We start from the raw sequence: 72,089 nt of genomic DNA, 5'->3' as shown, positions 1-72,089 counted from the left end.
ACAAGAGAAAATAGAAGCTCTCAGCAATTAACTTGTTTCTATTTTGCTATAAATGGTCATTGATGTACAGAACTGGACGATAGATTACAACTCATTCTCATGCCTGTAATAAAATATCTCTGATTAGATAAAATCACGATCAGTAACGAAATGATTTGAAGTAGAATGTGTGAACAAATATGGCCCATTCTTAGTTTTAGGATAAATCAAATCACTATCCCCAAAAATATCAATAGTTGAATGCGTAATTGGAATTGAAAGATTTATTGGGGCCACTGTCCAAACACAATGGATATGATCGAAGGACTCACACTTTAGGGAGGGCACGGTGTCCCCAATGATGACATTGTACCGTGTCTGATACAACGGGGCGGGGAGGGCACTTTGTCACCACAGGATGGCATTGTACCTTGTCTCGAACAAGGGGGCGGGGAGGGCACTTTGTCACCACAGGATGGCAGTGTACCGTGTATGGCACAATGGGGCGGGGAGGGCACCGTGTCACCACAGGATGGCAGTTTACCGTTCCTTACACAATGGGCGGGGCAGGCTCTCTCGGGTACCGACCCCAAAAGATGGCAATGTACCATTTGAGATATAGAGGAGGCGTGGGTATATCAGTCAGTGATTCTTTGTGTGTTTGATAGAGAGAGATAGGGGAAGTGAACTCGTGTCTGTTTCAGTGAGTGAATCTTAATGTTTGTGTGGACATGAGAGAGAGGGAGAGTGAAACAGATTTTATCAGTGAGCAACTGAGGATTGTATGAGTATGAGAGAGAGACAATGGATGCCTCTGTCTAACTGTGAGACTCTGAATGTGTGTTTATGTGATGGAGCCAGATACATTGTGCATCAGTGAACAACTGAGTGGGTGTGTGTGTGTGTGAGAGAGAGACAGAGAGAGAGAGAGAGAGAGAGAGGATGTGTCTGTATATCTGAGTGACTCTGAGCAGGTGTGTGTATACGTGACGGAGGGAGACACACTGTGTATCAATGTGGGACTGACTGAGTGTTTGTGTATGTGAGAGGCAGAGAGAGAGAGAGAGAGAAAATGGCTCTGTATATCTGAGTGAGTTTGTGTGTGTGAGAGGGAGACAGAGGATGCCTCTGTATATTAGCGAGTGACTGAGTATCTGTGTGTATTTTCTGTTGGGGGAGAAGCGGCAGGATGATGAAATCTAACCTTTAACCATCAACCACTTCTAAAATCGTACACGGACTGGTATTTAACAAGTTAAATTGCCAGAAGACACATGTCCATATCAAACGTTCAATCAGACACAGCAAGGGCAGACCACATGCAAAGTGCAAAAGCGTCTTGTTCTTATAGATTAAAAGGTTGAGGAAGTGAGTTCACACAAACGGAAACCGTTCGCCTCTGTCCCTGCAAGTTTCAGCATGTTGCTGTTACTTTCTGTCACTCAGAGGCAGACATTTTGAGACCGACTCAGTTCCCCCTTCAGTTTAATGTTTACCAAAAGGTTTATTCAATTCCACTGTGTTTTGATTAAAGTCGCTCTGGGTTTCAATTCGACCCTATCATCCACCTGAGAATAATGGGGTCACCCGTATTTGGTGTTGATTGATTCTCTGCATTAGGTTTTATCTTTAATTCTGATCACCACCTGGTTTCCACCCAGAACCGTGTGTGTGACGAGAGAAAGAGGAGAGATCTGCACTAAATGCAGACATGTGTTTCCTTCGATATAATCCCCCACTCTCATCATTCTCAGTCACTCACCCAATTCGTCCATTGAAAAGACTGAAGCGACATGTGATCTGGTCCGCACGGGCCCTGTCGCCAGTCAGGACTTGGTACTCGGGGATCAGGCTAAACTCCCCGCCTTGCTCTCCCTGTCCCCAGTGAAGATTCTGGTACTTGTAGATTCGGCTAATCTCTCCGCCTTGCTCTCACTGTCCCCAGTCAGGACTCTGGTACTCGGGGATTCGGCTGATCTCTCCGCCTTGCTCTCCCTGTCCCCAGTCAGGACTCTGGTACTCGGGGATTCGGCTGATCTCCCCGCCTTGCTCTCCCCTTGACACAATCTGAGTGGAGCCCTCCAGGAAGTGTCAGCGCACATCAACCTCGCTGTCACCTCTTCCGCTAAATGTTACTGACATATAAAGATCATATGGGACAGAACCCGAAACCTCGCGTTCCCTTTACTCTTCCTACCAGCTGTTTCACGTGGGTTTGATGCGAGTTAAGTTTCGTATTTAGAGCTCAAATGACGTAAATGCTTCGATTTACAATCCCCCCATTGATTTGAAGCAGACAGCACAGAAGGAGGCCATTTGGCCCCTGCTGTCCGTGCTGGCTCTTTGAAAGTGGTATCCATTTAATCCCACTCCCCTGCACTTTCCCAATAGTCCTGCAACCTTTCTCCTTTACAAGTGATTAACCAATTCCATTTTGAAAGTTACTAAACAAATTTGTTCACCGCGAGCGACTGGACAGTCGGAGCATCAGTTATAGACAGAGTCATTGGGGTAGATTTTAAACACGAATCTGCTTCCGCAGCCCTATCAGGCATTCGGTTCCAGATCAGAACAACTCGCTGCGTAAAGAAAATTCCACTCATCTTCAACCTGGCTTTTTTCCCAATTCTCATCAATCTGCGTCCTCTGGTAACCGACCCTCCTGCCAGTGGAAAGAGTTTCTCCCGATCTACCCGATCAAAACTCCACTATTAAATCTCCCCTTTACCTGCTCTAAGACGAACAAACCGAGCTTTGAAGTCCCTCGGGCCAGACGCAGAAAATTGCAGGATATTCGCTGGAAGTTAAAGTCATTTAAGTCAATGCAAGCAGCTCAGGAATGTGGGAAATCTGAACAGTCAGCATTTTATATTAAAACAGGAAACAAGTTGGACTGTTCAAAGTAAGGGGCTCTCTGTCATTCTCCCTCTCCCACCCATCACTGATTAAAGTAAGGGGCTCTCTCATTCCACCTCACCCCCTCCCCCACACATCACTGAGTAAAGTAAGGGGCCATCTCTCATTCTCCCTCTCCCACCCATCACTGATTAAAGAAAGGGGCTCTCTCTCATTCTCCCTCTCCCCCTCCCCCGCCCATCACTGATTAAAGGAAGGGGCCATCTCTCATTCTCCCTCCCCCCTCCCCCCACCCATCACTGATTAAAGTAAGGGGCCATCTCTCATTCTCCCTCTCCCACCCATCACTGATTAAAGTAAGGGGCTCTCTCTCATTCTCCCTCTCCCCCTCCCCCGCCCATCATTGATTAAAGGAAGGGGCTCTCTCTCATACTCCCTTTCCCCCTCCTCCGCCCATCGCTGATTAAAGTAAGGGGCGCTCTCTCTCATTCTCCCTCTCCCCCATCCCCCCGCCCATCACTGATTAAAGTAAGGGGCTCTCTCTCATTCTCCCTCTCCCCCTCCTCCGCCCATCGCTGATTAAAGTAAGGGGCGCTCTCTCTCATTCTCCCTCTCCCCCATCCCCCCGCCCATCACTGATTAAAGTAAGGGGCTCTCACTCATTCTCCCTCTCCCCCTCCCTCGCCCATCACTGATTAAAGTATGGGCTCTCTCTCATTCTCCCTCCCCCCGCCCATCACTGATTAAAGGAAGGGGCTCTCTCTCATTCTCCCTCTCCCCCGCCCAGAACTCATTATAGTAAGGGGCTCTCTCTAATTCTCCCTCTCCCCCTCCCCCGCCCATCGCTGATTAAAGTCAGGGGCTCTCTCTCATTCTCCCTCCCACCCTCCCCCGCCCATCGCTGATGAAAGTAAGGGGCTCTCTCTCATTCTCCCTCTCCCTCTCCCCCTCCCCCTCCCATAACTGATTATAGTAAGGGGCTCTCTCTCATTCTCCCTCTCCCCCTCCCCCGCCCATCGCTGATTAAAGTAAAGGGCTCTCTCTCATTCGCCCTCCCCCATCCCATCATTGATTAAAGTAACGGGCTCCCTCTCATTCACCCTCCCCCAACCCATCGCTGATTAAAGTAAGGGGCTCTCTCTCATTCTCCCTCTCCCCCGCCCCCGCCCCCGCCCATCACTGATTAAAGTAAGGGGCTCTCTCTCATTCTCCCTCTCCCCCTCCCCCGCCCATCACTGATTAAAGTAAGGGGCTCTCCCTCATTCTCCCTCCCCCGCCCATCACCGATTAAAGTAAGGGGCTCTCTCTCATTCTCCCCCCTCCCCCGCCCATCACTGATTACAGTAAGGAGCTCTCTCTCATTCTCCCCCCTCCCCCGCCCATCACTGATTACAGTAAGGGGCTCTCTCTCATTCTCCCTCTCCCCCGCCCATCACTGATTACAGTAAGGGACTCTCTCTCATTCTCCCTCTCGCCCATCCCCCCGCCCATCACTGATTAAAGTAAGGGGCCATCTCTCATTCTCCCTCCCCCCCCCCCACATTACTGATTAAAGTAAGGGGCTCTCTCTCATTCTCCCTCTCCCCCTCCCATCACTGATTAAAGTAAGGGGCTCTCACTCATTCTCCCTCCCCCGCCCATCACTGATTAAAGTAAGGTGCTCTCTCTCATTCTCCCCCCTCCCCCCGGCCATCACAGATTAAAGTAAGGGGCTCTCTCTCATTCTCCCTCCCCCCCCTCCCCCCCACCCATCACTGATTAAAGTAAGAGGCTCTCTCTCATTCTCCCTCTCCCCCCTCCCCCCACCCATCACTGATTAAAGTAAGGGGCTCTCTCTCATTCTCCGTCTCCCCCCTCCCCCCACCCATCACTGATTAAAGTAAGGGGCCATCTCTCCTTCTCCCTCCCCCCCCCCCCACATTACTGATTAAAGTAAGGGGCTCTCTCTCATTCTCCCTCTCCCCCTCCCATCACTGATTAAAGTAAGGGGCTCTCACTCATTCTCCCTCCCCCGCCCATCACTGATTAAAGTAAGGTGCTCTCTCTCATTCTCCCCCCTCCCCCCGGCCATCACAGATTAAAGTAAGGGGCTCTCTCTCATTCTCCCTCTCACCCCTCCCCCCCGCCCATCACTGATTAAAGTAAGGGGCTCTCTCTCTCATTCTCCCTCTCCCCCTCCCATCACTGATAAAAGTAAGGGGCTCTCTCTCATTCTCCCTCCCCCCCCATCCCCCCGCCCATCACTAATTAAAATAAGGGGCTCTCTCTCATTCTCCCTCTCCGCCTCCCCCGCCCATCACTGATTAAATTAAGGGGCTCTCTCTCATTCTCCCTCTCCGCCTCCCCCGCCCATCACTGATTAAATTAAGGGGCTCTCTCTCATTCTCCCTCTACCCCATCCCCACTCTCCCCCATCCACCCGCCCATCACTGATTAAAGTAAGGGGCCAACTCTCATTCTCCCACCCCCCCCCCCGCCACGACATCACTGATTAAAGTAAGGGGCTCTCACTCATTCTCCCTCCCCCGCCCATCACTGATGAAAGTAAGGTGCTCTCTCTCATTCTCCCTCCCCCCGGCCATCACAGATTAAAGTAAGGGGCTCTCTCTCATTCTCCCTCCCCCCATCACTGATTAAAGTAAGGGGCTCTCTCTCATTCTCCCCCCTCCCCCGCCCATCACTGATTACAGTAAGGAGCTCTCTCTCATTCTCCCCCCTCCCCCGCCCATCACAGATTACAGTAAGGAGCTCTCTCTCATTCTCCCTCTCCCCCATCCCCCCGCCCATCACTGATTAAAGTAAGGGGCCATCTCTCATTCTCCCCCCTCCCCCACATTACAGATTAAAGTAAGGGGCCATCTCTCATTCTTCCTCCCCCCCCCCACATTGCTGATTAAAGTAAGGGGCTCTCTATCATTCTCCCTCCCCCCCTCCCCCATCACTGATTACAGTGAGGAGCTCTCTCTCATTCTCCCCCCTCCCCCGCCCATCACAGATTACAGTAAGGAGCTCTCTCTCATTCTCCCTCTCCCCCATCCCCCCGCCCATCACTGATTAAAGTAAGGGGCCATCTCTCATTCTCCCCCCTCCCCCACATTACAGATTAAAGTAAGGGGCCATCTCTCATTCTTCCTCCCCCCCCCCCCATTGCTGATTAAAGTAAGGGGCTCTCTCTCATTCTCCCTCCCCCCCTCCCCCGCCCATCACTGATTACAGTAAGGAGCTCTCTCATTCTCCCTCTCCCCCATCCCCCCGCCCATCACTGATTAAAGTAAAGGGCCATCTCTCATTCTGCCCCCTCCCCCGCCCATCACTGATTACAGTAAGGGACTCTCTCTCATTCTCCCTCTCCCCCATCCCCCCGCCCATCACTGATTAAAGTAAGGGGCCATCTCTCATTCTCCCTCCCCCCCACATTACTGATTAAAGTAAGGGTCTCTCTCTCATTCTCCCTCTCTCCCTCCCATCACTGATTAAAGTAAGGGGCTCTCACTCATTCTCCCTCCCCCGCCCATCACTGATTAAAGTAAGGGCCTCTCTCTCATTCTCCCTCTCCGCCTCCCCCGCCCATCACTGATTAAATTAAGGGGCTCTCTCTCATTCTCCCTCCCCCCCCCCGACATCACTGATTAAAGTAAGGGGCTCTCTCTCATTCTCCCTCCCCGCCTCCCCCCACCCATCACTGATTAAAGTAAAGGGGCTCTCTCTCATTCTCCCTCCCCGCCTCCCCCCACCCATCACTGATTAAAGGAAGGGGCTCTCTCTCATTCTCCCTCTCCCTCTCCCCCTCCCCTGCCCATCACTGATTAAAGTAAGGGGCTCTCTCTCATTCTCCCTCTCCGCCTCCCCCGCCCATCGCTGATTAAAGTAAGGGGCTCTCTCTCATTCTCCCCCCTCCCCCGCCCATCACTGATTAAAGTAAGGGGCTCTCTCTCATTCTTCCTCTCCCCCTCCCCCTCCCCCGTCCATCACTGATTAAAGTCAGGGGCTCTCTCTCATTCTCCCTCTCCCCCATCCCCCCGCCCATCACTGATTAAAGTATGGGGCTCTCTCTCATCCTCCAACTCCCCCCATAGATTTTGTACCCATTGGATCAAACCCGATTGACAAGTCCGTTCCCCTGTCCTCTCCAACCGTCTCCTCCCCCGGGGCCCACCCGGAGCGGGATATGCGCACTGCGTACTCGGGACAAATGAACGCCTCCCCCACAGACACCGCCCTCTCTCACTTGATTGACCGACCGCAGAAAGGGTCACGTGTCCCCAGATTTTTAACCCCTTTTGGCTGTTTCACCGACTCAGCACGGGCCCTGATGCAGCGCGCTTGCGTGATGTCAGCAATCCGGCGGGGTCGCGACCTGATGGATGGAAGAGTCCAGGGGACTGGAGACGATCAACCGGTCCCCATCCACCGCCATCCTCTCCATCCACCGCCATCCTCCCCCCGGAGAAGATCAACCGGTCCCCATCCACCGCCATCATCTCAATCCACCACCATCCTCCCCCTGGAGAGGATCAACCGGTCCCCATCCACCGCCATCATCTCAATCCACCGCCATCCTCACCCTGGAGAGGATCAACCGGTCCCCATCCACCGCCATCATCTCAATCCACCGCCATCCTACCCCTGGAGAAGATCAACCGGTCCCCATCCACCGCCATCATCTCAATCCACCGCCATCCTCCCCCTGGAGAGGATCAACCGGTCCCCATCCACCGCCATCATCTCAATCCACCGCCATCCTCCCCCTGGAGAAGATCAACCTGTCCCCATCCACCGCCATCATCTCAATCCACCGCCATCCTACCCCTGGAGAAGATCAACCGGTCCCCATCCACCGCCATCATCTCAATCCATCGCCATCCTCCCCCTGGAGAGGATCAACCGGTCCCCATCCCCCGCCATCATCTCAATCCACCGCCATCCTCCCCCTGGAGAGGGTCAACCGGTCCCCATCCCCCGCCATCATCTCAATCCACCGCCATCTTCCCTCTGGAGAGGATCAACCGGTCCCTTTCCACCGCCATCCTCCCGCTGGAGAGGATCAACCGGTCCCCATCCACCTCCATCCTCCCCCTGGAGAGGATCAACCGGTCCCCATCCATCGCCATCATCTCAATCCACCGCCATCCTCCCCCGGATATGAGTGTGAATCAGACGGTTAATCAGACTCATCCATTCCTTTCTCACCTCCAGTCTCCACTATTCCAATACTCTCCTGGCCGGCCTCCCATCTTCCACCCTCCATAAACATCTGAAACTCTACTGCCCGTATCTGAACTCACACCAACTCCCATTCACACTTCACCCCCTGTGCTCACTGATCTACATTGGCTCAAGTCCGGGAACGCCTCCATTTAAAAATTCTTATCCTGGTTTTCAAATCCCGACATGACCCTCGCCCCTCTCCCTCTCTCTGCAACCTCTTCCAGCCCTCCAACCTTCCGAGATCTCTGCACTCCTCCAATTCTGGCCTCTTGCCGATCCCCCGATTTCCATCACTCTACCATTGGCGGCCGTGCCTTCACCTGCCTGGACTCCAAGCTCTGGAATTGCCTCCCTAAACCTCTCCACCTCTCTCTCTCTCCTCCTTTAAGACGCTCCTTAAAACCTACCTCATTGACCGAGCACTGGATGGGCTCTGACCGGAGCTCTGTACAGCTGTAACATAACTTCCTCCACTTTATATTCCATCCCTTGAGATAAAGGCCAACACTCCATTAGCCTTTTCGATAACTTCTTGTACCTGCCCACTGGGATTTAGAGATGTGTGTACTTGGAGCCGTAAATTTCTGTGCTCATCCACAGTTCCCACACTCTTCCCATTCAGGAAATATTCCGATTTGTCTTTTTCTGATCAAAGTGGATGACGTCACACTTGCCCACATTAAACACCATCTCCCACAGTTTTCCTCACTCACTCACTCTGTCTGTGTCCCTGGTTTCCAGTTTCCCCAATAGGGTCAGATTCTGTTTTCAGTACAAAGTAACAGGTAATCAAATCTACCCTTTTATTCGGTATATCGAGGTGATATGGAGTTGAGGTACAGATCAGCTACGATATAATAGAGTGGCGGAACAGGCTCGAGGGGCTGGATGGACCCTCCTGTTCCCATGTAACGGGCTCGAGGGGCTGGACGGCCTCGAGGGGATGGACGGCCTCCTCCTGTTCCCGTGCAACGGGCTCGAGGGGCTGGACGGCCTCCTCCTGTTCCCGTGTAACGGGCTCGAGGGGCTGGACGGCCTCCTCCTGTTCCCGTGTAACGGGCTCGAGGGGCTGGACGGCCTCCTCCTGTTCCCGTGCAACGGGCTCGAGGGGCTGGACGGCCTCCTCCTGTTCCCGTGTAACGGGCTCGAGGGGCTGAACGGCCTCCTCCTGTTCCTGTGTAACAGGCTCGAGGGGCTGGACGGCCTCCTCCTGTTCCTGTGTAACAGGCTCGAGGGGCTGGACGGCCTCCTCCTGTTCCTGTGTAACAGGCTCGAGGGGATGGACGGCCTCCTCCTGTTCCCGTGTAACGGGCTCGAGGGGCTGGACGGCCTCCTCCTGTTCCCGTGCAACGGGCTCGAGGGGCTAGATGGCCTCCTCCTGTTCCTGTGCACTGTTTATTGGGTGGGGTGTGAAATAAACGGGTAATGACACAGTGTCACACACTTTGCGGAAGGCAATGAACCGTGTGAGAGAGACAGTGAGAGAGGATGCCTCTGTATATCAGTGAGTGTGTGAGAGAGAGGATGCCTCTGTATATCAGTGAGTGTGTGAGAGAGAGGATGCCTCTGTATATCAGTGAGTGTGTGAGAGAGAGGATGCCCCTGTATGTCAGTGAGTGTGTGAGAGAGATGGGATGCCCCTGTATATCAGTGAGTGTGTGTGAGAGAGAGGATGCCCCTGTGTTTCAGTGAGTGTGAGAGAGAGAGGATGCCCCTGTCTATCAGTGAGTGTGTGTGAGAGAGAGAGGATGCCCCTGTCTATCAGTGAGTGTGTGTGAGAGAGAGAGGATGCCCCTGTATATCAGTGAGTTACTCTGAATGAGTGTGAGAGAGAGACGCTGTCTCTGTGTTTCAGTGAGTGACACTGAGTGAGTGTGTGTGAGAGAGAGGATGTCCCTGTATATCAGTGAGTGATTCTGAGTGAGTGAGAGAGAGAGAGGATGCCCCTGTATATCAGTGAGTGATTCTGAGTGAGTGAATGTGAGAGAGGATTCCTCTGTTTTTCAGTGAATGACTCTGAATGAGTGTGAGAGAGAGAGGATGCCTCTGTATATCAGTGAGTGAGTGTGAGTGTGAGAGGATGCCCCTGTATATCAGTGAGTGTGTGTGTGAGCGAGGATGCCCCTGTATATCGCTGAGTGAGTGTGTGAGCGAGGATGCCCCTGTATATCAGTGAGTAACTCTGAGTGAGTGAGTGAGAGAGAGAGAGGATGCATCTGTATATCAGTGAGTGTGAGTGAGAGAGGATGCCTCTGTTTTTCAGTGAGTGACTCTGAGTGAGTGTGTGTGTGAGAGAGAGGATGCTCCTATATATCAGTGAGTGTGTGTGAGAGAGAGAGGATGCCCCTGTATATCAGTGAGTGTGTGTGTGAGAGAGAGGATGCCCCTGTATATCAGTGAGTGTGTGTGTGAGAGAGAAGATGCCCCTGTATATCAGTGAGTGACTTTGAGTGTGTGTGTGTGTGTGTGTGTGTGAGATGATGTCTCTGTACATCAGTGAGTGACTCTGAGTGAGTGTGAGAGAGAGAGGATGCCTCTGTATATCAGTGAGTGACTCTGAGTGAGAGTGAGTGTGTGAGAGAGAGGATGCCTCTGTATATCAGTGAGTGACTCTGAGTATCCGTGTGTATTTTGTGTTGGGGAAAAGCGGCATCATGATGAAACCCGACCTTTAACTATCAACAACTTGGAAAATCCTACACAGACTGGGATTGAACAAGTTAAATTGCCAGAAGACACGTGTCCATATCACAGGTTGGATCAGACTCAGCAAGTGGTGTCTCCGTGCAAAGTGCAGAAAGCTCTTCCTCATATCAACCCAAAGTTTGAGGAAGTGAGTTCCCACAAACGGAAACCGTTCGCTTCTGTCTCTGCAAGTTTCAGCATTTTGCTGTTACTTTGTGTCACTCAGGGGCAGACATTTTGAGACCCACTCAGTTCCCCCTTCAGTTTGATTTTTTTACCAGAAGGTTTATTCAATCCCAGTGTTTTTTGATTAAAGTAGATCTGGGTTACAATTCGACCCTAACATCCATCTGAGAATAATGGGGTCACCCGCATTTGGTGTTGATTAATTCTCTGCATTAGGTTTTATCTTTAATTCTCATCACCATCTGGTTTCCACCCAGAATCTCATTTCCGTTCCAAGAGCTTGCTGACAACTTACAGCCGCCAAGTGGAAAAAAGTGCTTTGAACTTTGTGTCTCTGCACTTATACTTGTTTTGCATAGAACATATTATAACCCCGCCATTTCTCAACAACGGTATTACTTATGATGATCACTTTGTAATATGAAAGTTACATGACACGCCAGACTTGTACATTAATCTAAAGGGCCTGTCGCTCACTGATGTTTTGAAATCACATATTAAAACACAGTCCTCTATTTACAACTGCTAAGTAAAATTAAATATATTTATTAATCGATAAACGGATGGTTAGATAAAACCTTTTAAGATTAATATGCGTCGATAATCTGTATCTGTCTTCACAGCAGAAGACAGAAAAAACATACTGGAAATAGTGGGGAACAAAGGGGCAAATGAGAGTGAGGAACTTTAAACAATTAATATCAGAAGAGAAAAAGAACTTGAGAAACTCATGGGACTGAAGCTGATAAATCCCCTGGATCTGATGGCCCACATCCGAGGGTTCTAAAAGAGGTGGCTGCAGAGAGAGTGGATGCATTGGTTATGATCTTCCAAAATGCCCTCGATTCTTGAGCGGGCCCAACGGATTGGAAGGTAGCAAATGTAACCCCGTTATTCAAGAAAGGAGGGAGAGAAAAAACAGGGAACGACAGGCCAGTTAGCCTGACATCAGTCATCAGGAAAATGCTGGAATCCATTAAGGCAGTGGTAACAGGACACTTAGAAAATCATAATATGATTAGGCAGAGTAAACATGGTTTTATGAAAGTAAATTTGTTAAACACGATTTTCCTAAGAGTTCTTTGAAGATGTAACTAGCAGGGTCGAGAAAGGGGAACCAGTGGATGTAGAATACTTGGATTTCCAAAAGTCATTCGATAAGGTGTCACATAAAAGGTTATTACATAAGTTAAGGTGGTTGGGGGTAATATATTGGCATGGATAGAGGGTTGGTTAATGGACAGAAAACAGAGAGTAGGGATAAATGGGCCAATTTCAGGTTGGCAGGCTGTAACTAGTGGGGTGCTGCAGGGATCGGTGCTTGGGCCTCAGCTATTAACAATCTATGTTAGTGTAATGTGGATCGACTGGAGAAGCTGGGGTTGTTCTCCTTGGAACAGAGACGGTTTAGAGGAGATCTGATAGAGGTATTCAAAATCATGAAGGGAACATACAGAGTGGATAGAGAGAATCTGTTTCCATTGGTGGAAGGATCAAGAATCAGAGGACAAAGATTTAAGATGATTGGCAAAAGAACCAAAAGCGACATGAGGAAAAACATTTTTTTTATACAGTGAGTGGTTATGATCTGGAATGCACTGCCCGAGGGGGTGGTGGAAGCAGATTCAATCATGGCCTTCAAAAGGGAATTGGATAAACGCTTGAAGGGAAAAAAATGTCGGCCTACGGGGATAGGGCGGGGGAGTGGGACCAGCTGGATTGCTCTTGCATAGAGCCGGCGCAGAGTCGACAGGCCGAATGGCCTCCTTCTGTGTTGTAACCATTCTATGATTTTATGAATTAGATGAAGGGACCGAGTGTAATGTCTCCAAGTTTGCTGATGATACAAAGGTAGGTGGGAAAGTAAGCTGTGAAGAGGACACAAAGAGTCTGTGGGGAATTATGAGGTGATTCACTTTGGTCGGAAGATTAGAAAAACTGAATATTTTTTAAATGATGAGAAAATATTGAATGTTGGTGTTCAGAGAGATTTGGGCATCCTCATTTAATGGTCTGAATATATCGATCGGAGTTTACACTGAATGTTTCATGGTCTGAATATATAGATCGGAGTTTACACTGTATGTTTCATGGTCTGAATATATCGATAGGAGTTTACACTGAATGTTTCATGGTCTGAATATATCGATAGGAGATAACACTGAATGTTTCATGGTCTGAATATATCGATAGGAGTTTACACTGAATGTTTCATGGTCTGAATATATAGATAGGAGTTTACACTGAATGTTTCATGGTCTGAATATATCGATAGGAGTTTACACTGAATGTTTCACGGTCTGGATATATAGATAGGAGTTTACACTGAATGTTTCATGGTCTTTCGGATGTAATTTGGAACCAACGCCTCTTGTACTGAGATCTGACAGATTGTTACCCTGGCAATACAGGAAATCACTCAACGAAAATAACTGAAATGGAAATAACAAAAACCACCATCGTGTTGAGAGTTTAGTTCAGATGAAGATTAACCCTGAACATTCAGACACTTTTTCGAACCATGAAGCTGCGATTCCAATAACGGATTTTTTACACCACAAGAGCTGATACTGGGGATTTAGTAAATTCACCATCAGTTTGAGCTCTGCAGAACATTAAGCAGCACCGCATCCACAGAAGGACATCGATAAAATAGTCACATTATTAAAAACAGACCGCGTCTGCTCTGAAAATCTGAACGTCTTAAACCACCTAAATCTGTAACTGTTAGCAGTGACCATTTAAATTACTGCCACAACACTGAATTCGATGGCGAAACATCTGGTCGTCACATTCTTTGTACATCTGGAATAGTACAAAACTTGTATAAACCACATTTCTGCAAACTCCAGTTAGTGTTTAAAGGGCTGAAAGACGGTGTTTATATTTTCTGCTAAAAGCAGGTTCCCATAACAAGAATATAAGAAATCGCAGCAGGAGTAGGCCATACGGCCCCTCGAGCCTGCTCCACCATTCAGTAAAGTCATGGCTGATCTTCAATCTCATCTCCACTTTCCCGCCCGATTCCCATTTCCCTTGATTCCCCTCGAGTCCAAAAATCTATCGAACTCAGCCTTGAATATATTCAATGACTCAGCATCCACAGCCCTCTGGGCTAGTGAATTCCAAAGATTCACAACCCTCTGAGTGAAGAAATTCCTCCTCATTTCAGTCCTAAATGGCCGATCCCATATCCTGAGACTGCACTCCCTCGTTCCAGATTCTCCGGCCAGGGGAAGCAGCCTCTCGGCATCTACCCTGTCAAGCCCCCTCAGAATCATATGTTTCAATGAGATCACCTCTCATTCTTCTAAACTCCAGAGAGTATTGGCCCATTCGACTCAATCTCGCCTCATAGGACAGCCCTGTCATCCCAGGAATCAATCTAATGAAACTTTATTGCACCCCAGCTAAGGCAAGCATATTCTTCCTTAGATAAGGAGACCAAAACTGTACACAGTACTCCAGGTGTGGTCTCACCAAAGCCTTGTACAATTGCAGCAAGGCTTTCTTATTCTTGTACTCCAACGCTCTTGCAATAATCAGGTGATTGTGTTGAAAGAGCATGGAAATGAATCTGGATTGTATGGGGAAAAAGATCGCTCTCAGTTTAATAAAAGGAACCCTCGGCCGAGGCCGGGAGCTGGATTATGTGATCACCTAGAACATTATTCTGATACAAAACACAACATAATCAATTGGAAGAAATTTTACAAATCAATATTAGAATCCGATTTACGTATCATTTTTTCACCAGTTTATATTTAAATTATAATTTAATCCAACTACAATTGTGAAATCCAGAAATAGATTTACTGATGGGAAATAACATTAAGTAAAACCCAGTATCCAGTTCAGAATTGTAAGATGATTGATTTTGATGGATATGAAATATATTTGAATTCGGTAACACTGTCTGGTAAAACATTAACATACAACATATCGATATTATGGGGGCTATAAAGGTGGGTTGTTTCCGAGTTGGTGCTGGGGGCTGGGAGACACTGTATATCTGCTGGGCTCTGCCTCAGACTGGAGTCACCTCTTAGATCAAACCCCTTTGCTCTAAAACACACACAAGATCCATTTGTGCCTGTGTGTTTTGAGACAGAAACTGATCTTACTTCACATTTCATTGCACGGCCTCATGCTGGATAATTGTACTCGGTGATCAGATTCTCCCAGTCTCATTCTCACCATTTCCCCCATTACCTTGTAACCTTTGTGGACTGTCGACAGGACCAGTGTTTATCTGAGGAAATGGGACTTTCTCTTACCTTTCTCCCCAGTCGATCTATGGAAGCTCTTTGAATCGGAAGCGTTCTCTCTGGTTGCTGCTCTCACAATCCTGTGCTGATTCACCTGCTGTTGTTCCTCAGTCTACAATCCCAGTTTACTTCCAGCTGTGGGCTTTTCTCAATCACTCCATCATTCACCGGGAGATCTAATGATGGCAGGGCAGAAAATGAGACCAATACTGACGGTGTGAAGGAGAATCTAATTAACACTTTTCCTCTATTATTAAAATTAATACACTGTTTGAGGAACTCTGTTCCCACATTCCATGTCTCTTCACCACCCCGACCACAACATGTGATCGTTTCATTCTCCAGCCCCAGTTTGAGGCAATTCCATCTCGATGTCCCGCCTTTGGTTTTAGGATCACATTTGCCCCTGGATCCTGAGCCCCCCCACTCCGAACGGCCCCCAGTCCCGCACACACCCCGCACGGTCTGATTCTGATCCCCCTCCCTCCCTCTCCCTGTCCCAGACACTCCCCGCACGTTCTGATTCTGATCCCCCTCCCTCCCTCTCCCAGTCCCAGACACTCCCCGCACGGTCTGATCCTGATCCCCCTGACTCCCTCCCCCAGTCCCAGACACTCCCCGCACGGTCTGATCCTGATCCCCCTTCCTCCCTCCTCCAGACCCGGACACTCCCCGCACGGTCTGATCCTGAGCCCCCTCCCTCCCTCCCCCAGTCCCAGACACTCCCCGCACGGTCTGATCGTGATCCCCCTCCCTCCCTCCCCCAGTCCCAGACACTCCCCGCACGGTCTGATCCTGATCCCCCTCCCTCCCTCTCCCAATCCCAGACACTCCCCGCACGTTCTGATTCTGATCCCCCTCCCTCCCTCTCCCAGTCCCAGACACTTCCCGCATGGTCTGATCCTGATCCCCCTCCCTGCCTCTCCCAGTCCCAGACACTCCCCGCACGGTCTGATCCTGATCCCCCTCCCTCCCTCCTCCAGTCCCAGACACTACCCGCATGGTCTGATCCTGATTCCACTCCCTCCCTCTCACAGTCCCAGACACTCCCCGCACGGTCTGATCCTGATCCACCTCCCTCCCTCCCTCAGTCCCAGACACTCCACACCAGGTCTGATCCTGATCCCTCTCCCTCCCTCCCCCAGTCCCAGACACTCCCCGCACGGTCTTATCCTGATCCCCCTCCCTCACTCCCCAGTCCCAGACACTCCCCGCACGGTCTGATCCTGATCCCCCGCCCTCCCTCCCCCAGTTCCAGACACACCCCGCACGGTCTGATCCTGATCCCCCTCCCTCCCTCCCCCAGTCACAGACACTCCCTGCACGGTCAGTTCCTGATCCCCCTCCCTCCCTCCTCCAGTCTCAGATACTCCCCGCACGGTCGGATCCTGATCCCCCGCCCTCCCTCCCCCCCTGCTAGACACTACCCGCACGGTCTGATCCTGATCCCCCTCCCTCCCTCCCCCAGTCCCAGACACTCCCCGCACGGTCTGATCCTGATCCGCCGCCCACCCTCCCCCAATCCCAGACACTCCCCGCACAGTCTGATCCTGTTCCCCCTCCCTCCCTCCCTCAGTCCCAGACACACCCCGCACGATCTGATCCTGATCCCACTCCCTCCCTCTCCCAGTCCCAGACACTCCACGCACGGTCTGATCCTGATCCCCCTCCCTCCCTCTCCCAGTCCCAGACACTCCACGCACGGTCTGATCCTGATCCCCCTCCCTCCCTCTCCCAGTCCCAGACACTCCCCGCACGGTCTGATCCTGATCCCCCTCCCTCCCTCTCCCAGTCCCAGACACTCGACGCACGGTCTGATCCTGATCCTCCTCCCTCCCTCTCACAGTCCCAGACACTCCCCGCACGGTCTGATCCTGATCCCCCTCCCTCCCTCCCTCAGTCCCAGACACACCCCGCACGATCTGATCCTGATCCCACTCCCTCCCTCTCCCAGTCCCAGACACTCCCCGCACGGTCTGATCCTGATCCCCCTCCCTCCCTCTCCCAGTCCCAGACACTCCCCGCACGGTCTGATCCTGATCCTCCTCCCTCCCTCTCACAGTCCCAGACACTCCCCGCACGGTGTGATCCTGATCCCCCTCCCTCCCTCCCTCCCCCAGTCCAAGACACTCCCCGCACGGTCTGATCCTAATCCACCTCCCTCCCTCCCCCTGTCCCAGACACTCCCCGCACGGTCAGATCCTGATCCCCCTCCCTCCATCCCCCAGTCCCAGACACTCCCCGCACGGTCAGATCCTGATCCCCCTCCCTCCCTCCCCCAGTCCCAGACAATCCCCGCACGTTCTGATCCTGATCCCCCTCCCTCGCTCCATCCCCGAGTCCCAGACACTCCCGCACGGTCTGATCCTGAACCCCTCCCTCCCTCGCCCAGTCCCAGACACTCCCCTCGCGGACTGATCCTGATCACCCTCCCTCACTCCATCCCACAGTCCCAGACACTCCGCGCACGGTCTGATCCTGAACCCCCTCCCTCCCCCAGTCCCAGACACTCCCTGCACGGTCTTGTCCTGATCCCCCTCCCTCCCTCCCTCCCTCCCCCAGTCCCAGACACTCCCCGCATGGTCTGATCCTGATCCTCCTCCCTCCTTCCCACAGTCCCGGACACTCCCCGCATGGTCTGGATGCGTGAATGAGAGAGGATGCTTCTGTATATCAGTGAGTGACTCTGGATGAATGTGAGAGGATGCCTCTGTATTTCAGTGAGTGACTCTGGGTGAGTGTGTGTGAGATAAAGAAGATGCCTCTGTATATCAGTGAGTGACTCTGAGTGAGTGTGTGAGAGAGAGGATGGCCCTGTATATCAGTGAGTGACTCTGAGTGAGTATATGAGCGAGGATGCCTTTGTATATCTGAATGACTCTGAGTGTGCGTGAGAGAGCGAGTATGCCCCTTTATATCAATGAGTATGAGCGAGGATGGCCCTTATTATCAGTGAGTGTGAGCGAGGATGGCCCTTATTATCAGTGAGTGTGAGCGAGGATGCCCCTGTATATCGGTGAGTGTGAGCGAGGATGCCCCTGTATATCGGTGAATGTGAGCGAGGATGCCCCTCTTTATCGGTGAGTGTGAGCGAGGATGCCACTGTATATCAGTGAGTGTGAGCGAGGATGCCCCTGTATATCGGTGAGTGTGATGAGGATGTCCCTGTATATCGGTGAGTGTGAGCGAGGATGCCCCTTTACACGAATACACCATCGGTTTGCTCTGGGATTGAACATTTCTCAGTGTGATGATCAACGCTCCCCATCAGGTGGGACACTGACAGCTGCCCAGTGAAACCCAGTCAGTCCTTGTTCCCCATTAGAAATTCTCCCCTTTCTCACCCTCACCGACCCACACTTGTCTTCACTAATCTTGTTCTATTTCCATCCTTGGAGAATCTTTTCCAGTCCGCTTTTATCTTCCTTCCACCTTTACTCTCATACACTATTTTTCCTCTCAATCAATCTCTTGGTCCTTTTTTGCTGATCTCAAAAACTTCAGGTCACCACCAGTGCTCCCATTTTTCCGGACGAGCAGGTGCTGATTGTGGTTCTGTTATTGCCATTTACAGCTCCTCTAGACGCAACTTTTGTTTCTTTACTTGTCCCGTTAGCACCCTCCTTACCTTGCACCATCATCGCTTTCGTCATTTAATCACTCCTGCCCTCCACTCTATCACAGTCCTTCCCTTTCGTTCTTTCCTCTTCTCCTTCACCCGCCCCCCCCCCCCCACCCTCCTTTCCCTGTTCAAAATCTGTTTCATCTTCAATTTCTTCCAGTTGTGACGAAGGGTCATCGACGTGAAAAGTTAACAATCTTTCTCGACAAATGCTGCCTGACTTACTGAGTATTTCCAGCATATTCTGCTTTTATACAAATGCAAGTCTTTCTTTCTTTCAAAGAGCTGGCACAGGTACAATGGGCCGAATGGTCTACACATGTGCTGTAAGATTCTATCTTTCTATGATATGTGACCCTATGGTATGTGGTTCTATGAAACATGATTCTATAATTTATGATTCTATGATATGTGATTCTATGATTTAGGATTCCACGATCTATCATTCCCTGACATATGATTCTATGATATATGCATTTGTTGAGTGAAGGTCGTGTCTGACTAACTTGATTGAATTTTTTGAGGAGGTATCATGGAGGGTCGATTAGGGTAGCGCGTTTGATTGTAATCTACATGGATTTTGGCAGACTGGTCAGAAAAGTAAAAGGCCAGGGGAACCAAGGGAAAGAGGCAAGTTGGATCCAAAACTGCTCATTGGCAGGAAGAAAAGGGTAATGGCCGACGGATGTGTTTGTGACTAGAAGGCTGTTTCCAGTGGGGTTCCGCAGGGCTCAGTACTAGGTCCATTGCTTTTTGCGGTATATAGTAATGATTTAGACTGAAATGTAGGGGGCATGATTAAGAAGTTGGCAGGGGATACATAAATTGGCCGTGTGGTTGATAGTGAGGAGGAAAACTGTAGACCGCACGAATATATCAATGGACTTGTCAGGTGGGCAGAAAAGTGGCAAATGGAATTCAATCCCAGATAATTGTGAGGAAATGCATTTGGCGAGGGTAAATAAGGCAAGGGAATACACAATAAATGGGAGGATACTGAGAGGTATAGAGGAACAGAGGGACCTTGGAGTGCATGTGCACAGATCCCTGAAGGTAGCAGGACAGGTAGAGAATGTCGTTAAGAAGGCAAATGGGATATAGCCGATGCATAGAATATAAGAGCAGGGAGGTTATGCTTGAACTTTATGAAACACTAGTTAGGCCACAGCTTGAGTACTGCGTACAGTTCTGGTCACCACATTACAGGAAAGATGTGAATGCACTTGAGAGTACAGAGGTGATTTACGAGGATGCTGCCAGGACTGGGGAATTTTTGCATTGAGGAAAGATTGGATAGGCTGGGGATGTTTCATTGGAACAGAGGAGGCTGAGGGGAGATTAATTGAGAGATATAAAATTATGAGGGGACGAGATAGAGCGGATAGGGAGGACCTATTTCTCTTCGTGGAGGGGTCAATACCCAGGGGGAATAGATTTAATGTAATTGATAGATGGATTAGAAGGGAGCTGAGTAGAATTTTTTTTCACCCAGTGGGTGGTAGAGGTTTGGGATTCACTGCCTGTAAGTGTGGTAGAGGCAGAAACTCTCATCGCATTTATAAAGTGCTTGGATATGCACTTGAAGTTCCGTAAGCCGCAAGGCTATGGACCAAGTGCTGGATAGTGGGATTAGTCTGGATGGCTCATTTTCAGCCAGCGCAGGCACGATGGGCAGAATGGTATCCTTCTGTGTCATAAATTTCTATGATTCTAAGATTCTATATGATTCTATGATATATGATTCCATGATATGTGATTCTGTGATATGTGATTCTATGATTTTAAGATCTATGATATTTGATTCTCTGATATGTAGTTCTATTAATACATACAGTGATGGACAGGGAGAGTATTAATGCTCTCTGTAATAGATCGGGGTAGTATTATAACTCTCCGGAATGGAGCGGGTGGAATTAATACTGTCAGAAATCGAGTGAGGGAGCATTAATACTGTCAGGAATGGAGCGTTGGAATAATAATACTGTCAGTGATGGAACAGCAAGTATTGATACTGTTAGGAATGGAGCGAGGGAGTATTGATACTGTCAGCAATGGATTGGGGAGTATTATACTGTCAGGAATCGAGCGGTGAAGTATTAATACCATCAGAATTAGAGCGGTGGAGTATTAATACCCTCGGTAATGGAGCATGAGATTATTAATACCGTCAGTAATAGAGTGGGATAGTATTAATACCGTCAGGAATGGAGCGTTGGAGTACTAAATCTGTCAGTGATGGAACCCGGAGTATTGATACTGTCAGGAATGGAGCGAGGGAGCATTAATATTGTCAGAAATTGAGCGGAGGCGTATTAATTCTGTCGGGAATGGGACGGGGGTGTATTAATTCTGTCAGGAATTGGACGGGGTGCATTAATTCTGTCAGGAGATAAGCGGGGCAGTATTGATACTGTCAGTAATGGAGCGGGGAGTATTGACAGTCTCAGTGATGGAGTGGCAGAAAATGAACTCTCTCAGTGATGGAGTGGATCAGGCTGCATAGCTGGATAGCTCATGTTCGGCCAGCGCAGGCACGATGGGCCAAATGGAATCCTTCTGTGCTGTAAATTTCTAAGATTCTATGATATGTGATTCTATGATATGTCATCCTATGAAATATGATTCTGATATGTCATCCTATGATATATGATTCTATGATATGTCATCCTATGATATGTCATCCTATGATATATGATTCTATATGTCATCCTATGATATATGATTACATGATATGTCATCCTATGATATATGATTCTGATAGGTCATCCTATGATATATGATTCTATGTTAGGTCATCCTATGATATGTCATCCTATGATATATGATTCTATGATATGTCATCCTATGATATATGATTCTATGATATGTCATCCTATGATATATGATTCTATGTTATGTGATTCTATGATATGTGATTCTATCACCTATCATCCTATGATATATGATTCTATGATCTATGATCCTATGATCTATGATCCTATGATATGTGATCCTATGATATGTGATTCTATCACCTATCATCCTATGATATATGATTCTGATATGTGACTCTGTTATCCATCATTCTGTGATATATGATTCTATGATCTATTAGGACATAAGAAATAGTAGCAGGAGTCGGCCTCACGGCCACTCAAGCCTGCACAGCCATTCAATCAGATCATGCCTGATCTTCGACCTCAAATCCGCTTTCCCGCCGGATCCCCATATCCCTCAATTCCGCTAGAGTCCAAAAATCTATCGATCTCAGCCTTGAATATAGTCAATGACTGAGCATCCACAGCCCACTGGGGTAGATGATTCCAAAGGATCACAACCCTCTGAGTGAAGAAATTCCTCCTTATCTCAGTCCTAAATGTCCGACCCCTTATCCTGAGACTATGCCCCCTTGTTCTGGACTATCCAGCCAGGGGAAACAGCCTCTCAGCATCTACCCTGTCAAAACACCTCAGAATCTTATATGATTGAATGAGATCTCCTCTCATTATTTTAAACTCCAGAGAGTATCGGCACATTCTACTCAACCTCTCCTCATAGGACAACCCCCTCATCCCAGGGATTAATCCAGTGAACCTTTGTTGCACTGACAGTAAGGCGAGTATATCTTTCCTTATATAAGGAAACCAGAACTGTCCCCAGTGCTCCAGGTGAGCTCTCACCAAGTACCTGTACAATTACAGTCAGACTTCCTCACCCCTGTACTCCAGGTGAGCTCTCACCAAGTCCCTGTACAATTACAGTCAGACTTCCTCACCCCTGTACTCCAGGTGAGCTCTCACAAAGTCCCTGTACAATTACAGTCAGACTTCCTCACCCCTGTACTCCAGGTGAGCTCTCACAAAGTCCCTGTACAATTACAGTCAGACTTCCTCACCCCTGTACTCCAGGTGAGCTCTCACCAAGTCCCTGTACAATTACAGCCAGACTTCCTCACCCCTGTACTCCAGGTGAGGTCTCACCAAGTCCCTGTACAATTACAGTCAGACTTCCTCACCCCTGTACTCCAGGTGAGCTCTCACCAAGTCCCTGTACAATTACAGTCAGACTTTCTCACCCCTGTACTCCAGGTGAGCTCTCACCAAGTCCCTGTACAATTACAGTCAGACTTCCTCACCCCTGTACTCCAGGTGAAGTCTCACCAAGTCCCTGTACAATTACTGTCAGACTTCCTCACCCCTGTACTCCAGGTGAGCTCTCACAAAGTCCCTGTACAATTACAGTCAGACTTCCTCACCCCTGTACTCCAGGTGAGCTCTCACCAAGTCCCTGTACAATTACAGCCAGACTTCCTCACCCCTGTACTCCAGGTGAGCTCTCACCAAGTCCCTGTACAATTACAGTCAGACTTCCTCACCCCTGTACTCCAGGTGAGCTCTCACCAAGTCCCTGTACAATTACAGTCAGACTTTCTCACCCCTGTACTCCAGGTGAGCTCTCACCAAGTCCCTGTACAATTACAGTCAGACTTCCTCACTCCTGTACTCCAGGTGAGGTCTCACCAAGTCCCAATACAATTACTGTCAGACTTCCTCACCCCTGTACTCCAGGTGAGCTCTCACCAAGTCCCTGTACAATTACAGTCAGACTTCCTCACCGCTGTACTCCAGGTGAGCTCTCACCAAGTCCCTGTACAATTACAGTCAGACTTCCTCACCCCTGTACTCCAGGTGAGCTCTCACCAAGTCCCTGTACAATTACAGTCAGACTTTCTCACCCCTGTACTCCAGGTGAGCTCTCACCAAGTCCCTGTACAATTACAGTCAGACTTCCTCACTCCTGTACTCCAGGTGAGGTCTCACCAAGTCCCTGTACAATTACTGTCAGACTTCCTCACCCCTGTACTCCAGGTGAGCTCTCACCAAGTCCCTGTACAATTACAGTCAGACTTCCTCACCCCTGTATTCCATGTGAGCTCTCACCAAGTCCCTGTACAATTATAGTCAGACTTCCTCACCCCTGTACTCCAGGTGAGCTCTCACCAAGTCCCTGTACAATTACAGTCAGACTTCCTCACCCCTGTACTCCAGGTGAGCTCTCACCAAGTCCCTGTACAATTACAGTCAGACTTCCTCACACCTGTACTCCAGGTGAGGTCTCACCAAGTCCCTGTACAATTACAGTCAGACTTCCTCACACCTGTACTCCACCCCCCTTACAATACAATGATTCTCTGACCCATGATTTCCAGTCCCTGGAAGCGCCCTCTCCGTCAATCAATCTGGTTGTCAGGGTAACAGGGGACGGGCCTGGGCCTCGCTGTCACTCACCGAGCGGCTGCCGGGGAGACGAGGGCGGGGTCACCGCCTTCCTGTCAGTCAGTCAACCAACCAATCAGCTGCCGTGGTGTTGGAGTGGGCGGGGCGGCGCTGTCACTCACCGCCTGGTTGTCAGGGGCGACGGGCGGGGCGGGGCTGCGTTTGACGCAGGCGCACTGACGCTTTTGCAGACGCACGGTGGGGGGCACTTGTTGGGAGAGCGCGTCCGCCCGAGAGTCGGTAATGTGGCGGTGGAGGTTGAGGAAGAGGAAGAAGAAGAAGAAGGATGAGCGGCAGGCGGCGGCCGTGGAGGGCGGCGAGGATCAGGATCAGGAGCGGCGGTTGAAGGGCCCGGGGGTGATGGTGGAAGGAGAGGAGGAGGAGGAGCGGGACGGGCGGACTGAGAGTCCGCCTTCGGCGCTGGCCGCGGACCCAGCAGAAGGTGGGTGTGGGAACAGGGAGTAATAATACTGGCAGGAATGGAGCGGAGGAGTAGTAATAATGTGAGCAAAGAAGCCCGGGAATATTAATACTGTCAGGAATGGAGCGGAGGAGCAGTAATAATGTGAATAAAGAAGCCCGGGAATATTAATACTGTCAGGAATGGAGCGGAGGAGTAGTAATAATGTGAATAATGAAGCCCGGGATTATTAATACTGTCAGGAATGGAGCGGAGGAGTAGTAATAATGTGAGTAATGAAGCCCAGGAATATTAATACTGTCAGGAATGGAGCGGAGGAGTAGTAATAACGTGAGTAATGAAGCCCGGGAATATTAATACTGTCAGGAATGGAGCGGAGGAGTAGTAATAATGTGAGTAATGAAGCCCGGGAATATTAATACTGTCAGGAATGGAGCGGAGGGGTAGTAATAATGTGAGTAATGACGCCCGGGAATATTAATACTGTCAGGAATGGAGCGGAGGAGTCGTAATAATGTGAGTAATGAAGCCCGGGAATATTAATACTGTCAGGAATGGAGCGGAGGAGCATTAGTAGTGAGTAATGAAACCTGGGATTATTAATACTGTCAGGAATGGAGCGGAGGAGCATTAATAGTGGGTAATGAAGCCTGCGATTATTAATACTGTCAGGAATGGAGCGGAGGAGCATTAATAGTATGAGTAATGAATCTCGGGATTATTAATACTGTCAGGAATGGAGCGGAGGAGCATTAATAGTATGAGTAATGAAGCTCTGGATTATTAATACTGTCAGGAATGGAGCGGAGGAGCATTAATAGTATGAGTAATGAAGCTCGGGATTATTAATACTGTCAGGAATGGAGCGGAGGAGTGCTAATGGTATGAGTAATGAAGCCCGGGATTATTAATACTGTCAGGAATGGAGCGGAGGAGCATTAATAGTGTGAGCAATGAAGCTCGGGATTATTAATACTGTCAGGAATAGAGCGGAGGAGTGCTAATGGTATGAGTAATGAAGCCCGGGATTATAAATATTGTCAGGAATGGAGCGGAGGAGCATTAATAGTGTGAGTAATGAAGCTCGAGATTATTAATACTGTCCGGAATGGAGCGGAGGAGTACAAATAGTATGATGGAAAGGCTTTGTGCAGTCAGGAGGTGAGTCACTCGCCGCAGAATACCCAGCTTCTGACCTGCACTTGCAGCTGCAGCATTTATATGGCTGGTCCAGTTAAGTTTCTGGTAAATGGTGACCCCCAGGATGTTGACGGTGGGGGATTCGGTGATGGTGAATTACTGATCCGAAACCTATTCACTTTTACATTTCCACAGTGGGGAAAGGAAAGTACACTGACTGATAGTTTGATTGGACGCACATTCATGAGACACATACACAACAGCGAGTCACACACACAGATGATTAGATAAAAACAGTCAAATCTACCACTTGAACATTTATGAGATTGTAAGATCCCTGGAGACATTCTGAAAATAAATACTGTGCATGACCTAAATGTTTAAAGTTACATGATTCATAATATTATACAATAGTGTTAATATTAGAATAGTGGTAAATCTCCTCACCTCCTACGGTGCTCATTAGTGTTAATATTAGAACAGTGGTAAATCTCCTCACCTCCTACAGTGCTCATTAGTGTTAATATCAGAACAGTGGTAAATCTCCTCACTTCCTAAAGTAACCATTAGTGTTAATATTAGAACAGTGGTAAATCTCCTCACCTCCTACAGTGCTCATTAGTGTTAATATTAGAACAGTGGTAAATCTCCTCACCTCCTGCACTGCTCATTAGTGTTAATATTAGAGCAGTGGTAAATCTCCTAACCTCCTGCAGTGCTCATCAGTGTTAATATTGGAACAGTGGTAAATCTCCTCACCTCCTACAGTGCTCATTAGTGTTAATATTCGAACGGTGGTAAATCTCCTCAACTCCGACAGTGCTAATTAGTGTTAATATTAGAATATTGGTAAATCTCCTCACCTCCTACAGTGCTCATTAGTGTTAATATTAGAACAGTGGTAAATCTCCTCACATCCTACAGAGCTCAATAATGTTAATATCAGAACAGTGGTAAATCTCCTCACCTCCTACAGTGCTCATTAGTGTTAATATTAGAACAATGGTAAATCTCCGCACCTCCTACAGTGCTCATTAGTGTTAATATTAGAACAGTGGTAAATCTCCTCACCTCCTACACTGCTCATTAGTGTAAATATTAGAACAGTGGTAAATATCCTCACCTCCTGCAGTGCTCATTATTGTTAATATGAGAACAGTGGTAAATCTCCTCACTTCCTAAAGTAACCATTAGTGTTAATATTAGTTGTAAACAATTTTGCAACACCAAGTTATAGTCCAGCAATTTTATTTGAAATTCACAAGCTTTCGGAGGCTTCCTCCTTCATCAGCCGCACTCAGAAGACAGTCCAGAATGTCACCCGAGCACAACGCAACGCCATCAACGCTCTCAAGACCAACGGCAACATCGTCATCAAACCAGCGGACAAAGGAGGAGCCATCGTCATACAGAACAGAACGGACTATTGCAAAGAAGCATACCGACAACTGGACAACCAGGAACACTACAGACGGTTACCCGCAGATCCAACCAAAGAACACACCCACCAGCTCAACAAACTGATCAAGACCTTCGATCCAGACCTTCAAAGCATCCTACGCACACTCATCCCACGTACTCCCCGCGTGGGAGACTTCTACTGCCTCCCAAAGATACACAAAGCGAACACACCCGGACGTCCTATCGTATCAGGCAACGGAACCCTGTGTGAGAACATCTCTGGATACATCGAGAGCATCCTGAAACCCATCGTACAGGGACCTCCCAGCTTCTGTCGTGACACTACAGACTTCCTACAAAAACTCAGTACCCACGGACCAGTTGAACCAGGAACACTTCTCACCACGATGGACGTCTCGGCACTCTACACCAGTATCCCCCACGATGACGGCATCGCTGCGACAGCATCAATACTCAACACAAACAACAGCCAATCTCCAGACGCCATCCTACAACTCATCCGCTTCATCCTGGATCACAATGTCTTCACCTTCGATAACCAGTTCTTTACCCAAACACACAGAACAGCCATGGGGACCAAATTCGCACCCCAATATGCCAACATTTTAATGCACAAGTTCGAGCACGACTTCTTCACTGCACAAGACCTCCAACCAACACTATACACCAGATACATCGACGACATTTTCTTTCTATGGACCCACTGCGAGGAATCACTAAAGAGACTAGATGATAACATCAACAAGTTCCATCCCACCATGAAGCTCACCATGGACTACTCCTCAGAATCAGTTTCTTTCTTGGACACATGAATCTCCATCAAAGACGGGCACCTCAGCACCTCACTCTACCGCAAGCCCACAGACAACCTCACGAAGCTCCACTTTTCCAGCTTCCACCCTAACCACGTCAAAGAGGTCATCCCCTATGGATAGGCCCTGCGAATACACAGGGTCTGCTCAGACGAGGAGGAACGCGATGGACACCTACAGACGCTGAAAGACGCCCTCGTAAGAACGGGATATGACGCTCGACTGAACGATCGACAGTTCCGACGGGCTACAGCGAAAAATCGCATCGACCTCCTCAGGAGACCAACACGGGACGCAACTAACAGAGTACCCTTTGTCGTCCAGTACTTCCCTGGAGCGGAGAAACTACACCATGTTCTCCGCAGCCTTCAACATGTCGTCAATGACGACGAACACCTCGCTATGGCCATCCCCACACCTCCACTACTCGCCTTTAAACAGCCACCCAACCTCAAACAGACCATCGTTCGCAGCAAATTACCTAGCTTTCAGGAGAACAGCGTCCATGACACCACACAACCCTGCCACGGTAACCTCTGCAAGACATGCCAGATCATCGACACAGATACCACCATCACACGAGAGGACATCACCCACCAGGTACATGGTTCATACTCCTGTGACTCGGCCAACGTTGTCCACCTCATACGTTGCAGGAAAGGATGCCCCAGAGCATGGTACATTGGCGAGACCATGCAGACACTGCGACAACGGATGAACAGACACCGCGCAACAATCGCCAAACAGGAGGGTTCCCTCCCAGTCGGGGAACACTTCAGCAGTCATGGACATTCATCCACCGACCTTCGGGTAAGCGTACTCCAAGGCGGCCTTCGAGACACACGACAACGCAAAATCGTCGAGCAGAAATTTATAGCCAAATTCCGCATCCATGAGGACGGCCTCAACCGGGATCTTGGGTTCATGTCACGCAACACGTTAACCCACCAGCGAACAAATGTTATCTGTTTTTAATACAACGGGTCATTTGCTGTATTTTCGATGTTTCTGCCTCTCTTTTTTTTTAGTGGTTTGTATATTCGGGGGATCTGCAGATAACACCTGTCTGTCTGTCTGCAGACTGATTGCCTTGGCAACGGGCAGTTGAAAACACTGTCTGTAATCACCAAGCATTGTTCTGTGATTTATAAATGCGAGGATTTCATTTCCACGTTCACCTGAGGAAGGAGGAAGCCTCCGAAAGCTTGTGAATTTCAAATAAAAATGCTGGACTATAACTTGGTGTTGTAAAATTGTTTACAATTGTCAACCCCAGTCCATCACCGGCATCTCCACATCATGTTAATATTAGAACAGTGATAAATCTCCTCACCTCCTGCTGTGCTCATTAGTGTTAATCTTAGAATATGGTAAATCTCCTCACCTCCTACAGTGCTCATGAGTGTTAATATTGGAACAGTGGTAAATCTCCTCACCTCCTACAGTGCTCATTAGTGTTAATATTGGAACAGTGGTAAATCTCCTCACCTCCAACACTGCTCATCAGTGTTAATATTAGAATATTGGTAAATCTCCCCACCTCCTACAGTGATCATTAGCGTTAATATTAGAAAAGTGGTAAATCTCCTCACCTCCTGCAGTGCTCATTCGTGTTAATATTAGAACAGTGGTAAATCTGCTCACCTCCTACAGTGCTCATTCGTGTTAATATGAGAACAGTGGTAAATCTCCTCACCTCCGACAGTGCTCATTAGTGTTAATATTCGAACGGTGGTAAATCTCCTCAACTCCGACAGTGCTAATTAGTGTTAATATTAGAATATTGGTAAATCTCCTCACCTCCTACAGTGCTCATTAGTGTTAATATTAGAACAGTGGTAAATCTCCTCACCTCCCACAGTGCTCATTAGTGTTAATATTAGAACAGTGGTAAATCTCCTCACATCCTACAGAGCTCAATAATGTTAATATCAGAACAGTGGTAAATCTCCTCACCTCCTACAGTGCTCATTAGTGTTAATATTAGAACAGTGGTAAATCTCCTCACCTCCTACAGTGCTCATTAGTGTTAATATTAGAACAGTGGTAAATCTCCTCACATCCTACAGAGCTCAATAATGTTAATATCAGAACAGTGGTAAATCTCCTCACCTCCTACAGTGCTCATTAGTGTTAATATTAGAACAGTGGTAAATCTCCTCACCTCCTACACTGCTCATTAGTGTAAATATTAGAACAGTGGTAAATCTCCTCACCTCCTACAGTGCTCATTAGTGTTAATATTAGAACAGTGGTAAATCTCCTCACCTCCTACACTGCTCATTAGTGTAAATATTAGAACAGTGGTAAATCTCCTCACCTCCTACAGTGCTTATTAGTGTTAATATTAGAACAGTGGTAAATCTCCTCACCTCCCACAGTGTTCATTAGTGTTAATATCAGAACAGTGGTAAATCTCCTCACCTCCTGCAGTGCTCATTATTGTTAATATGAGAACAGTGGTAAATCTCCTCACTTCCTAAAGTAACCATTAGTGTTAATATTAGTTGTAAACAATTTTACAACACCAAGTTATAGTCCAGCAATTTTATTTGAAATTCACAAGCTTTCGGAGGCTTCCTCCTTCATCAGCCGCACTCAGAAGACAGTCCAGAATGTCACCCGAGCACAACGCAACGCCATCAACGCTCTCAAGACCAACCGCAACATCGTCATCAAACCAGCGGACAAAGGAGGAGCCATCGTCATACAGAACAGAACGGACTATTGCAAAGAAACATACCGACAACTGGACAACCAGGAACACTACAGACGGTTACCCGCAGATCCAACCAAAGAACACACCAACCAGCTCAACAAACTGATCAAGACCTTCGATCCAGACCTTCAAAGCATCCTACGCACTCTCATCCCACATACTCCCCGCGTGGGAGACTTCTACTGCCTCCCAAAGATACACAAAGCCAACACACCCGGACGTCCTATCGTATCAGGCAACGGAACCCTGTGTGAGAACATCTCTGGATACATCGAGAGCATCCTGAAACCCATCGTACAGGGACCTCCCAGCTTCTGTCGCGACACTACAGACTTCCTACAAAAACTCAGTACCCACGGACCAGTTGAACCAGGAACACTTCTCACCACGATGGACGTCTCGGCACTCTACACCAGTGTCCCCCACGATGACGGCATCGCTGCGACAGCATCAATACTCAACACAAACAACAGCCAATCTCCAGACGCCATCCTACAACTCATCCGCTTCATCCTGGATCACAATGTCTTCACCTTCGATAACCAGTTCTTTACCCAAACACACAGAACAGCCATGGGGACCAAATTCGCACCCCAATATGCCAACATTTTAATGCACAAGTTCGAGCACGACTTCTTCACTGCACAGGACCTCCAACCAACACTATACACCAGATACATCGACGACATTTTCTTTCTATGGACCCACTGCAAGGAATCACTAAAGAGACTAGATGATAACATCAACAAGTTCCATCCCACCATCAAGCTCACCATGGACTACTCCTCAGAATCAGTTTCTTTCTTGGACACATGAATCTCCATCAAAGACGGGCACCTCAGCACCTCACTCTACCGCAAGCCCACAGACAACCTCACGAAGCTCCACTTTTCCAGCTTCCACCCTAACCACGTCAAAGAGGTCATCCCCTATGGATAGGCCCTGCGAATACACAGGGTCTGCTCAGACGAGGAGGAACGCGATAGACACCTACATACGCTGAAAGACGCCCTCGTAAGAACGGGATATGACGCTCGACTGAACGATCGACAGTTCCGACGGGCTACAGCGAAAAATCGCATCGACCTCCTCAGGAGACCAACACGGGACGCAACTAACAGAGTACCCTTTGTCGTCCAGTACTTCCCTGGAGCGGAGAAACTACGCCATGTTCTCCGCAGCCTTCAACATGTCGTCAATGACGACGAACACCTCGCTATGGCCATCCCCACACCTCCACTACTCGCCTTTAAACAGCCACCCAACCTCAAACAGACCATCGTTCGCAGCAAATTACCCAGTTTTCAGGAGAACAGCGTCCATGACACCACACAACCCTGCCACGGTAACCTCTGCAAGACATGCCAGATCATCGACACAGATACCACCATCACACGAGAGGACATCACCCACCAGGTACATGGTTCATACTCCTGTGACTCGGCCAACGTTGTCCACCTCATACGTTGCAGGAAAGGATGCCCCAGAGCATGGTACATTGGCGAGACCATGCAGACACTGCGACAACGGATGAACAGACACCGCGCAACAATCGCCAAACAGGAGGGTTCCCTCCCAGTCGGGGAACACTTCAGCAGTCAAGGACATTCATCCACCGACCTTCGGGTAAGCGTACTCCAAGGCGGCCTTCGACACACACGACAACGCAAAATCGTCGAGCAGAAATTGATAGCCAAATTCCGCACCCATGAGGACGGCCTCAACCGGGATCTTGGGTTCATGTCACGCAACACGTTAACCCACCAGCGAACAAATGTTATCTGTTTTTAATACAACGGGTCATTTGCTGTATTTTCGATGTTTCTGCCTCTCTTTTTTTTTAGTGGTTTGTATATTCGGGGGATCTGCAGATAACACCTGTCTGTCTGTCTGCAGACTGATTGCCTTGGCAACGGGCAGTTGAAAACACTGTCTGAAATCACCAAGCATTGTTCTGTGATTTATAAATGCGAGGATTTCATTTCCACGTTCACCTGAGGAAGGAGGAAGCCTCCGAAAGCTTGTGAATTTCAAATAAAAATGCTGGACTATAACTTGGTGTTGTAAAATTGTTTACAATTGTCAACCCCAGTCCATCACCGGCATCTCCACATCATGTTAATATTAGAACAGTGATGAATCTCCTCACCTCCTGCTGTGCTCATTAGTGTTAATCTTAGAATATGGTAAATCTCCTCACCTCCTACAGTGCTCATTAGTGTTAATATTGGAACAGTGGTAAATCTCCTCACCTCCTACAGTGCTCATTAGTGTTAATATTGGAACAGTGGTAAATCTCCTCACCTCCAACACTGCTCATCAGTGTTAATATTAGAATATTGGTAAATCTCCCCACCTCCTACAGTGATCATTAGCGTTAATATTAGAAAAGTGGTAAATCTCCTCACCTCCTGCAGTGCTCATTCGTGTTAATATTAGAACAGTGGTAAATCTGCTCACCTCCTACAGTGCTCATTCGTGTTAATATGAGAACAGTGGTAAATCTCCTCACCTCCGACAGTGCTCATTAGTGTTAATATTCAAACAGTGGTAAATCCCCTCACCTCCTACAGTGCTCATCAGTGCTAATATTAGAATATTGGTAAATCTCCTCACCTCCTACAGTGATCATTAGCGTTAATATTAGAACAGTGGTAAATCTCCTCACCTCCTGCAGTGCTCATTCGTGTTAATATTAGAACAGTGGTAAATCTCCGCACCTCCTACAGTGCTCATTGGTGTTCATATGAGAACAGTGCTAAATCTCCTCACCTCCGACAGTGCTCATTAGTGTTAATATTAGAATATTGGTAAATCTCCTCACCACCTACAGTGCTCATTAGTGTTAATATTAGAACAGTGGTAAATCTCCTCACATCCGACAGTGCTCATTAGTGTTAATATTGTAACAGTGGTAAATCTCCTCACCTCCTACAGTGCTCATTAGTGTTAATATTAGAATATTGGTAAATCTCCTCACCTCCGACAGTGCTCATTAGTGTTAATATTCAAACAGTGGTAAATCTCCTCACCTCCTATAGTTCTCATTAGTGTTAATATTAGAATATTTGTAAATCTCCTCACCTCCTACAGTGCTCATAAGTGTTAATCTTAGAACAGTGGTAAATCTCCTCACCTCCGATGGTGCTCATTAGTGTTAATATTAGAACAGTGATAAATCTCACCTCCTACAGTGCTCATTAGTGTTAATATTAGAACAGTGGTAAATCTCCTCACCTCCTACAGTGCTCATTAGTGTTAATATTGGAACAGTGGTAAATCTCCTCACCTCCTACAGTGCTCATTCGTGTTAATATTAGAACAGTGGTAATTCTCCTCACCTCCTACCGTGTTCATTAGTGTTAATATTGGAACAGTGGTAAATCTCCTCACGTCCTGCAGGGCTCATTAGTGTTATAATTAGATCAGTGGTAAATCTCCTCACCTCCTACAGTGCTCATTAGTGTAAATATTAGAACATTGGTAAATCTCCTCACCTCCTACAGTGCTCATTAGTGTAAATATTAGAACAGTGGTAAATCTCCTCACCTCCTACAGTGCTCATTAGTGTAAATATTAGAACAGTGGTAAATCTCCTCACCTCCTACAGTGCTCATTAGTGTTAATATTAGAACAGTGGTAAATCTACTCAACTCCTACAGTGCTCATTAGTGGTAATAATGGAACAGTGGTAAATATCCTCACCTCCTACAGTGCTCATTAGTGTGAATATTCAAACAGTGGTAAATCCCCTCACCTCCGACAGTGCTCATAAGTGTTAACATTAGAATATTGGTAAATCTCCTCACCTCCTCCAGTGCTCATTAGTGTAAATATTAGAACAGTGGTAAATCTCCTCATCTCCGACAGTGCTCATTCGTGTTAATATTAGAACAGTGGTAAATCTCCTCACCTCCTACACTGCTCATTAGTGTAAATGTTAGAACAGTGGTAAATCTCCTCACCTCCTACAGTGCTCATTGGTGTTAATATTAGAACAGTGGTAAATCTCTTCACCTCCTACAGTGCTCATTAGTGTTAATATTAGAACAGTGGTAAATCTCCTCACCTCCTGCAGTGCTCATTAGTGTTAATATTAGAACAGTGATAAATCTCACCTCCAACAGTGCTCATCAGTGTTAATATTAGAATATTGGTAAATCTCCTCACCTCCGACAGTGCTCATCAGTGTTAATATTGGAACAGTGGTAAATCTCCTCACTCCTTCAGTGCACATTAGTGTTAATTTTGGAACAGTGGTAAATCTCCTCATCTCCGACAGTGCTCATTCGTGTTAATATTACAACAGTGGTAAATCTCCTCACCTCCTATAGTGCTCATCAGTGTAAATGTTAGAACAGTGATAAATCTCCTCACCTCCTACAGTGCTCATTAGTGTTAATATTAGAACAGTGGTAAATCTCCTCACCTCCTCCAGTGCTCATTAGTGTTAATCTTAGAACAGTGGTAAATCTCCTCACCTCCTACAGTGCTCATTCTTGTTAATATTAGAACAGTGGTAAATCTTCTCTCCTCCGACAGTGCTCATTAGCGTTAATATTAGAACAGTGGTAAATCTCCTCACCTCCGACAGTGCTCATTAGTGTTAATATTAGAACAGTGGTAAATCTCCTCACCTCCTGCAGTGCTCATTAGTGTAAAAATTAGAACAGTGGTAAATCTCTTCACTTCCGACAGTGCTCATTCGTGTTAATATTCAAACAGTGGTAAATCCATCACCTCCTGCAGTGCTCATAAGTGTTAATATTAGAACAGTGGTAAATCTCCTCACCTCCAACAGTGCTCATTCGTGTTAATATTCGAACAGTGGTAAATCCATCACCTCCTGCAGTGCTCATTAGTGTTAATATTCGAACAGTGGTAAATCTCATCAACTCCTGCAGTGATCATTATTGTTAATATTAGAACAGTGGGAAATCTCCTCACCTCCGACAGTGCTCATTAGTGTTAATATTAGAACAGTGGTAAATCTCCTCACCTCCGACAGTGCTCATTAGTGATAATATTCGAACAGTGGTAAATCTCCTCACCTCCGACAGTGCTCATTAGTGTTAATATTAGAACAGTGGTAAATCTCCTCACCTCCGACAGTGCACATTTGTGTTAATATTAGAATATTTGTAAATCTCCTCACCTCCGACGGTGCTCTTTTGTGTTAATATTAGAATATTGGTAAATCTCCTCACCTTCGACAGTGCTCATTGGTGTTAATATTAGAACAGTGGTAAATCTCCTCACCTCCTGCAGTGCTCATTCGTGTTAATACTAGAAGAGTGGTGAATCTCCTCACCTCCAACAGTTCTCATTAGTGTTAATATTAGAATATTGGTAAATCTCCTCACCTCCGACAGAGCTCATTCGTGTTAATATTAGAACAGTGGTAAATCTCCTCACCTCCTACAGTGCTCATTAGTGTAAATGTTAGAACAGTGGTAAATCTCCTCACCTCCTACAGTGCTCATTGGTGTTAATATTCGAACAGTGGTAAATCTCCTCACCTCCGACAGAGCTCATTCGTGTTAATATTAGAACAGTGGTAAATCTCCTCACCTCCTACAGTGCTCATTAGTGTAAATGTTAGAACAGTGGTAAATCTCCTCACCTCCTACAGTGCTCATTTGTGTTAATATTCGAACAGTGGTAAATCTCCTCACCTCCGCCAGTGCTCATTAGTGTTAATATTAGAATATTGATAAATCTCCTCACCTCCTACAGTGCTCATTAGTGTTAATATTAGAACAGTGGTAAATCTCCTCACCTCCTACAGTGCTCATTAGTGTTAATATTAGAATATTGGTAAATCTCCTCACCTCCTATGGTGCTCATTAGTGTTAATATTAGAACAGTGATAAATCTCACCTCTGACAGTGCTCATTAGTGTTAATATTCGAACAGTGGTAAATCTCCGCACCTCTGACAGTGCTCATGAGTGTTAATATTAGAACAGTGGTAAATCTCCGCACCTCCTATAGTGCTCAGTCGTGTTAATATTAGAATATTGGTAAATCTCCTCACCTCCGACAGTGCTCATTAGTGTTAATATTCAAACAGTGGTAAATCTCCTCACCTACTGCAGTGCTCATTGGTGTTAATTTTCGAACAGTGCTAAATCTCCTCACATCCTATGGTGCTCATTCGTGTTAATATTAGAACAGTGATAAATCTCACCTCCTACAGTGCTCATTCGTGTTAATATTAGAACAGTGGTAAATCTCCTCACCTCCTACAGTGCTCATAAGTGTTAATATTAGAACAGTGGTAAATCTCCTCACCTCCTGCAGTGCTCATTAGTGTTAATATTAGAACAGTGGTAACTCTCCTCTCCTTCTGCAGTGCTCATTAGTCAGGTGCTGATACTATCAGAAAAATGGTAAAATTATTCTATTACAAGCATAACCAGGACACATTTCCATGAACACACAGACAATGTCACTGCCCATGGAGACCAGTGGTTTCACACCCAGCTCTATATTATGTTGGTGGATCGATATCATATTCATAAAGTACCAGGATTTATAAACAAAACTCAGCAAATCAAAAATATTAAACACATCTGTGAATAAAATGATACAATACCGTCACAATGTAAAACTGAGTGAAGGATCATTTAATTCATCAACGTTCACCCTCTCCATATTTCCTTCCAGAATATTCATTACCTCAGGAATAAGGCTCGTGCTGGCCTGCACTGTGTGAGTAAATGTTACCAATGGCTGCTCCCAGTGCAGAGTCTCGGCCGACGGGAGCCCGACTGGAAGTGGGTTGTGGAGATCAGCGGGAGTCACTGAATTTCACTGAGCAGCTGTGTGTATCACACCTGACGTGGAGCGTTGGTCATAACACTCGGGAAATGCTCGATCCCAGAGCTTAACAGCTGTTGTACTGATGGGAGAGCACGGACTTGGTATCATGTTTAACAAGGCAACGTTCTCCTGCTGATTTTTATATTTCTGTTTAACCCTTTATTAATATTATATTTATTACAGAGCATCAGAATCTGGGAACGTCTGTCACCACCATGGCTGAAGGTTCAAACAGGGGAGAAGATCCAACATCATCAAAAAGAATGAGAATGGGCTCAGGTAGGTTCAGAAAATTCATCAAAATATAATTTCTGTCCTGTCAAAGGGTCCAGATCACGAGCAGGAACCTCAGCTCACACAGGAAGAGGGAACAGCACAGATACTGAGTACCGAGAGGGATGTGAGTGACCATCTAGAGGGACAGTGCAGTCACAGGTGGAGGGATCTCCTGAGTACTGGAAATGTCCAATTGATACCTGGTGTTGGGGACTGTAAGGTGGATAGAGACAGTGATTCAGAGGATGGTCTTCCTGAGCAACAGTGAGAGACCAGGGAACAGGGAACCCCGAGTTGGGCAGGGGGTGAGAGGCAGGTGGGACACAGGAATAGGAGAGTGATAGTTGTGGGAGATTCTATAGTGAGGGGAATAGACAGACTCTTCTGTAGCCCTGAGGAGGTCCCGAATAGTAAGTTATCTCCCTGGTGTCAAAGGGAAGAACATCCTGGAACGGGTGGGACCATCTCTGGGAAGGGAAGGAGAGCAGAGAATAGCCATGGTCGGAACTAATAACACGGATAGAAATACGTTTATAGAGGGCATATTGAGACTTAGCACTGGACTAAAAAAACAAGGCTTAGAGTTGGTGATCTCCGGATTGTTTTCCACTGGGCCGCTTATGGGGTGAAATATGAAGCAGATCAATGTGTGGCTGCAGGGCTGGAGCAGGAGGGAAGTGTTCACGGTCTTGGGGACTAGAGTGAGTTCAGGCAGAAGGGAAGGGACGGTCACAATCTGAACCGACCAACAATGGTTTTGTAGACTGAGTGAATGGAGCAGGAGGGAAGGGTTCACGGTCTTGGGGACGAGAGTGAGTTCAGGGAGAAGGGAAGGGACGGTCACGGTCTGAACCGACCAACAATGGTTTTACAGACTGGGTGAATGGAGCAGGAGGGAAGGGTTCATGGTCTTGGGGACTAGAGTCAGTTCAGGGAGAAGGGAAGGGACGTTCACGGTCTGAACTGACCTACAATGGTTTTACAGACTGGGTGAATGGAGCAGTGGGAGGGTTTCAGCTCATATGACTGGAGGGTGGGAAAACTCATGTTCTGAGACTAGAGAGTGGAATTAATAAAACTGTTGGAGCAGAACAGAAGATGTATGAAATATTGAAAAGTTATTAGCAGGAAAAAATGAAGGTGGTTTTGAAATAGAGAGATAAAGTCACTTGGTATTAAAAAGAAAAGCAAATAAACGCAAACTGGTCAACATTCCAAAAAATCGAGAGTTGGGATTGTGTGTTATGTCTGGGAATATACAAATCGTTCCAAACATATTCGGAAAGTCAGAAGTATAAGAGATGTGATCGAGTATCTGTGAGACAGGGCCTGAGTTTTCACAGGACTCAGAGCGAAATTTTTCTGATTAAAACATTTTGAGGGGAGAGAAAAATAGCTCTGGACACCAGTATTAATAAAAGGTTCTAAGACAGAATGAGAACAAAAACAACTTGTATTTATATAGCGCCTTCAATGTAGTAAAACGATACAGGGTGCGTCAAAGGTGCGATTATCAAACAAAATTTGACACCGAGTCAAATAAGGAGATATTAGGACGGGTGACCAAAAGCTTGGGCAAAGAGGTAGGTTTTAAGGAGCGTGTTAAAGGAGAAGAGAGAGAAGGAGAGGTTTCGAACTTTAGGATGTTCCATGGAGTTATGTTGAGAGAGAATCCGTATGAACGCAGTTAAGCAATAGGAAGGGAAATAGCACAATTTTCAGTGGGTTTTGCAGGCCAACAAGCAGTGGAGGTGAGATAGAGGGGGAACTGGGGGAAACTGGTTGTGGATGAAGTTTAGGGGAGATAAAAAATATTTCCTTTAGTTTCTAAAAATGGAAGTGAAAATGTTGGTGTACGAGAGGAGGATGTGGGCCCAGAGTTAGAGATAACTGTAGAGAGGATTTGAATCAGAGAAACATCGCCGAGGTGGATAAATCACTGGGCCCAGAGATAACACACCCGAGGCTGTTAAAGGAATTCAAAGAGGAGATAGGAGGGGCTCTGGTCACAATTTCTCAATCCTCATGTGTTATTAAAAATATCCAGGTGGACTGAAGGAGTCACAAGTAATGTCTCTGATAAAATAGGGAGAGAGGGTCAACGGGTAACTGGAGACCAATTAGTCTCCGTCAGCAGTGGGCAAACTCCTCGACTCTGCAATTCCAGGTCGAATTAGTGAACATTTAGAGATATAGGGGATGATCAGGGGAGGCTGGAACTGATTCGCTGCAGACAAGTCGTATTTGACAAATTTAATACAGCTTTGTCGAGAGGTGACTCTATAGATCGATGGAATGTAGCACATGCGGTGTATATGGGTTTTCAGAAGGTGTTTGATAATGTGCCACACAGGAGGCTTCAGCTGTTTGTTATAAGAGGAAATGTAGCCGCCCGGATAGAAAGTCGATAATGTGTTTAGTTTTCTCCATTTTTGTTCACAGATCCGAACACTGCAATCACTGAGTTCCTGACAAAGTGCGACGATTACCTGCTGTTCCAGTTGACGAAATTCTACCGGGACAGACTGGAACAGGCGATTGAAGAAGTGGTGGACGGAGTCAGCTCATTGTTAACATACGAGGGGCATTTCAGTGGACAGGAACATCGGGTAAGTGGGAGGGACACAGAATGAGTTTGGATTATTTAAACATCACAGAATTAACAGGATATCAGATCGTGGAAACACAGAATTTTAAAGAACAGAAACAGGCCAAGTAAGAAAGAAATGGGTCAAACTGAAAATACAGTGAATCTGATACAATGATACGAAGAGTTGAAAATACCCAGTGGATCGGTCGGTGTCTGTACAAAGGACAGGGGAACGGTTCGGGTATAACTCTTGTGTGGACTGAAAACAAAAGGGAAACAGTTTCTGTGGAAATGCGAAAAGGAGGTACCAATATATTTATTATTATTCTTCGCAGAAAGTCGTTGATATCGTGGAGAAGGGAAACAGGGCGGACAGTTCCAAACTTCTCCTAAATCTGGTGATGGAGAAAGGCTCTCGGGCCCGAAGGGTGATGTGGGAATCCTTTGTGAAAATGCACCATGCGGTACCAAAGTTGGACAAAATACTGAAAGAGATGCAGGAACTTGGTACAGTAAAATCACACACTGAATTCAATTTCAGACTGAAACATTGCAGAATTTACTGTTATATTACACAGATCTGATTTCATGAAATCTAATTGATTTAAACAGGTCCTGATCCATTTGATTATATGAACATCGGACGAGGTTTATCTGAAATACCCAGTCACCTGAAAGGTAAGTGATGAAGTGGAGATTTCAAACCATTTATTTCACTTCTGAGAATCGGAATGTTTGACTGTAGACTTTTGTTTAGAGATTGTCACAATCTGGGAATCAGAAGTTCAAAAGGTGGAGGGAACAGAAATTAACCTCGTTTGGATTCGACATCAATACTCAACTATTCTGCGTAGATTCAAGTTACAATTGACAAGATTTTTGACACATCCTGTAAATATGCGGAGTTTGCATTTTTTCACTTTATCAGGCTGCTGATCGCTATCACTTGTTAAATCCCCATACACTCCTGGCAGGATCCCGATACACTGTGAATCCCCATACAATTGTAAACAATTTTACAACTCCAAGTTATAGTCCAGCAATTTTATTTTAAATTCACAAGCTTTCGGAGGCTTCCTCCTTCCTCAGGTGAACGAAATGAAATCCTCGAAATGAAATCGCATTTATAATTCACAGAACAATGCTTGGTGATTACAGACAGTTTTTTCAACTGCCCGTTGCCAAGGCAATCAGTGTGCAGACAGACAGGTGTTACCTGCCAGGTCTCAGAATATACAAATCACCAAAAAAAAACAACAAAAAAAAACAGAGATAGAGAGGTAGAAACATAGAAAAGACAGCAACTGACCCGTTATATTAAAAACAGATAACATTTGTTCGCTGGTGGGGTAACGTGTAGCGTGACATGAACCCAAGATCCCGGTTGAGGCCGTCCTCATGGGTGCGGAACTTGGCTATCAATTTCTGTTCGACGATTTTGCGTTGTCGTGTGTCTCGAAGGCCGCCTTGGAGTACGCTTACCCGAAGGTCGGTGGATGAATGTCCTTGACTGCTGAAGTGTTCCCCGACTGGGAGGGAACCCTCCTGTTTGGCGATTGTTGCGCGGTGTCCGTTCATCCGTTGTCGCAGCGTCTGCATGGTCTCGCCAATGTACCATGCTCTGACACCAATGACACCACAATCCCCATACACACCTCGCAGGATCCCGATACACTGTGAATCCCCATACACACCTGGCAGGATCCTGATGAACTGTGAATCCCCATACACATCTCGAGGGATCCTAATACACTGTGATACCCCAGACACCACCAGACAAGATCCTGATTCACTGTGAATCCCCATACACACCTGGCAGGATCCCGATACACTGTGAATACCCACACACACCTGGCAGGATCCTGATACACTGTGAATACCCACACACACCTGGCAGGATCCTGATACACTGTGAATACCCACACACACCTGGTAGGATCCTGATATACTATGAATCCCCACACACAACTCCAATGTGCCCCACAGATGCTTTGGGCTCACAATTAATGAGCAGTGCTTTGAGCCAGACGTCACGGTTTATCTGCGCCACTAGAAATCTGCTCACAATCACCTGTGGGGAAAGAGGTGAGAAATGCAAAATGTTAAAAATGTTATCATTTCACAGACGTCAAAGTGTTCGATCTGATCTGAGAAGATGTACAGATGTTCACACAATAGATCATTAATCCGTGGAGAAATGTGAGGGAAAGACAATGTTCAGGGTAATTCGGAAGTTATGGGCTAGCCTCCTAATGGCAGTGAAAGAGAGAACCTTATTCTGCTCAAAAAATAGCCCTTTAACTCAGAGGTGTTTAGATCCAATGTAATTTCCCAAACCTGCATTGTATGAAATTCAGACCAAAATGAAACAACGGAGTATAATTACTGGGAAAACAGTTGAAATGAACTGTGAATCTTTTCTGCTCTAACATTAAACTGAGTGATGTGGGCAGTAGTATTTTTAATTCTAATCGGTGATATGACAGGACTGTTATAAAAGCACATTTGTTGTTGGTGTAAAACGGCTGAAAAAATGTTCGCAATTTCTGAAACACAATATAACAGGAGAATGATTAGAGACAGGAAAAGGCCATTTGGCCCAAAGATGCTTGTCCCTGTTCGAGAGATGACCCGACCTACCCCTCCTCTCAGTGTACCCACAGAAACACGTTCAATTGCCTCTTGACCCCACTTACACTGCCCCTTTAATGTCCTTGCCAGGCTCTCTGGACCCTTGGGTGAGAAAATTACCCTGATTTCCCTTCCCCGTTATTAATTTTGTTGATTGTGAGCCTGTTTCCTGTTTCTGTTGAGTATATTCAAGACTGAGATCGATAGATTTTTGGACACTAAGGGAATCAATGTATATGTGGACAGGGTAGGCAAGTGGATTTAAGGTAGATCAACCATGACCTTAATGAATGGCGGCGGAGGCTCGAGGGGCCGTATGGCCTACACCTGCTTCTATTTCTTATGTTCTTACTAATGTTGGGAATTCCATTGAAATATTTCAATCCTGAATTCGCTTGCACAAACATAATACACAAAACCCTCTCACCACTCCCTCAACCTAAAGTCCGAGTACCTTCCATCATCATTCTGATTCCCCTCTGTAACTACAGAATGGCAATAATCATTACCTGTGAAAAAGTGATTGTAGAAATGTACGTAATACCCCAGATAACCTGCCCGAGTCCTGAATCAACAGCAACTTAACTCCTGTCTATTCAATCTAATCTTCTCCCAATACACACAACACCCCAGATAACCTGCCCGAGTCCTGAATCAACAGCAACTTAACTCCTGCCTATTCAATCTAACCTTCTCCCAATACACACAACACCCCAGATAACCTGCACCAGTCCTGAATCAACAGCAACTTAACTCCTGCCTATTCATTCTAATCTTCTCCCAATACACACAACACCCCAGATAACCTGCACCAGTCCTGAATCAACAGCAACTTAACTCCTGCCCATTCAATCTAACCTTCTCCCAATACACACAACACCCCAGATAACCTGCACCAGTCCTGAATCAACAGCAACTTAACTCCTGCCTATTCAATCTAACCTTCTCCCAATACACACAACACCCCAGATAACGTGCACCAGTCCTGAATCAACAGCAACTTAACTCCTGCCTATTCAATCTAACCTTCTCCCAATACACACAACACCCCAGATAACCTGCACCAGTCCTGAATCAACAGCATCTTAACTCCTGCCTATTCAATCTAATCTTCTCCCAATACACACAACACCCCAGATAACCTGCACCAGTCCTGAATCAACAGCAACTTAACTCCTGCCTATTCAATCTAACCTTCTCCCAATACACACAACACCCCAGATAACCTGCACCAGTCCTGAATCAACAGCAACTTAACTCCTGTCTATTCAATCGAACCTTCTCCCAATACACACAACACCCCAGATAACCTGCACCAGTCCTGAATCAACAGCATCTTAACTCCTGCCTATTCAATCTAATCTTCTCCCAATACACACAACACCCCAGATAACCTGCACCAGTCCTGAATCAATAGCAACTTAACTCCTGCCTATTCAATCTAACCTTCTCCCAATACACACAACACCCCAGATAACCTGCACCAGTCCTGAATCAACAGCAACTTAACTCCTGCCTATTCAATCTAACCTTCTCCCAATACACACAACACCCCAGATAACTTGCCCGAGTCCTGAATCAATAGCAACTTAACTCCTGCCTATTCAATCTAACCTTCTCCCAATACACACAACACCCCAGATAACCTGCACCAGTCCTGAATCAACAGCAACTTAACTCCTGCCTATTCAATCTAACCTTCTCCCAATACACACAACACCCCAGATAACCTGCACCAGTCCTGAATCAACAGCAACTTAACTCCTGCCTATTCAATCTAATCTTCTCCCAATACACACAACACCCCAGATAACCTGCACCAGTCCTGAATCAACAGCAACTTAAATCCTGCCTATTCAATCTAACCTTCTCCCAATACACACAACACCCCAGATAACCTGCACCAGTCCTGAAACAATAGCAGTTTAACTTCTGTCATCGTCTTATTCCTCTCCGTGGCTTCACACTTGCAATAATATTCCTCCAGTGACTACAAGTGCCCACAATACCCCAGGTAACCTTTCCATGACCTGATACACTAACAGTGGAACTTCTGTCTATTCACAAACTGTCCCTCTCCCAGTTCCCACAATACCCCAGGTAACCTGTCCAGGACCTGATACACTAACAGTGGAACTTCTGACTATTCACAAACTGTCCCTCTCCCAATGCCCACAATATCCCAGATAACCTGCCCGAGGTCTGATAGAATAACAGTGGAACTTCTGTCCATTCACAGTCTGTCCCTCTCCCAGTGCCCACAATATCCCAGAATAACCTGCCCGAGGTCTGATAGAATAACAGTGGGACTTCTGTCCATTCACAGTCTGTCCCTCTCCCAGTACATAAAATATCCCAGATAAACTGCCTGAGGTCTGATACTATAACAGTGGAACTTATGCCCATTCACAGTCTGTCCCTCTCCCAATGCACACTATAACCTATTTCCCATTTCCGCAGAGGGTCAGCAACACTGACAGTTTCATAAATTATTCCACTGGAACTTCAAGTTTCGTACACCAGAATCACGTTTGGATTTGTATTGTGATGTCCATAGTACAGGGCAGGACTGATAGTATTAATCATCAGAGGGAAAATATCACCTTCATCGAAATCTCCATGTTCAGTAAATATTAGAATCAAGTGAGGATTTGAAACTTTTCTCCGCCGTGATTCACTTTCAAACGAGCTTTTCAGGAACTGAGTTTAATTTCCTGCTCGCACCTCTATTGAAGCTGTGAATTCAATCTCGCAACATTTTACTGAATAGTAAAGTGAGATTGAGAATTTGTTTTTATGTCAATGCAACTAACATTGAGAACCACTTTCTGTCTGTTCTAATTGAAGATGTTCAACAGAAACACAAGGAAACACTCCGGGTCCAAACTGAAACACTGAGAGTGAACACGATCCTAATAAAGGAGAAGGTTAAGATTTTCCAGCTGGTCAATCTATACACTGAGCTAACGGTCATTTCTACTGTTCGAGATCGGACACTAGTAGAACATGAACTGCTGGCAAGAGGACGAGACCATGAAGAGTGGAGAAAGAAACATCTCCGCAGAGAACTGGAAAAAATCCGAACTGATCAATTGTTCCAGAGCAGTTTTTCCCAGAGAAAATCCAAATCTGGGAGTTCAGCAGCAGTGAGCGGAGTCGCGGGGATTGGAAAAACAACAATGGTACAAAAGATTGTTTATGACTGGGCCACTGGGAAAATATACCCACACTTTCAATTTGTTTTCAGTTTTAAATTCCGTGAGTTAAATGCTCTGAACTGTCGTATAAACTTGTGGAACTTGATACTAATTTTCTATCCTTACTTGAGGAATATTCTGGGAGAGCTCTGGAAGAACCCAAAGGGATTACTGTTTATATTCGATGGTTTAGATGAATTCAAGGACAGTATCGATTTTGATAACAATCGGATAAATACAGAGGCTGATTACATGTGCACAGATCCTGAAGACCAGTGTGAAGTGTCCGACATTGTGTACAGTTTAATACAGCACAAGCTGCTCCCAGGATGTTCAGTGCTCGTGACCAGCCGCCCCACTGCATTACATTTATTGGAAAAGGCTGAGATCAGTGTCTGGGCTGAAATCCTGGGATTTGTTGGTGAAGAACGGAAGGACTATTTCAACAAGTTTTTTGAAGATCAGGCGGTGGCAGCAGCTGTTTTCAAACATGTGGAGGAGAACGAGATCCTGTACACCATGTGTTACAACCCTTCCTACTGCTGGATCCTCGGTCTGTCACTGGGTCCCTTCTTCACACAAAGAGACAGGAAACAGCAGCGAGTTCCCAAGACCATCACCCAACTATATTCCTACTATATTTATAACATTCTGAAAAACCACGGACGAGAGATTGAATCCCCCCGTGATGTGTTACTGAAGGTCGGTGAGATGGCCTTCACAGGAGTCTCCGAGAAGAAGATTGTGTTTAGAAATGGAGATTTGATCAAGTACAATCTGCAACCTTCCCAGTTCCTGTCTGGGTTCATGATGGAACTTTTGGAGAGAGATGATTCTGCCCATAGTGTGGTTTACACATTCCCGCACCTCACCATCCAAGAGTTTGTAGCCGCACTCGCACAATTCCTGACTCCAGATCGAGGGCACATCCGGAAACTCCTCAGTGAAGCCCACAGCAAGAAAGATGGACGATTTGAGATATTTCTCCGTTTTGTTGTTGGTCTCTCCTCCTCACGGTCAGCTCGGCCCCTGGAGGAGTTTCTGGGTCCATTTCTTCATCAAACAATCTGTGGAGTGATTGACTGGGTGAAGGAGAAGGTTGTTGGAGAGATTGGAAACTTATGGAATGAAACTGGGAAACGAGACCTCCTGAACACATTCCACTACCTGTTTGAGTCTCAGAATACAACACTGGCTCGGGCCACAGTGGGATCTGTGGAAAGACTTACATTTAATGAATTGCGACTGACCCCGATTGACTGTGCCGTTCTGTCTCATGTCATTGGACTGTGTGATACAATAAAACACCTCAATCTCCGGAGCTGCTCCATTCAGTGTGAAGGACTCCAGCGGCTGGGACCCGTACTGCACAAATGCCAGGTGTTGAGGTAACTGTTTATTTGTCTCTTATTGTTCGGCCAATTGTCGAACAGTCACGGATTGTATTGTTGCTCCGTAATGAAGGGAAACAAACAGTTCAGTTAAACCAGAGAGAAGCAGTTTGAACACAAAGATGACAAATGATAAGAGCATCGGTTCGTAATTCCCTCAGGACTGAAGAATCTAAAATGGATCCTTGTGAACAAGTCGGGATTTTACAGTCTTTATCGGATCAGTAAATACAGGTCACTGAAAGAGTCTGATAATTTAATTGCAATTCATCGTATTGATTGATGTTTTTCTCACTTCCTGAGATATGTCCATTGAAGAGGCTCCTTCTCACTGTTACTGACACGTCGACCGACACTAACTGCAGCAGTCTGTGTGTCGGAGCATCCCACCCTCTTACCGAGGTGTGGGGGCAAGTGACGGTCACCGGACTGTCAACGTGTGTTGGAGAGGGAAGCAGAAACACCAAACATTCAGTAACAAAGAGCAAAACACAGCTTTCGGGCAGTCAACCGTCAGTGGGCGGGCTGAGCTTTCCCCGCAGGACGGCGGTACGTTATCTTAACTCATCAATGACACAGCCCTTCACACTCTCCAATACATCCACCATCTCTTCACCCAGCTGGCAGCACTCATGCCTCTGAGTCAGCAGGTCGTGGAGTCAGGCCCCTCGCTCATTAATCCAGGCCGACAATTCAGTGGGATTAGGGAACTAAAATCTGCCGGTAAAAGGTTCCAATCTAACGGGTTGTGGGTGTACAGACACACACCGGCCAGCGGTGGGGTCTCACACACACCGGGAGGCTCCTGGGGTTAACCAGGGGCAATGAATCTGGGAATTTCCCATAATCTGCTCCCTGTGTGAGGACCTGCTCTGGGATGGAACTTCAGAAAATTCCCCAAAAACTGTCGGGCCCGTTACACCTGAAATAAATGTAGAGCCGGTTTAATGGGGAACAATGTGAGAGACTCCCCTCCCCAAGAAACTAGGACTAAAGAAACATTTAAAACTTGTAACAGGACAGAATAACCTCTCCTTATCACATGAAATCCCGTGGGACAGATTTTACAGCAGCCGTTAGCGCCGTTTCACAGTATAACTCACCCCGAGATATTATACAGATTAATATAATACTGCATAAAGTACACGTAATCACCGCTTTATCATTTAATTCAGGGAAAATCGCCCCATTCCCATAAAATCTGGGATTTGAGGAGCAGCAGAAATGAGACAAGTTTCCCCAAACATGACGGGACCGGTCACTGACCTCCATGAGGGTAATTTTGATCATCAGGGAATGAGACCGGACTGAGGGTCATTAAAAGGCTTCACACAGACAGCACTTTATTTAATAAATACATATACTGACAGTCCCTGAATATATGGGGTGTTGGACAGAGTGAGATTCATTGTCAGTGACAGGGAAATCTGGTTATTAATTTCCTGAAGATTTTTCAGTGTTTTGTGTAATATCAGAGAGAAATTGTATCACATCGGGGATTGGATTCAGTTTGTTTCTCACTCTCTGTCTGTTTGTGTTTAGACTGGTGAGAAATAAACTGGGAGATTCAGGAGTGAAACTACTGTCTGCGGCTCTGAGGAACCCGGACTGCAAAATACAGGAACTGGAGTAAGTATCAGACTGTGTGAGATTGTGTTTATAATAACTGGATGTCTAACACGGTACATTAATGTCAGCATAAGTAATAATAATACAAATAAATACTGGGAATTTAATCTGATTCCTGTTATCTCTGCTCGTCTCTCTCCTCACTCTGATCTCCAGTTTATGTGATAACGATCTCACAGCTTCTTGTATCGAGGATCTCGTCTCCGCTCTCAGTACAAACCGGTCACTGACGGATCTGAACCTGGGGAGAAATCATCTGGGAGATTCAGGAGTGAAACTACTGTCTGCGGCTCTGAGGAACCCGGACTGTAAAATACAGGAACTGCAGTAAGTATCAGACTGTGTGAGATTGTGTTTACAACAATTGAATGTTTAACACTCAACATTATGACTGGTATCTGTAATAATAATGCAAATAAATACTGGGAATTTACTTTGATTCCTGTTATCTCTGCTCGTCTCTCTCTCGCTCCATATCTCTGATCTCCAGGTTAAGGGATAACGATCTCACAGATTCTTGTATCGAGGATCTCTCCTCCGCTCTCAGTGCAAAGCGGTCACTGATGGGTCTGGACCTGAGTAATAATAAACTGGGAGATTCAGGAGTGAAACTACTGTCTGCGGCTCTGAGGAACCCGGACTGTAAAATACAGAAACTGGAGTAAGTATCAGACTGTGAGATTGTGTTGATAATAACTGGATGCTGAACACGATACATTAATGTCAGAATAAGTAACAATAATTCAGTAAATACTGAGAATTTAATCTGATTCCTGTTATCTCTGCTCATCTCTCTCTCTCTCTCTCTGATCTCCAGGTTATGCGCGAACGATCTCACAGATTCTTGTACCGATGATCTCTCCTCCGCTCTCAGTACAAACCGGTCACTGACGGTTCTGAACCTGAGTTATAATAAACTGGGAGATTCAGGAGTGAAACTACTGTCTGAGGCTCTGCGGAATCCGGACTGTAAAATACAGAAACTGGAGTAAGTATCAGACTGTGTAAGATTGTGTTTATAATAACTGGATGCTGAACACGATACATTAATGTCAGAATAAGTAACAATAATTCATTAAATACTGAGATTTTACTCTGATTCCTGTTATCATAGAATCATAGAAGTTACAACATGGAAACAGGCCCTTCGGCCCAACATGTCCATGTCGCCCAGTTTATACCACTAAGCTAGTCCCAATTGCCTGCACTTGGCCCATATCCCTCTATACCCATCTTACCCATGTAACTGTCCAAATGCTTTTTAAAAGACAAAATTGTACCCGCCTCTACTACTGCTTCTGGCAGCTCGTTCCAGACACTCACCACCCTTTTTATATCTCCCCTCTCACCTTAAATCTATGCTCCCTCGTTATAGACTCCCCTACCTTTGGGAAAAGATTTTGACTATCTACCTTATCTATGCCCCTCATTATTTTATAGACTTCTATAAGATCACACCTTAACCTCCTACTCTCCAGGGAAAAAAGTCCCAGTCTATCTAACCTCTCCCTTTTAGTCAAACCATCAAGTCCCGGTAGCATCCAAGGAAATCTTTTCTGCACTCTTTCTAGTTTAATAATATCCTTTCTATAATAGGGTGACCAGAACTGTACACAGTATTCCAAGTGTGGTCTTACTAATGTCCTGTACAACTTCAACAAGACATCCCAACTCCTGTATTCAATGTTCTGACCAATGAAACCAAGCATGCCGAATGCCTTCTTCACCACCCTATCCACCTGTGACTCCACTTTCAAGGAGCTATGAACCTGTATTCGGAGATCTCTTTGTTCTATAACTCTCCCCAACGCCCTACCATTAACGGAGTAGGTACTGGCCCGATTCGATCGACCAAAATGCATCACCTCACATTTATCAAAATTAAACTCCATCTGCCATTCATCGGCCCACTGGCCCAATTTATCAACATCCCGTTGCAATCCAAGATAACCTTCTTCACTGTCCACAATGCCACCAATCTTGGTGTCATCTGCAAACTTACTAACTATGCCTCCTAAATTCTCAACCAAATCATTAATATAAATAACAAATAACAGCGGACCCAGCACCGATCCCTGAGGCACACCGCTGGACACAGGCCTCCACTTTGAATAAACAACCCTCTACAGCCACACTCTGTCTTCTGTCGTCAAGCCAATTTTGTATCCAATTGGCTACCTCACCTTGGATCCCATGAGATTTAACCTTATGTAACAATTTAGCATGCGGTGCCTTGTCAAAGGCTTTGCTGAAGTCCATGTAGACCACGTCTACTGCACAGCCCTCATCTATCTTCTTGGTTACCCCTTCAAAAAACTCAATCAAATTCGTGAGACATGGTTTTCCTCTCACAAAACCATGCTGACTGTTCCTAATCAGTCCCTGCCTCTCCAAATGCCTGTAGATCCTGTCTCTCAGAATACCCTCGAACAACTTACCCACGACAGATGTCAGGCTCACCGGTCTGTAGTTCCCAGGCTTTTCCCTGCCGCCCTTAAACAAAGGCACAACATTTGCTGCCCTCCAATCTTCAGGCACCTCACCTGTAGCGGTGGATGATTCAAATATCTCTGCTCGGGGACCCGCAATTTCCTCCCTAACCTCCCATAACGTCCTGGGATACATTTCATTTCTCTGCTCGTCTCTCTCTCTCTCTGATCTCCAGGTTATGCGCTAACGATCTCACAGATTCTTGTACCGAGGATCTCGTCTCCGCTCTCAGTACAAACCGGTCACTGACGGTTCTGAACCTGAGTCAAAATAAACTGGGAGATTCAGGAGTGAAACTACTGTCTGCGGCTCTGAGGAACCCGGACTGTAAAATACAGGAACTGGAGTAAGTATCAGACTGTGTGAGATTGTGTTTATAATAACTGGATGTCTAACACGGTACATTAATCTCAGTATAAGTAACAATAATACAAATAAATACTGGATATTTCCCCTGATTCCTGTTATTTCTCTCTCTCTGATCCCCAGTCTGACTGATGTCGGTTTCACAGATTCTTGTACCGATCTCGTCTCCGCTCTCCATGAAAACCAGTCACTGACGGATCTGTCTCTGGGATCAAACTCCTTCACAGACCGATCTGTCCCCACTCTCCGCTCCCTCATACTGACCCGCAGGAGTCTGGAGCGGATCGGGTGAGTGTTTGTGTTCATGTTTAATACAATAAATAAAATATCAATGGGATTCAGTCCCTTTTATGGGTAATATCTGTGTAATTATTATTGAAATATTAACCCCAGTCTCCCTGTTATTTACACTGTTGTTCAATCTGTTTATTTCCTGTTTAATCTTTAATCTGTTTCAGGCTGAGGGGGAATCAGTTCAGTTCAAACGGAAAGAATCAGCTGAAGTCACTGCAGGGAACGAGACCCGGACTGAGTGTGGGAGTGTGAACATTTCAATTTATAACCATTCCTGGTCTCATTATATGATCATTTCAATTTATAACCATTGCTCGTCTCATTATATGAATATTTTTGGCCGATTCTCTGTCCCTCCCCTTTAACCGGCCGCGCTCCAGGTTTAAATCCTAACGGCCCTTTAACGGTTTCCAGCTCGAGCTGAGCGAGCGTCGTCTCCCATTGTGACGTCAGAGGCTCAGCGACAGGGTCACGAGACTCAGTCACCCGGTCCCCCAGCGCTGATTCCGCCGGATATCCGGGGCTGGATGGTCCCCAATGGGGCACTGGGTCAATGTACAGACAGGAAGGGCCCAGGGTGGGGCTTCGTCTGGGCTGCAGTGGGACACTGGGTCAATGTACAGACAGGAAGGGACCAGGTTGGGGCTCAGTCTGGGCTGCAGTGGGGCACTGGGTCAATGCACAGACAGGAAGGGCCCAGGGTGGGGCTCAGTCTGGGCTGCAGTGGGGCACTGGGTCAATGTACAGAGAGTAAGGGCCCAGGGTGGGGCTCAGTCTGGGCTGCAGTGGGACACTGGGTCAATGTACAGACAGGAAGGGCCCAGGGTGGGGCTCAGTCTGGGCTGCAGTGGGACACTGGGTCAATGTACAGAGAGTAAGGGCCCAGGGTGGGGCTCAGTCTGGGCTGCAGTGGGACACTGGGTCAATGTACAGACAGGAAGGGCCCAGGGTGGGGCTCAGTCTGGGCTGCAATGGGACACTGGGTCAATGCACAGACAGGAAGGGCCCGGGGTGGAGCTCAGTCTGGGCTGCAGTGGGACACTGGGTCAATGTACAGACAGGAAGGGGCCAAGGTGGGGCTCAGTCTGGGCTGCAGTGGGACACTGGGTCAATGTGCAGACAGGAAGGGCCCAGGCTGGGGCTCAGTCTGGGCTGCAGTGGGACACTGGGTCACTGTACAGACAGGAAGGGCCAAGTGTGTGGCTCAGGCTGCGCTGCAGTGGGACACTGGGTCAATGTACAGACAGGAAGGGCACAGAGTGGGGCTCAGTCTGGGCTGCAGTGGGACACTGGGTCAATGTACGGAGAGGAAGGGCCCAGGGTGGGGCTCAGTCTGGGCTGCAGTGAGACACTGGGTCAATGTACGGACAGGAAGGGCCCAGGGTGGGTCTCAGTCTGGGCTGCAGTGGGAAACTGGGTCAATGTGCAGACAGGAAGGGCCCAGTGTGGGGCACAGTCTGGGCTGCAGTGGGACACTGGTTGAATGTACAGACAGGAAGGGCCAAGGGTGGGGCTCAGTCTGGGCTGCAGTGGGACACTGGGTCAATACACAGACAGGAAGGGCCCAGGGTGGGGCTCAGTCTGGGCTGCAGTGTGACATTGGGACAATGTGCAGACAGGAAGGGCCCAAGGTGGGTCTCAGCCTGGGCTGCAGTGAGACACTGGGTCAATGTACAGACAGGAAGGGCCCAGGGTGGGGCTCAGTCTGGGCTGCAGTGGGACACTGGGTCAATGTACAGACAGGAAGGTGCCAGGGTGGGGCTCAGTCTGGGCTGCAGTGGGACACTGGGTCAATGTACAGACAGGAAGGGCCCAGCGTTGGGCACAGTCTGGGATGCAGTGGGACACTGGTTCAATGTACAGACAGGAAGGGCCCAGGGTGGGGCTCAGTCTGGGTTGCAGTGGGACACTGGGTCAATGTACAGAGAGGAAGGGCCCAGGGTGGGGCTCAGTCTGGGCTGCAGTGGGACACTGGGTCAACGTACAGACAGGAAGGGCCCAGGGTGGGGCTCAGTCTGGGCTGCAGTGAGACTCTGGGTCAATGTACAGACAGGAAGGGCCCAAGCTGGGGCTCAGTCTGGGCTGCAGTGGGACACTGGGTCAATGTACGGACAGGAAGGGCCAGGGTGGGGCTCAGTCTGGGCTGCAGTGGGACACTGGGTCAATGCACAGACAGGAAGGGCCCTGGGTGGAGCTCAGTCTGGGCTGCAGTGGGACACTGGGTCAATGTACAGACAGGAAGGGGCCAAGGTGGGGCTCAGTCTGGGCTGCAGTGGGACACTGGGTCAATGTGCAGACAGGAAGGGCCCAGGGTTGGGCTCAGTCTGGGCTGCAGTGGGACACTGGGTCACTGTACAGACAGGAAGGGCCAAGTGTGTGGCTCAGGCTGCGCTGCAGTGGGACACTGGGTCAATGTACAGACAGGAAGGGCACAGAGTGGGTCTCAGTCTGGGCTGCAGTGGGACACTGGGTCAATGTACGGAGAGGAAGGGCCCAGGGTGGGGCTCAGTCTGGGCTGCAGTGAGACACTGGGTCAATGTACAGACAGGAAGGGCCCAGGGTGGGTGTCAGTCTGGGCTGCAGTGGGAAACTGGGTCAATGTGCAGACAGGAAGGGCCCAGGGTGGGGCTCAGTCTGGGCTGCAGTGGGAGAATGGGTGAATGTACATACAGGAAGGGCCCAGGGTGGGGCTCAGTCAGGGCTGCAGTGAGACACTGGGTCAATGTACGGACAGGAAGGGCCCAGTGTGGGGCACAGTCTGGGCTGCAGTGGGACACTGGTTGAATGTACAGACAGGAAGGGCCAAGGGTGGGACTCAGTCTGGGCTGCAGTGGGACACTGGGTCAATACACAGACAGGAAGGGCCCAGGGTGGGGCTCAGTCTGGGCTGCAGTGTGACATTGGGACAATGTGCAGACAGGAAGGGCCCAAGGTGGGTCTCAGCCTGGGCTGCAGTGAGACACTGGGTCAAGGTACAGACAGGAAGGGCCCAGGGTGGGGCTCAGTCTGGGCTGCAGTGGGACACTGGGTCAATGTACAGACAGGAAGGGGCCAGGGTGGGGCTCAGTCTGGGCTGCAGTGGGACACTGGGTCAATGTACAGACAGGAAGGGCCCAGCGTGGGGCACAGTATGGGATGCAGTGGGACACTGGTTCAAGGTACAGACAGGAAGGGCCCAGGGTGGGGCTCAGTCTGGGCTGCAGTGGGACACTGGGTCAATGTACAGAGAGGAAGGGCCCAGGGTGGGGCTCAGTCTGGGCTGCAGTGGGACACTGGGTCAACGTACAGACAGGAAGGGCCCAGGGTGGGGCTCAGTCTGGGCTGCAGTGAGACTCTGGGTCAATGTACAGACAGGAAGGGCCCAAGCTGGGGCACAGTCTGGGCTGCAGTGGGACACTGGGTCAATGTAAAGACAGGAAGGGCCCAGGGTGGGGCTCAGTCTGGGCTGCAGTGGGACACTGGGTCACTGTACAGACAGGAAGGGCCAAGTGTGTGGCTCAGGCTGCGCTGCAGTGGGACACTGGGTCAATGTACAGACAGGAAGGGCACAGAGTGGGGCTCAGTCTGGGCTGCAGTGGGACACTGGGTCAATGTACGGAGAGGAAGGGCCCAGGGTGGGGCTCAGTCTGGGCTGCAGTGAGACACTGGGTCAATGTACAGACAGGAAGGGCCCAGGGTGGGGCTCAGTCTGGGCTGCAGTGGGAGAATGGGTGAATGTACATACAGGAAGGGCCCAGGGTGGGGCTCAGTCAGGGCTGCAGTGAGACACTGGGTCAATGTACGGACAGGAAGGGCCCAGTGTGGGGCACAGTCTGGGCTGCAGTGGGACACTGGTTGAATGTACAGACAGGAAGGGCCAAGGGTGGGGCTCAGTCTGGGCTGCAGTGGGACATTGGGACAATGTGCAGACAGGAAGGGCCCAAGGTGGGTCTCAGCCTGGGCTGCAGTGAGACACTGGGTCAATGTACAGACAGGAAGGGCCCAGGGTGGGGCTCAGTCTGGGCTGCAGTGGGACACTGGGTCAATGTACAGACAGGAAGTGGCCAGGATGGGGCTCAGTCTGGGCTGCAGTGGGACACTGGGTCAATGTACAGACAGGAAGGGCCCAGCGTGGGGCACAGTCTGGGGTGCAGTGGGACACTGGTTCAATGTACAGACAGAAAGGGCCCAGGGTGGGGCTCAGTCTTAGCTGCAGTTGGACACTGGGTCAATGTACAGAGAGGAAGGGCCCAGGGTGGGGCTCAGTCTGGGCTGCAGTGGGACACTGGGTCAACGTACAGACAGGAAGGGCCCAGGGTGGGGCTCAGTCTGGGCTACAGTTGGACACTGGATCAATGTACAGACAGGAAAGGCCAAGGGTGGGGCTCAGTCTGGGCTGCAGTGGGACACTGAGTCAATGTACAGATAGGAACGGCCCAGGGTGGGGTTCAGTCTGGGCTGCAGTGAGTCACTTGGTCAATGTACCCGACAGGAAAGGACCAGGGTGGGGCTCAGTCTGGGCTGCAGTGGGACACTGGGTCAAGGTACAGACAGGAAGGGCCCAGAGTGGGTCTCAGTCTGGGCTGCAGTGGGAAACTGGGTCAATGTACAGACAGGAATGGGCCAAGGTGGGGCTCAGTCTGGGCTGCAGTGGGACACTGGGTCAATGTGCAGACAGGAAGGGCCCAGGGTGGGGCTCAGTCTGGGCTGCAGTGGGACACTGGGTCAATGTGCAGACAGGAAGGGCCCAGGGTGGGGCTCAGTCTGGGCTGCAGTGGGACACTGGGTCACTGTACAGACAGGAAGGGCCAAGTGTGTGGCTCAGGCTGCGCTGCAGTGGGACACTGGGTCAATGTACAGACAGGAAGGGCACAGAGTGTGGCTCAGTCTGGGCTGCAGTGGGACACTTGGTCAATGTACAGAGAGGAAGGGCCCAGGGTGGGGCTCAGTCTGGGCTGCAGTGGGACACTGGGTCAACGTACAGACAGGAAGGGCCCAGGGTGGGGCTCAGTCTGGGCTGCAGTGAGACTCTGGGTCAATGTACAGACAGGAAGGGCCCAAGCTGGGGCTCAGTCTGGGCTACAGTTGGACACTGGATCAATGTACAGACAGGAAAGGCCAAGGGTGGGGCTCAGTCTGGGCTGCAGTGGGACACTGAGTCACTGTACAGACAGGAACGGCCCAGGGTGGGGTTCAGTCTGGGCTGCAGTGAGTCACTTGGTCAATGTACAGACAGGAAGGGCCCAAGCTGGGGCTCAGTCTGGGATGCAGTGGGACACTGGGTCAATGTACAGACAGGAAGGGCCCAGGGTGTGGCTCAGTCTGGGCTGCAGTGGGACACTGGGTCAATGCACGGACAGGAAGGGCCCGGGGTGGAGCTCAGTCTGGGCTGCAGTGGGACACTGGGTCAATGTACAGACAGGAAGGGGCCAAGGTGGGGCTCAGTCTGGGCTGCAGTGGGACACTGGGTCAATGTGCAGACAGGAAGGGCCCAGGGTGGGGCTCAGTCTGGGCTGCAGTGGGACACTGGGTCACTGTACAGAAAGGAAGGGCCAAGTGTGTGGCTCAGGCTGCGCTGCAGTGGGACACTGGGTCAATGTGCAGACAGGAAGGGCACAGAGTGGGGCTCAGTCTGGGCTGCAGTGGGACACTGGGTCAATGTACGGAGAGGAAGGGCCCAGGGTGCGGCTCAGTCTGGGCTGCAGTGAGACACTGGGTCAATGTACAGACGGGAAGGGCCCAGGGTGGGTCTCAGTCTGGGCTGCAGTGGGAAACTGGGTCAATGTGCAGACAGGAAGGGCCCAGGGTAGGGCTCAGTCTGGGCTGCAGTGGGAGAATGGGTGAATGTACATACAGGAAGGGCCCAGGGTGGGGTTCAGTCAGGGCTGCAGTGAGACACTGGGTCAATGTACGGACAGGAAGGGCCCAGTGTGGGGCACAGTCTGGGCTGCAGTGGGACACTGGGACAATACACAGACAGCAAGGGCCCAGGGTGGGGCTCAGTCTGGGCTGCAGTGTGACATTGGGACAATGTGCAGACAGGAAGGGCCCAAGGTGGGTCTCAGCCTGGGCTGCAGTGAGACACTGGGTCAATGTACAGACAGAAGGGCCCAGGGTGGGGCTCAGTCTGGGCTGCAGTGGGACACTGGGTCAATGTACAGATAGGAAGGGGCCAGGGTGGGGCTCAGTCTGGGATGCAGTGGGACAATGGTTCAATGTACAGACAGGAAGGGCCCAGCGTGGGGCACAGTCTGGGATGCAGTGGGACACTGGTTCAATGTACAGACAGGAAGGGCCCAGGGTGGGGCTCAGTCTGGGCTGCAGTGGAACACTGGGTCAATGTACAGAGAGGAAGGGCCCAGGGTGGGGCTCAGTCTGGGCTGCAGTGAGACTCTGGGTCAATGTACAGACAGGAAGGGCCCAAGCTGGGGCTCAGTCTGGGCCACAGTTGGACACTGGATCAATGTACAGACAGGAAAGGCCAAGGGTGGGGCTCAGTCTGGGCTGCAGTGGGACACTGAGTCAATGTACAGACAGGAACGGCCCAGGGTGGGGTTCAGTCTGGGCTGCAGTGAGTCACTTGGTCAATGTACCCGACAGGAAAGGACCAGGGTGGGGCTCAGTCTGGGCTGCAGTGGGACACTGGGTCAAGGTACAGACAGGAAGGGCCCAGAGTGGGTCTCAGTCTGGGCTGCAGTGGGAAACTGGGTCAATGTGCAGACAGGAAGTGCCCAGGGTGGGGCTCAGTCAGGGCTGCAGTGAGACACTGGGTCAATGTACGGACAGGAAGGGCCCAGTGTGGGCTTCAGTTTTGGCTGAATTGAGACACTTGGTCAATGTACCCGACAGGAAGGGCCCAGGGTGGGGCTCAGTCTGGGCTGCAGTGGGCCACTGTGTGAATGTACAGACAGGAAGGGCCAAGGGTGGGGCTCAGTCTGGGCTGCAGTGGGACACTGGGTCAATGTACAGACAGGAAGGGCCAAGGGTGGGGCTCAGTCTGGGCTGCAGTGGGACACTTGGTCAATGTACCCGACAGGAAAGGACCAGGGTGGGGCTCAGTCTGGGCTGCAGTGGGACACTGGGTCAAGGTACAGACAGGAAGGGCCCAGGGTGGGGCTCAGTCTGGGCTGCAGTGGGAAACTGGGTCAATGTACAGACAGGAAGGGCCCAGGGTGGGGCTCAGTCTGGGCTGCAGTGGGACACTGGATCAATGTACAGACAGGAATGGCCCAGGGTGGGGCTCAGTCTGGGCTGCAGTGGGACACTGGGTCAATACACAGACAGGAAGGGCCCAGGGTGGGGCTCAGTCTGGGCTGCAGTGTGACATTGGGACAATGTACATACAGGAAGGGCCCAAGGTGGGTCTCAGCCTGGGCTGCAGTGAGACACTGCGTCAATGCACAGACAGGAAGGGCCCAGGGTGGGGCTCAGTCTGGGCTGCAGTTGGACACTGGGTCAATGTACAGACAGGAAGGGCCCAGGGTGGGGCTCAATCTGGGCTGCAGTGGGATACTGGGTCAATGTACAGACAGGAAGGGCCCAGGGTGGGGCTCAGTCTGGGCTGCAGTGGGGCACTGGGTCAATGCACAGACAGGAAGGGCCCAGGGTGGGGTTCAGTCTGGGCTGCAGTGGGGCACTGGGTCAATGTACAGACAGGAAGGGACCAGGGTGGGGCTCAGTCTGGGCTGCAGTGGGACACTGGGTCAATGTACAGATTGGATGGGCCCAGGGTGGGGCTCAGTCTGGGCTGCAGTGGGACACTGGGTCAATGTACAGACAGGAATGGCACAGAGTGGGGCTCAGTCTGGGCTGCAGTGGGACACGGGGTCAATGTACGGAGAGGAAGGGCCCAGGGTGGGGCTCAGTCTGGGCTGCAGTGGGACACTGGGTCAATGTACAGACAGGAAGGGGCTAAGGTGGGGCTCAGTCTGGGCTGCAGTGGGACACTGGGTCAATGTGCAGACAGGAAGGGCCCAGGGTGGGGCTCAGTCTGGGCTGCAGTGGGACACTGGGTCACTGTACAGACAGGAAGGGCCAAGTGTGTGGCTCAGGCTGCGCTGCAGTGGGACACTGGGTCAATGTACAGACAGGAATGGCACAGAGTGGGGCTCAGTCTGGGTTGCAGTGGGACACTGGGTCAATGTACGGAGAGGAAGGGCCCAGGGTGGGGCTCAGTCTGGGCTGCAGTGAGACACTGGGTCAATGTACAGACAGGAAGGGCCCAGGGTGGGTCTCAGTCTGGGCTGCAGTGGGAAACTGGGTCAATGTGCAGACAGGAAGGGCCCAGGGTGGGGCTCAGTCTGGGCTGCAGTGAGACACTGGGTCAATGTACAGACGGGAAGGGCCCAGGGTGGGTCTCAGTCTGGGCTGCAGTGGGAAACTGGGTCAATGTGCAGACAGGAAGGGCCCAGGGTGGGGCTCAGTCTGGGCTGAAGTGGGAGAATGGGTGAATGTACATACAGGAAGGGCCCACGGTGGGGCTCAGTCAGGGCTGCAGTGAGACACTGGGTCAATGTACGGACAGGAAGGGCCCAGTGTGGGGCACAGTCTGGGCTGCAGTGGGACACTGGTTGAATGTACAGACAGGAAGGGCCAAGGGTGGGGCTCAGTCTGGGCTGCAGTGTGACATTGGGACAATGTGCAGACAGGAAGGGCCCAAGGTGGGTCTCAGCCTGGGCTGCAGTGAGGCACTGGGTCAATGTACAGACAGGAAGGGCCCAGGGTGGGGCTCAGTCTGGGCTGCAGTGGGACACTGGGTCAATGTACAGACAGGAAGGGGCCAGGGTGGGGCTCAGTCTGGGCTGCAGTGGGACACTGGGTCAATGTACAGACAGGAAGGGCCCAGCGTGGGGCACAGTCTGGGATGCAGTGGGACACTGGTTCAATGTACAGACAGGAAGGGCCCAGGGTGGGGCTCAGTCTGGGCTGCAGTGGGACACTGGGTCAATGTACAGAGAGGAAGGGCCCAGGGTGGGGCTCAGTCTGGGCTGCAGTGGGACACTGGGTCAACGTACAGACAGGAAGGGCCCAGGGTGGGGCTCAGTCTGGGCTGCAGTGAGACTCTGGGTCAATGTACAGACAGGAAGGGCCCAAGCTGGGGCTCAGTCTGGGCTACAGTTGGACACTGGATCAATGTACAGACAGGAAAGGCCAAGGGTGGGTCTCAGTCTGGGCTGCAGTGGGAAACTGGGTCAATGTGCAGACAGGAAGGGCCCAGGGTGGGGTTCAGTCTGGGCTGCAATGGGAGAATGGGTGAATGTACATACAGAAAGGGCCCAGGGTGGGGCTCAGTCAGGGCTGCAGTGAGACACTGGGTCAATGTACGGACAGGAAGGGCCCAGTGTGGGGCACAGTCTGTGCTGCAGTGGGACACTGGTTGAATGTACAGACAGGAAGGGCCAAGGGTGGGGCTCAGTCTGGGCTACAGTGGGACACTGGGTCAATACACAGACAGGAAGGGCCCAGGGTGGGGCTCAGTCTGGGCTGCAGTGGGACACTGGGTCAATGCACAGACAGGAAGGGCCCGGGGTGGAGCTCAGTCTGGGCTGCAGTGGGACACTGGGTCAATGTACAGACAGGAAGGGGCCAAGGTGGGGCTCAGTCTGGGCTGCAGTGGGACACTGGGTCAATGTGCAGACAGGAAGTGCCCAGGGTGGGGCTCAGTCTGGGCTGCAGTGGGACACTGGGTCACTGTACAGACAGGAAGGGCCAAGTGTGTGGCTCAGGCTGCGCTGCAGTGAGACACTGGGTCAATGTACAGACAGGAAGGGCACAGAGTGGGGCTCAGTCTGGGCTGCAGTGGGACACTGGGTCAATGTACGGAGAGGAAGGGCCCAGGGTGGGGCTCAGTCTGGGCTGCAGTGAGACACTGGGTCAATGTACAGACGGGAAGGGCCCAGAGTGGGTCTCAGTCTGGGCTGCAGTGGGAAACTGGGTCAATGTGCAGACAGGAAGGGCCCAGGGTGGGGCTCAGTCTGGGCTGCAGTGGGAGAATGGGTGAATGTACATACAGGAAGGGCCCAGGGTGGGGCTCAGTCAGGGCTGCAGTGAGACACTGGGTCAATGTACGGACAGGAAGGGCCCAGTGTGGGGCACAGTCTGGGCTGCAGTGGAACACTGGTTGAATGTACAGACAGGAAGGGCCAAGGGTGGGGCTCAGTCTGAGCTGCAGTGTGACATTGGGACAATGTGCAGACAGGAAGGGCCCAAGGTGGGTCTCAGCCTGGGCTGCAGTGAGGCACTGGGTCAATGTACAGACAGGAAGGGCCCAGGGTGGGGCTCAGTCTGGGCTGCAGTGGGACACTGGGTCAATGTACAGACAGGAAGGGGCCAGGGTGGGGCTCAGTCTGGGCTGCAGTGGGACACTGGGTCAATGTACAGACAGGAAGGGCCCAGCGTGGGGCACAGTCTGGGATGCAGTGGGACACTGGTTCAATGTACAGACAGGAAGGGCCCAGGGTGGGGCTCAGTCTGGGCTGCAGTGGGACACTGGGTCAATATACAGAGAGGAAGGTCCCAGGGTGGGGCTCAGTCTGGGCTGCAGTGGGACACTGGGTCAACGTACAGACAGGAAGGGCCCAGGGTGGGGCTCAGTCTGGGCTGCAGTGAGACTCTGGGTCAATGTACAGACAGGAAGGGCCCAAGCTGGGGCTCAGTCTGGGCTACAGTTGGACACTGGATCAATGTACAGACAGGAAAGGCCAAGGGTGGGGCTCAGTCTGGGCTGCAGTGGGACACTGAGTCAATGTACAGACAGGAACGGCCCAGGGTGGGGTTCAGTCTGGGCTGCAGTGAGTCACTTGGTCAATGTACCCGACAGGAAAGGACCAGGGTGGGGCTCAGTCTGGGCTGCAGTGGGACACTGGGTCAAGGTACAGACAGGATGGGCCCAGAGTGGGTCTCAGTCTGGGCTGCAGTGGGAAACTGGGTCAATGTGTAGACAAGAAGGGCCCGGGGTGGGGCTCAGTCTGTGCTGCAGTGGGACACTGGATCAATGTACAGACAGGAATGGCCCAGGGTGTGGCTCAGTCTGGGCTGCAGTGGGAGAATGGGTGAATGTACATACAGGAAGGGCCCAGGGTGGGGCTCAGTCAGGGCTGCAGTGAGACACTGGGTCAATGTACGGACAGGAAGGGCCCAGTGTGGGCTTCAGTTTTGGCTGAATTGAGACACTTGGTCAATGTACCCGACAGGAAGGGCCCAGGGTGGGGCTCAGTCTGGGCTGCAGTGGGCCACTGTGTGAATGTACAGACAGGAAGGACCAAGGGTGGGGCTCAGTCTGGGCTGCAGTGGGACACTGGGTCAATGTACAGACAGGAAGGGCCAAGGGTGGGGCTCAGTCTGGGCTGCAGTGGGACACTTGGTCAATGTACCCGACAGGAAAGGACCAGGGTGCGGCTCAGTCTGGGCTGCAGTGGGACACTGGGTCAAGGTACAGACAGGAAGGGCCAAGGGTGGGTCTCAGTCTGGCCTGCAGTGGGACACTGGGTCAATGTACAGACAGGAAGGGCCCAGGGTGGGGCTCAGTCTGGGCTGCAGTGGGACACTGGATCAATGCACAGACAGGAATGGCCCAGGGTGGGGCTCAGTCTGGGCTGCAGTGGGACACTGGGACAATACACAGACAGGAAGTGCCCAGGGTGGGGCTCAGTCTGGGCTGCAGTGTGACATTGGGACAATGTACAGACAGGAAGGGCCCAGGGTGGGGCTCAGTCTGGGCTGCAGTTGGACACTGGGTCAATGTACAGACAGGAAGGGCCCAGGGTGGGGCTCAATCTGGGCTGCAGTGGGACACTGGGTCAATGTGCAGACAGGAAGGGCCCAGGGTGGGGCTCAGTCTGGGCTGCAGTGGGACACTGGGTCACTGTACAGACAGGAAGGGCCAAGTGTGTGGCTCAGGCTGCGCTGCAGTGGGACACTGGTTCAATGTACAGACAGGAAGGGCACAGAGTGGGGCTCAGTCTGGGCTGCAGTGGGACACTGGGTCAATGTACGGAGAGGAAGGGCCCAGGGTGGGGCTCAGTCTGGGCTGCAGTGAGACACTGGGTAAATGTGCAGACAGGAATGGCCCAGGGTGGGTCTCAGTCTGGGCTGCAGTGGGAGAATGGGTGAATGTACATACAGGAAGGGCCCAGGGTGGGGCTCAGTCAGGGCTGCAGTGAGACACTGGGTCAATGTACGGACAGGAAGGGCCCAGTGTGGGGCACAGTCTGGGCTGCAGTGGGACACTGGTTGAATGTACAGACAGGAAGGGCCAAGGGTGGGGCTCAGTCTGGGCTGCAGTGGGACACTGGGTCAATACACAGACAGGAAGGGCCCAGGGTGGGGCTCAGTCTGGGCTGCAGTGTGACATTGGGACAATGTGCAGACAGGAAGGGCCCAAGGTGGGTCTCAGCCTGGGCTGCAGTGAGACACTGGGTCAATGTACAGACAGGAAGGGCCCAGGGTGGGGCTCAGTCTGGGCTGCAGTGGGACACTGGGTCAATGTACAGACAGGAAGGGGCCAGGGTGGGGCTCAGTCTGGGCTGCAGTGGGACACTGGGTCAATGTACAGACAGGAAGGGCCCAGCGTGGGGCACAGTCTGGGATGCAGTGGGACACTGGTTCAATGTACAGACAGGAAGGGCCCAGGGTGGGGCTCAGTCTGGGCTGCAGTGGGACACTGGGTCAATGTACAGAGAGGAAGGGCCCAGGGTGGGGCTCAGTCTGGGCTGCAGTGGGACACTGGGTCAACGTACAGACAGGAAGGGCCCAGGGTGGGGCTCAGTCTGGGCTGCAGTGAGACTCTGGGTCAATGTACAGACAGGAAGGGCCCAAGCTGGGGCTCAGTCTGGGCTACAGTGGGACACTGGATCAAAGTACAGACAGGAAAGGCCAAGGGTGGGCCTCAGTCTGGGCTGCAGTGGGACACTGAGTCAATGTACAGACAGGAAGGGCCCAGGGTGGGGTTCAGTCTGGGCTGCAGTGAGTCACTTGGTCAATGTACCCGACAGGAAAGGACCAGGGTGGGGCTCAGTCTGGGCTGCAGTGGGACACTGGGTCAAGGTACAGACAGGAAGGGCCCAGAGTGGGTCTCAGTCTGGGCTGCAGTGGGAAACTGGGTCAATGTGCAGACAGGAAGGGCCCAGGGTGGGGCTCAGTCTGTGCTGCAGTGGGACACTGGATCAATGTGCAGACAGGAATGGCCCAGGGTGTGACTCAGTCTGGGCTGCAGTGGGAGAATGGGTGAATGTACATACAGGAAGGGCCCAGGGTGGGGCTCAGTCAGGGCTGCAGTGAGACACTGGGTCAATGTACGGACAGGAAGGGCCCAGTGTGGGCTTCAGTTTTGGCTGAATTGAGACACTTGGTCAATGTACCCGACAGGAAGGGCCCAGGGTGGGGCTCAGTCTGGGCTGCAGTGGGCCACTGTGTGAATGTACAGACAGGAAGGGCCAAGGGTGGGGCTCAGTCTGGGCTGCAGTGGGACACTGGGTCAATGTACAGACAGGAAGGGCCAAGGGTGGGGCTCAGTCTGGGCTGCAGTGGGACACTTGGTCAATGTACCCGACAGGAAAGGACCAGGGTGGGGCTCAGTCTGGGCTGCAGTGGGACACTGGGTCAAGGTACAGACAGGAAGGGCCCAGGGTGGGTCTCATTCTGGGCTGCAGTGGGAAACTGGGTCAATGTCCAGACAGGAAGGGCCCAGGGTGGGGCTCAGTCTGGGCTGCAGTGGGACACTGGATCAATGTACAGACAGGAATGGCCCAGGGTGGGGCTCAGTCTGGGCTGCAGTGGGACACTGGGTCAATACACGGACAGGAAGGGCCCAGGGTGGGGCTCAGTCTGGGCTGCAGTGTGACATTGGGACAATGTACAGACAGGAAGGGCCCAAGGTGGGTCTCAGCCTGGGCTGCAGTGAGACACTGGGTCAATGCACAGACAGGAAGCGCCCAGGGTGGGGCTCAGTCTGGGCTGCAGTTGGACACTGGGTCAATGTACAGACAGGAAGGGCCCATGGTGGGGCTCAATCTGGGCTGCAGTGGGACACTGGGTCAATGTACAGACAGGAAGGGCCCAGGGTGGGGCTCAGTCTGGGCTGCAGTGGGACACTGGGTCAATGTACAGACAGGAAGGGCCCAGGGTGGGGCTCAGTCTGGGCTGCAGTGGGACACTGGGTCAATGTACAGACAGGAAGGACCCAGGGTGGGTCTCAGTCTGGGCTGCAGTGGGACACTGGTTCAATGTACAGACAGGAAGGGCCCAGGGTGGGGCTCAGTCTGGGCTGCAGTGGGACACTGGGTCAATGTACAGACAGGAAGGGCCCAGAGTGGGGCTGAGTCTGGGCTGCAGTGGGACACTGGGTCAATGTGCAGACAGGAAGGGCCCAGGGTAGGGCTCAGTCTGGGCTGCGGTGGAACACTGGGTCACTGTTTTGACAAGAAGTAATCAGGATAACAAATGTCCCTCTGTGCAGTGTGTGTCCCTCCCAGTGAGGAATCAGACTCTGTGACAAGTATCCGTACAACCCTCCAAAATCTCTTCCCTCCTCCAATTCTTTCCTCTCACACAACCCCCACTGCCATTGCTCCATCATTGGTGGCCGTGTCTTTTTCTGCCTGGACCCTTAGCTCTGGAATACCCTTCTTAAACCTCTCCGCCTCTCTCTCCTCCTTTAAGACGCTCCTTAAAACCTGCCTCTTTGCCCAAGCTTTTGGTCACTTGTCCTAATTCCTCCTGTGTGGCTCGGTGTAACAGGATTCGCTCCTGTGAAGCGCCCCGACTATAAAGGTGCAATATAAATGTAAGTTGTTGTCTGTGTGTTGTGTTAATAAAACTCCACCGCTTACTTCAGCTCAGGCCTGGTCTCGTTATTTCTTTTTAAATGGTGTTAGTGTTTTAAAATATTGAATAAAGGATCCTTGAAATTACATCCCTCTTCCTCCAAGCGGCATCGCAGACCTGACTGTTTGGTCCAGTGAACTGTGTGTGTGGGTGTGGGTGTGTCGGGGGGAGGGGTCTTACCTGGTCGGCTGGAAGTTCAGTTCACACAAAACGGTGAGAGACTGTGAGCAAAAGAGCTCAGCTGGGACCCCACAATCTGGCCTCCCGACATGCAACGCAAAATGGCCGCCATGCACCTGTCCCACAATGGCCAACGTGAAACCGCCTCACAAATCACAGAATGGTCCATCACAAAAGGAAGCCATTCGGCCCATCGTGCCGGTGTCGGCTCTTTTGAAAAGCTAACCAGATAGTCCCATTGCCCTGATCTTTCCCCGTGGCCAACATATTTTTCCTTTTCTAGTAATTATCTAATTCCCTTTTGAAAGTTACTATTGAATCTGCTTCCACCTCCCTTTCAGGCAGTGAATTGCAGATCATTACAACTCGCTGCATAATAAAAATAATCCTTCCTCATGTCACCTCTGATGCTTTTGACAATTATTTAAATCTGTGTCCTCTGGTTCCCGAGACCCCTGCCACTGGAAAGAGTTTCTCCTTATTTACTCCATCAAAACCCTTCAAATGGCCGCTCTGTCCCCTCAAAGTTGTCCCATCTCCCCGAAACACAAGCATCATTTTGAAATTATAACAAACCCTCGAAGCCCGTACAGGGGTTCATGTTTCAGACGTTAATCTCCTCTCGGCCCCTGTTTGTCTCACACTGGGTTAACGTGTTTGTATAACATTGCAGGCCGGGCTACTTTAAACCCAGGCTCTTCTAACCTGGTTAAATCACAACGGTCACAATCGAACGGGAACATGTTAAACCGAGGCCCCAAACCAGGGCCCAGAGAGGAAATTAAACCCCAGGGCAGTGAACAGACCGAACTCACATGGACCCTGTTTGCGTGCAGCCTGTGGAGGAGGCCTCGATTGGTCCCTTCTGGAGGAGGCTTCAACGGTATCGCTCTGGAGGAGGAGGCCCGGGCCTTTCCCCTCTCGCGGAGGCAATGGGCAGCTCAGAAGGATCCCAGAGTGGCAGTCTTTATATTTAGACAACCGCCACAACATCTTCTATGACACATCAACTTCAATTTATATTAGATATTTTTGCGTATTTGCACACAATAGCGGAAAATACCGCGCGGATTGTTCCGTCATAACACAGTGAACGCGCAATGTCTCAGTGGCATCACAGTGACCCCTCAGTGCACCCAGTCACCACAGAATAAACGCAGAGTGCACCCGCGGATCCCAGAGTGGCAGTCTTTATATTTAGTCCAATACCACAAATACTACTGCAACAACAACAACTTGGTTTTTTGTGTTTGTGTATCTGCAAACGGACAGCATGTGGCGGCAATACGGCAGCCAGTTGGGAAAATGGCGGCAAGTATGGCGGCCATCTTCGACAAAATGGCGGAAAATGCCACGCAGAGTGTCCCCAGTGACCCCACAATGGCCCAGAAGTGAAGCCAGTCATCCCAGAGAGATCCCAAGTGGCAGTCTTTATGTTTAGACCACCACTAGAACAACAGCTTGTATGTGTAATATATATAATACATATATTATGTATAATATATATAATACATATATTATGTATATGTGTGGTACGCAAGGGCCAGCATGGCAGCAAGTAGGGCGACCATCTTGTCAAAATAGCGGTAAGTGCGGCCACCATCTTGGACAAAATGGCGGCAAATAGTCGGCCATCTTGGGCAAAGTGACGGCAAGTACAGCAGTCATCTTGGACAAAATAGCGGAAAGTACCGTACAGAGTGTCCCCAGTGAACCCATAATGTCCCAATGAACCCAGAGTGCACCCAATCACTTCTGAGTGATCCCGGAGTACGGCAGCCATCTTGGAAAAAATGGTGGCAAGAACAGTGGCAATCTTGGACAATATGGTGGAAATTACCACGCAGAGCGTCCACAGTGATACGACAGTGAACCTAGAACGGCACAGTGAACGGACAGTGACCAAAGAGTGCACCTAGTCACCACAGAATGATCCAGGGTGCACCCAGGGATCCCAGAGTGCATCCAGTCACCCTAACGCGATCCCAAAGTGCTCGCAGCATCCCAGAGTGAACCCAGTCACATCAGAGTGATCCCGGAATTCACCCAGTCACGCTAGACTGATCCCAGAGTCCACCCAGGGATTGCGAGTGCACCGAGCAACCGCAGAGCGATCCCAGAGTAAACATAGGGATCCCAGAAGGAAATAGCCGAGCAAGCCACTCAGTTGTAAAATCTCACTAAAAAAAAGGTCATAATAAGAATAAAACCGGATGGACCACCCGGCATCAGACCACAAGGCCATCGGACAGGACAAAGGCAAACCAAGCACAGTCGACCCTGCAAAGTCCTCCTTACTAACATCTGGGGACTTGTGCCAAAATTGGGAGAGCTGTTCCACAGACGAGATAAGCAACAGCCTGACATAGCCATGCTCACAGAATCATACCTTTCAGCCAACGTCCCTGACCTCTTCAATCACCATCCCTGGGTATGTCCTGTCCCACCGGCAGGACAGACCCACCAGAGGTGGCGGTACAGTGATATACAGTCAAGAGGGAGTGGCCCTGGGGGTCCTCAGCATTGACTCTGGACCCCATGAAATCTCATGGCATCAAGTCAAATATGGGCAAAGAAACCTCCTGCTAATTAGCACCTACCGTCCTCCCTCAGCAGATGAGTCAGTCTTCCTCCATATTGAGCACCACTTGGAGGAAGCACTGAGGGTAGCAAGGGCACAGAATGTACTCTGGGTGGGGGACTTCAATGTCCATCACCAAGAGTGGCTCGGTAGCACCACGACTGACTGAGCTGGCCGACTCCTCAAGGACATAGCTGCCAAACTGAGCCTGCGGCAGGTGGTGAGCGAACCAACACGAGGGAAAAACTTACTTGACCTCGTCCTCACCAATCGACCAGTCGCAGATGCATCTGTCCATGACAGTATTGGTAGGAGTGACCACCGCAGAGTCCTCGTGGAGACGAAATCCCGTCTTCACACTGAAGACAACATCCAACGAGTTGTGTGGCACTATCGCCGTGCTAAATGGGATAGATTCGGAACAGATCTAGCAGCTCAAAACTGGGCATCCATGAGGCGCTGTGGGCCATCAGCCGCAGCAGATTTGTACTCCAGCACAATCTGTAACCTCATGGCCCGGCATATTCCTCACTCTACCATTACCAACAAGCAAGGGAATCAACCCTGGTTCAATAAGGAGTGGAGAATAGCATGCCAGGAGCAGCACCAGGCGTACCTAAAAATGAGGTAACAATCTGGTGAAGCTAAAACACAGGACTACATGCATGCTAAACACCGGAAGCAACATGCTTCAGACAGAGCTAAGCGATTCCAAAACCAACGGCTCAGATCAAAGCTCTGCAGTCCTGCCACATCCAGTCGTGAATGGTGGTGGACAATTAAACAACTAACGGCATCAAAGCTTCTGTAAACATCCCCATCCTCAATGATGGCAGAGTCCAGCACGTGAGTACATCAGACAATGCTGAGGTGTTTGCAAACATCTTCAGCCAGAAGTGCGGAGTGGATGATCCATCTCGTCCTCCTCCCGATATCACCACCATCACAGAAGCCAGTCTTCAGCCAGTTCGATTCACTCCACGTGACATTAAGAAACAGCTGAGTGCACTGGATAAAGAAAAGGCTATGGCCCCTGACAACATCCCGACTGAGTGCTGAAGTCTTGTGCTCCAGAATTAGCCGCGCCTCTAGCAAAACTCTTCCAGTATAGCTACAACACTGGCATCTACCCAACAATGTGGAAAGTTGCCAAGGTATGTCCTGTCCACAAAAAGCAGGACAAATCAAATCAGCCAAGTACCGCCCCATCAGTCTACTCTCAATCATCAGCTAAGTGATGGAAGTTGTCGTCGAAATTGCTATCAAGCGGCACTTACTCACCAATAGCCTGCTCACCGATGCTCAGTTTGGGTTCCGCCAGGAGCACTAGGCTCCAGACCTCATTCCAGCCTTGGTCCAAACACGTACAAAAGAACTGAATTCCAGAGGTGAGGTGAGAGTAACTGTCATTGACATAAAGCAGCATTTGACCGAGTGTGGCACCAAGGAGCCCGAGTAAAATTGAAGTCAATGGGTATCAGGGGGAAAACTCCCCAATGGCTGGAGTCATACCGAACACAAAGGAAGATGGTCGTGGCTGTTGGAGGCCAGTCATCTCAGCCACAGGACATTGCTGCAGGAGTTCCTCAGGGCAGTGCCCTAGGCCCAACCATCTTCAGCTGCTTCATCAATGAACTTTCCTCCATCATAAGTTCAGGAATGGAGATGTTTGCTGATGACTGCAGAGTGTTCAGTTCCATTCGCAACCCCTCAAATAATGAAGCAGTCCGAGCCCGCATGCAGCAAGACCTGGACAACATTCAGGCTTGGGCTCATAAGTGGCAAGTAACATTGAAACAAGACAAGTGCCAGGCAATGGCTATCTCCAACAAGAGAGAATCTAACCATATCCCATTGACATTAAACTGCATTACCATCGCCGAATCCCCCACCATCAACATCCTGGCGGTCACCATTGATCAAAAACTTAACTGGACCAGCCACATAAATATTGTGGCCACAAGAGCAGGTCAGAGGCTGGGTATTCTGCGGTGAATACCTCACCTCCTGACTCCCCAAAGCTTTTCCACCATCTACAAGGCACAAGTCAGGAGTGTGATGGAATACTCTCCACTTGCCTGGATGAGTGCAGCTCCAATAACACTCAAGAAGCTCGACACAATCCAGGACAAAGCAGCCCGCTTGATTGGCACCTCATCCACCACCCTAAACATTCACTCCCTTCACCATCGGCGCACAGTGGCTGCAGTGTGTACCATCCTCAGGATGCACTGCAGCAACTCGCCAAGGCTTCTTCGACAGCAC

The 72,089-nt window shown here is 49.6% G+C and overlaps 2 protein-coding genes across 2 annotated transcripts in view; one reads left to right on the top strand and one right to left on the bottom strand.

The window, feature by feature from the left end:
• LOC137309071 (NLR family CARD domain-containing protein 3-like) overlaps nucleotides 1-3,008 on the bottom strand; it is a 21,785-nt gene extending 18,777 nt beyond the window's left edge. Inside the window, exon 1 of the mRNA XM_067977394.1 lies at nucleotides 2,708-3,008. The gene's annotated coding sequence lies outside the window, so the exon portion shown is untranslated. The remainder of the gene's footprint in view (nucleotides 1-2,707) is intronic.
• A 21,213-nt stretch (nucleotides 3,009-24,221) lies between these two features.
• Nucleotides 24,222-62,132, top strand: LOC137309068 (NACHT, LRR and PYD domains-containing protein 3-like). The gene is made up of 13 exons (XM_067977391.1): nucleotides 24,222-24,501; nucleotides 37,581-37,676; nucleotides 40,116-40,282; nucleotides 40,599-40,770; nucleotides 40,876-40,941; nucleotides 45,742-47,479; nucleotides 49,025-49,111; nucleotides 49,268-49,438; nucleotides 49,602-49,772; nucleotides 49,929-50,099; nucleotides 51,777-51,947; nucleotides 52,091-52,255; nucleotides 52,426-62,132. Exons 1-13 carry the CDS (start codon nucleotides 24,303-24,305, stop codon nucleotides 52,511-52,513), a joined length of 3,462 nt encoding a protein of 1,153 aa, XP_067833492.1. The 5' UTR covers nucleotides 24,222-24,302; the 3' UTR covers nucleotides 52,514-62,132.
• The last annotated feature ends 9,957 nt before the right edge of the window (nucleotides 62,133-72,089 follow it).

The sequence above is a fragment of the Heptranchias perlo genome, unplaced genomic scaffold (assembly GCF_035084215.1).
Source record: "Heptranchias perlo isolate sHepPer1 unplaced genomic scaffold, sHepPer1.hap1 HAP1_SCAFFOLD_147, whole genome shotgun sequence".
Classification (NCBI taxonomy): Eukaryota; Metazoa; Chordata; class Chondrichthyes; order Hexanchiformes; family Hexanchidae; genus Heptranchias; species Heptranchias perlo.
This window is presented reverse-complemented; position numbering and strand designations above follow the sequence as displayed.

What these genes read in the sequence shown, in the direction of transcription:
- LOC137309068 (XM_067977391.1), top strand. Translation starts at nt 24,303, where the DNA reads ATGTGGCGGTGGAGGTTGAGGAAGAGGAAGAAGAAGAAGAAGGATGAG. An exon ending in GGCCGCGGACCCAGCAGAAG is followed by an intron (nt 24,502 to 37,580) that starts GTGGGTGTGGGA and finishes TATTTATTACAG; the next exon opens with AGCATCAGAATCTGGGAACG. An exon ending in CACAAATGCCAGGTGTTGAG is followed by an intron (nt 47,480 to 49,024) that starts GTAACTGTTTAT and finishes GTTTGTGTTTAG; the next exon opens with ACTGGTGAGAAATAAACTGG.